The sequence below is a fragment of the Rosa rugosa genome, chromosome 2 (genome assembly GCF_958449725.1).
Source record: "Rosa rugosa chromosome 2, drRosRugo1.1, whole genome shotgun sequence".
Classification (NCBI taxonomy): Eukaryota; Viridiplantae; Streptophyta; class Magnoliopsida; order Rosales; family Rosaceae; genus Rosa; species Rosa rugosa.
The window spans coordinates 64985374-65057462 of NC_084821.1; the positions used below are offsets into that span (position 1 = coordinate 64985374).

At 40.8% G+C, this 72089-nt stretch overlaps 2 protein-coding genes, 3 long non-coding RNA genes and 2 pseudogenes across 7 annotated transcripts; 3 read left to right on the forward strand and 4 right to left on the reverse strand.

Annotated features, from left to right (window-relative positions):
- The first annotated feature begins 15868 nt into the window (after positions 1-15868).
- LOC133733088 (xyloglucan endotransglucosylase protein 1-like) lies at positions 15869-17824 on the forward strand. 2 transcript variants are annotated; one of them, XM_062160698.1, is made up of 3 exons: positions 15869-16225; positions 16409-16602; positions 17207-17824. In XM_062160698.1, exons 1-3 carry the CDS (start codon positions 15962-15964, stop codon positions 17631-17633), a joined length of 885 nt encoding a protein of 294 aa, XP_062016682.1. In that variant the 5' UTR covers positions 15869-15961; the 3' UTR covers positions 17634-17824. The 2 variants fall into 2 exon arrangements, with proteins under 2 accessions (XP_062016682.1, XP_062016683.1); XM_062160699.1 differs by lacking the exon at positions 17207-17824 and adding an exon at positions 16894-17172.
- A 7836-nt stretch (positions 17825-25660) lies between these two features.
- Positions 25661-28569, reverse strand: LOC133733706 (uncharacterized). Its single transcript, XR_009857847.1, has 3 exons — positions 27500-28569; positions 26868-26946; positions 25661-25937 (listed from the first exon to the last, which is right to left on the reverse strand). It is a non-coding gene; the product is annotated as an uncharacterized LOC133733706 (long non-coding RNA).
- A 1982-nt stretch (positions 28570-30551) lies between these two features.
- LOC133729356 (2,3-bisphosphoglycerate-independent phosphoglycerate mutase-like) lies at positions 30552-31938 on the reverse strand (annotated as a pseudogene).
- An 11151-nt stretch (positions 31939-43089) lies between these two features.
- Positions 43090-44459, reverse strand: LOC133728630 (uncharacterized). The gene is made up of 2 exons (XR_009855933.1): positions 44396-44459; positions 43090-43361 (listed from the first exon to the last, which is right to left on the reverse strand). It is a non-coding gene; the product is annotated as an uncharacterized LOC133728630 (long non-coding RNA).
- Positions 44460-52003: 7544 nt separating this feature from the next.
- Positions 52004-53142, forward strand: LOC133729358 (oxoglutarate-dependent flavonoid 7-O-demethylase 1-like; annotated as a pseudogene).
- Positions 53143-53933: 791 nt separating this feature from the next.
- On the reverse strand, positions 53934-56195 carry LOC133729359 (uncharacterized). The gene is made up of 2 exons (XR_009856343.1): positions 55845-56195; positions 53934-54227 (listed from the first exon to the last, which is right to left on the reverse strand). It is a non-coding gene; the product is annotated as an uncharacterized LOC133729359 (long non-coding RNA).
- An 8615-nt stretch (positions 56196-64810) lies between these two features.
- On the forward strand, positions 64811-70590 carry LOC133729357 (ABC transporter B family member 9-like). Of its 2 annotated transcripts, none has more exons than XM_062156870.1 (12): positions 64811-65073; positions 65794-65848; positions 65975-66150; positions 66264-66485; positions 66579-66817; positions 66913-67438; positions 67512-67785; positions 67875-68535; positions 68612-68840; positions 68918-69184; positions 69274-69537; positions 69617-70590. In XM_062156870.1, the coding sequence occupies exons 1-12, from the start codon at positions 64831-64833 to the stop codon at positions 70259-70261; spliced, it is 3801 nt and encodes a 1266-aa protein (XP_062012854.1). In that variant the 5' UTR covers positions 64811-64830; the 3' UTR covers positions 70262-70590. The 2 variants fall into 2 exon arrangements, with proteins under 2 accessions (XP_062012854.1, XP_062012855.1); XM_062156871.1 differs by having other exon boundaries at positions 69699-69847.
- Positions 70591-72089: the final 1499 nt, after the last annotated feature.

The window sequence follows — 72089 nt, forward strand, 5'->3', positions numbered from 1 at the left end:
TCTGAGGCGATTCCCTCCCATAACCCTTCCCAGGAATCACCTGAACCACCAGCCCCGGATCCGCCTCCACCGAGCACTTGGCGATTATATGTTGATGGAGCATCCAACAAGAAAACAAGTGGAGCCGGTATCCTGCTAATTAGCCCGGACGATCAAGTGTACGAGTACGCCCTCAAATTTGCCTTCAAGGCATCCAACAACACCGCAGAGTACGAGGCACTCATAGCAGGTCTGCAGATCGCCCGGGAACTAGGGGTGCAGCACCTTAGTATTTTCAGTGATTCCCAGTTAGTCGTAAACCAGGTCAGCGGTAACTTCGAGGCAAAGGAGCCCCACATGTCCTCCTACCAGGCTCTGGCTCGGGCATTAGTGCAGAGGTTTACCTCCTACATTTTTACCCAAATACCGAGGGCAGAAAACGACAAGGCCGACGCCCTTGCTAAGCTCGCATCAACTTCCCCAAGTCCTACCTATGGAGCCACTAAAGTCGAAATACTCGAGAGACCTAGCACCTCTAAAACGGTGTCAGAAATATTCGCTGTGGATCACACAGCTTCGTGGATGGACCCAATTCTGAAGTACATGATCGACGGCCTGGCACCGGATGATAAGGTCGAGGCCAGAAGACTGCAGTTAAGGTCAGCTCGATACACGATCATGAATGGCAAGTTATACCGGAGAGGCCACTGCTTCCCCAGTCTGAGGTGTGTAACACCGGAGGAAGGTCACAAGATAATGAAGGACATACATGCTGGTGTATGCGGTAACCATGCCGGAGCCCGGTCTCTTGCACACAAGACCCTAAGGGCAGGATATTTCTGGCCAACCATGTCGGCCCTAGCCCAAACAATATCCAGCTCTTGCCACAAGTGCCAAATGTATGCAAATATCCCAAGGGCACCGCCCATTGCTCTCTCCATCCTCCTGGCACCGTGGCCGTTCTGTCAGTGGGGTTTGGACTTGATTGGTAAACTTCCCACTGCAGTGGGACAATTCAAATACGCCATCGTCGCTGTGGACTATCAAACAAAGTGGGTTGAAGCCGAACCCCTCGTCGCCATCACCACGGAAAAGGTAAAAAATTTCCTGTGGAAGAACATCTACTGCAGGTTTGGAGTCCCGGACACCATAATCACGGACAATGGTACCCAGTTTGACAATGATGAGTTGAGGGCTTACACAGAGAACCTGGGCACCAGAATTCTATATGCATCCCCGGCCCACCCCCAGACCAACGGTCAGGTCGAGGCTGTCAACAAGATTATCAAGAAGATACTGAAAAAGAAGCTCGACGATGCCAAGGGACTTTGGGCTGCTAAACTCCCGGAGGTGTTGTGGGCTATCAGGACCACGGCAACAGAGGCCACCGGAGAGACCCCATTCTGCATGGCTTTCGGGACAGAAGCGGTACTCCCTATTGAAACACAGGTCCAGAGTCCCCGGATCGAATACTTCGATGCGGGTACCAACTCGGAAGGCCTACAACTCGATGCCGATTTATTAGAGGAACGAAGGGATGTGGCACACATGCATAACTTGGCTAACAAGCGGAGGATAGCTCGCTACTAAGATGCCAAGGTACAATCCCGCACACTGAAGTTGGGGGACTGGGTCATGAAGCAGGTCTACCCAGAACCCCGGGGACTGGATCCATCCTGGACAGGCCCTTACGAGATCATTGAAGAGGTAGGCCCCGCAACCTTTTTTATCCGGGACATGGACGGAGTCGTATCCCGGCATCCATGGAATACCCAGCGCCTGCGGTACTATTACAAGTAGCTCCGGGAGCATCTTGTCCTAGCTTTTGCTTTTTGACCATACAGCTATGGCAAGCTACCCATCGGATACTCATTCTGTATTAACCACCATGTGGTACTTGAATGGAAAAATGAATTATTCAGACCATTTCTAGCATTTTTTTTTACCTACGCCGGGCATTCCCGGACATAGCTGTTGTCAATTACTCTATTCCGGTAATAAGTGATGCAAATAAACGCTTAAAGCAAGGTATAAAATCCTAGAAATTTTAATCCCTTTCCAATTCCCATTCAAGTTCAAAAAATTCCATTCACAAAAAGCCTGGACTACCAAGCACAGGAATCACGCCATTGTTCAAGAAAAGGATAATTTCAAAAAAAAAAGTAGTTAATGGTAATTTCCACTACTGCTTGCCACCGGTACTTTGGGATCCACCCGCACCGGACTTGGTTGCCACCTCCTTCTCTTTCTTCTTCTCGAGAAGGCCCCGCCTGAATTTGGCTTCATCCAAGTACCCGGCCGCCACCCACTCCTTGAACTTCATGATAACAGCCTTGTCTTGGGCAGCAGCTAGCATCGCAATAAGCTCTTCGGAAGCCTTGTACTCCTCCACGGCCTCGCGCTTCTCCACGGGAAGACGCTCCTCCAGGTAGTCTGCCTTCTCCTTCCATGATGTGGCAGACTCTGCAGCATCCTTCTCAGAGTCCCGAGCATTTTTTACCTCATCCCGCGCCTCGGTGAGTTCACCCTCAAGCTCCGCGATCCGCTGCTTTGCCGCGTCCATCTCGGCAACCAGTGGAGTCAAGGACTCAATCTTTTGCCTCAAAGAGTCCCGCTCCTTCTCCAGCTTGGCCTTCTCACCATGCAGATACTTCACCTGCCCGGAGAGATTGCTAACCTCCTCCTTCAGTGGAGTATCTTCCTCGCTGGCATCAACCGCGTACACATTGAAGAGTGCCTGCAAACACACCGGTTAAAATATATATACAGTAAGTACCGATCGCAAGAGTCAAAGCAAACCCATACCCGCATCATAGATTCCCGGGCGAGACGGCGATTCTCTTTGGGGGTATTGTCCTTGGCCCGCACCCGGTCGAGGTCAATATCCTTCAAATCGCTAAGCATGGACCGCACGAATTTTTCATCAGCAACCCCATACTCACTCAGCAGCTGCTTGATGGGCTTCTTGGGGATTACCGGAATGGCAGGAGCCAGTAGGCCAAGTGACGGCGACGCTTCGGGTACCGGAAGTTCTCTCTTCTGCCTCTTCGCACCGGATCCTTTAACATCCCGGCCGGTATAGGTAACCTCCTGTTTATCACCTCGGTGCCGGTGCCTGTGTGACCTCTTCTTCTCCCCTGGAAGCAGGGCCTCGTCGCTCCCAGTGGACCGAGAAGAAATGGACACGGCGGGCGGTACCTTCTCCCTTCCGGGATCAGCTATTGTGATGATGTCAACGGCAGAAGGCTGCTCGACTGGAGTCGCGGGAGCATTGGGATCAGGTTCCCCATATCCCGCGTCAGTGATCTCCAGCAGGGTCTCTTCAATGGACCGACCCGTAGCCTTCGACCCTAGGTCGACCTCAATGTGCAGGGCGTCTTCTCCCTGGTTCATCAGCATATCCATCAATTGGTTATCGTCCATTCTGTCCTCCTCTTTGCCTTTCCGAGGTTTCCTCTTCGGTGCTTTCACTGCAATCAGTTCCATAGTTAGTAAAAAAAAAAAAAACAAAAAAAACAAAAGAAGCCAAAGGTTTTTTTTTTTTAAAAAAAAAAAAAAAGCCTCACCAGGGAGCCATCCTAGCCCTAGCCTATAAAGAATAGAGTGCCGGATAAATCTATAAGAGCTCCTCTCTTTCTCATTCCAAACAGCGTATACCCGGGCTATCCTCTTCCTTTCCACCTCGGATAAAGTGTAGGCCTGGTCCCCGATTGCTTGGAAAGTACCGGTCAGATTCCACTTCTTATTTTTAATCTGCCATCGCCCACCAGCTAGAAACACTTTATTCCTCCACCTTTTGCTCATCGACGAGGGCATGTCGGTAACTAATGGTTCGTAATCCCTAGCGGCAAATGTCACCGTACCCGCACATGACAGCTTCCTTGAGTACAGGATCCTGTGTACCGCGCGGAATTCATTTACGGAAGGCCACCCTTGTTGGCACAAGTCCCACATGGCCATCATACTATATATTTGGCGAATGGCATTCGGGGTCAACTGCCCCGGTGACAGGTTCAGCATCCGCAACAGATACTGTAGGCACCGGGGCAGCGGTAGCGATAACCCTTGGTGGAACTGGCTCTCGTGCAGCGCCACCCACCCCGGGGCAGGATTCGCGGCCATCTCTCCTTCCTTAAGGGGCCTAAGCTCTACTGCGTCCGGTATTCCCCACTTCAGTCGCATGGCGATGATCTCCTTCATCGTCATACTTCTCCCGGGTTGGTCGCATACGGTCCCGTCCGTAAGCGTATACCTAGGCTTCGGTATGCCCTCCGGGATTGCCACCGTGACTACGGGGGCCTCCACAGATCCATCCTCGCTCTCACCCTCGTCGGACTCCTCACTGCTCTCCGAGAACACCCCCGTCGAGGACCCGGTATTCTCTGCTAATTGACCTACTGAAGCTAGGTACCGATCGATACCCACTTCAGCTTGCCTGGCAGACGACTGGTATGACGATCCCGTATCCCCACCCTTGGTTTCTGATTCCATCCTAATCACGATACCGGAAACCTCAAAACTTGCTATATCTGGAATCAGAAGCACAAGGGTTAGCCTAACCAGATCTAAGACCACGTTGAAGCGCGGATCACTCCCCACTTCAAAACAAAACCCAGAAATTCAAAGCAAACCCAGAAATTCAAAGCAAACCCAGAAATTCAAAACAAAACCCAGAAATTCAAAGCAAACCCAGAAATTCAAGCAAACCCAGAAATTCAACGCAAAACCCAGAAACACAGGCAAATTCGAAGCAGTCCAAAACCCACGCCAAACAGAAACACAAACAAAAAAAACCAAACCACATTCTCTTACCTCTTTTCCGGCAGTCGCTAATCTCGCTAAAGCTTTCGTCTTCACTCCTCACAGCCACAGCAACAGAAGCACAAGAGGTGAGAGGGCAAAACGCGAATGCTCAGTTCTCAGAATTTCGGAGAAAGTGAGAAGGGAAACAGTCTGTTTCCCTCTTAAATTCAATCTCCAAAGCATCAGGGCCGTTGAAGCCGAAAAGCCCACAACCACAGGATCACTACACGTGTCCCACGTCTCGAAAACCGTCAGTTGAGGGGACGGGCATTTATTGCACAACTCAGTATGCCCCACGTGGCTGACATGCACCGCCTACCCCATCGGGTACCAAGAGGCTCCAACTCTCTCTACCCCATCGGGTATCAGAGCCAAGTCCTCTCTCTACCCCATCGGGTATCAGAGACATGTTCTCTCTCTACCCCATTGGGTACCGGAGAATTACATCCTCTACCCCATTGGGTACCGGAGGATCCAACTCTCTCTACCCCATCGGGTATCAGAGCCAAGTTCTCTCTCTACCCCATCGGGTATCAGAGCCATGTCCTCTCTCTACCCCATTGGGTACCAGAGACTCACATCCTCTACCCCATTGGGTACCGGAGGATCCAACTCTCTCTACCCCATCGGGTATCAGAGCCAAGTTCTCTCTCTACCCCATCGGGTATCAGAGCCATGTCCTCTCTCTACCCCATTGGGTACCAGAGACTCACATCCTCTACCCCATTGGGTACCGGAGGATCCCACTCTCTCTACCCCATCGGGTATCAGAGCCAAGTTCTCTCTCTACCCCATCGGGTATCAGAGCCAAGTTCTCTCTCTACCCCATTGAGCACCGGAGAATTACATCCTCTACCCCATTGGGTACCGGAGGATCCAACTCTCTCTACCCCATCGGGTATCAGAGCCAAGTTCTCTCTCTACCCCATCGGGTATCAGAGCCATGTCCTCTCTCTACCCCATTGGGTACCAGAGACTCACATCCTCTACCCCATTGGGTACCGGAGGATCCCACTCTCTCTACCCCATCGGGTATCAGAGCCAAGTTCTCTCTCTACCCCATCGGGTATCAGAGCCATGTCCTCTCTCTACCCCATTGAGTACCGGAGACTCACATCCTCTACCCCATTGGGTACCGGAGGATCCAACTCTCTCTACCCCATCGGGTATCAGAGTCAAGTTCTCTCTCTACCCCATCGGGTATCAGAGCCATGTCCTCTCTCTACCCCATTGGGTACCGGAGACTCACATCCTCTACCCCATTGGGTACCGGAGGATCCAACCCTCACCCTATCGCATCGTGTAGATTAGCTACCTACAGCGTAACCCGCTCAAGATATCCCTTGAACGGGAACTTGGGGGACTCCCTATAGGCACACTAGTGCCAAACTTCCGAGACAATAATAAGTCCCCACCCAAGAAACATCTTGAACGGGAACTTGGGGGACTTGTACATACTAGGGAAGTCTCAACTAAGTTTGGCACTATCGGCTGGGCCCCATCGGTACTCCCATGTACTATACCATGGGCCGGGTTCACGACCCACCATGGCGAGGCCCATTTGGGATGCCACCCCGGGCACCCAGGGCCCTGGGCAAGGCCAACACAGCCCAACTATTTACACAACAGGAGGACTGATATGACATCAGAAGAACAACTAGTGTCCCACATCGAGGATGGGGGAGACTTCCTTCACATGCTCGAGTATAAGGGCATTAGCACAACCACCTTTTACGGGTAATAACTCCTTTGTCTACTATTTACTTACTATACATCCATATTAGCTTCTCACTCAAGCATCGGAGAGGTGTAAACCGTCCGGTACGGTTTACCCCTCTAAGCGTGTGTTCTTGGTACAGGATTTAGGAGGTGCATCGGTACCCCAGACGGTATAGCATTCTGTGTGAGGTACCCGGAGAAATCCACCAGAAACAACTGCTGTTGTCTGACATTTAATAAGAACACATTTATATGTTTTCTGAAGTTACCAAAATAAAGGCTTGTTTAACAATTTGTTGTTTGAATGCATTTTCAAAGACATTTGATTGTTGTTTGAAATTCACTTAAAACTGGGTAAATTATAACTCATCTGTCATCTAAATAGTTTTAAGAATTTATTTTTATGTCTTTTGTCTTGTATTCCAACCACTGTTTTAAGTATTTATTTTGTCTGATAGACAATATAACTATATGTAATCATGTACTTGTGTAGTTTAATTGAGGTCAGAAATTCACTCTTCTGTTGCTTGAAGCACATTTGAAATATAGATAACTTGTTACTTCTGTTGTTTGATATAGGATTAAATTCAGTTTACTCCCCTGAACTTTGGGGCTAAAATCAGTTTGGTCCCTCTTTCTGAAAATTAATCTCGATGGTCCCTATACTCTCAAACGACATCACCCGAGTCCAAAATTTGAATTTGGCTCCAAAAGTGACGTCAGCTGCTGAGTTGGAGCCGACATAGGGTCCCACATTTCAACTTTTCAACTCAGTAAAAAGGGCAAAACGAACATTTCACAATGAAATTATTAAAAAAAAAATTGGTACATAAAAAAAAATAATTAAAAATAAAAATAAAAAAGAGGAATTTGATCCGTTCATAAACCCATTTTTGTTAGATCTCTTCCATCACAAAAAATTCCCAAACGAACCTCCATCATAAACCCATTCTGAGATCTCTTCATTTTCGTCTCTGTTCATCAAGGACCAGAATCCTCACTAACCCATAGCCATCTCCATTTTCAATTGAAGCTCAACCAAAATCCTCACCTAAATCAAACCCTAAAAGCTCCGATCTCAGCAGCCTTTGATCGGTGCGGTATGAATCCAAGCAATCCCCAATACCACTGCGGTGGGTCAATGATCCAGTTCATAAAATTGAAGTAGAAAAAGAAAAAGAGGCACCATGAAATTGAAGTAGAAAAAGAAAAAGGAAGCAATCCTTAGAGAGAGCTCAGCCACCTCAGACTCAAAGGAGCCATCCATGGAGTTTTGCAATGCTTGTGGTCGCCGCCGCCGCCGTCGGCCTTCTTACCCCCAACCACTTCCTTCTTGGCATCTCCACCCAACCCGAGGCCGTCGAAGAAGTCGGAGTCGACAAAGAGGCTGCGGAAATGGGCGGTGGAGTTTCGATCTCCCAGAGAGTCAGAGACACTAACGACCACGGAAATCACACCGCTTCCATTGCAGCCGGCCGTTACGTCTTTCCGGCATCTACTCTCAGCAAAAGAATGAACTGGAAATCGCTCCCACTTTCCGCCGTCGATTTAGATGCCCAGCGAGGTGACAATGTCGGGTCAGATCGAGGCCTTCATGATGTCGGATCGGATCGAGGCCTTCAAGACTCGGGTAAGGCCACGGTTTGGGCTTAATTGAAGGTCATGTCTCCTTCGAAAAATTGGACTGAGACCAAAGGACGGATGGCGGCGACGACGGCCATTTTTGAGAGGTAAGGATTGAGGGGGATAGTGAAAGTGAATGACCCTAATTAAAAGTGTTTGAATTTGATAACAATTGGCTTGAGTTTGGGTTTTGACGGGTCGGAAGAAGAAGAAGAAGAAGAAGAGGGAACTGGAGGGGTTTGGCACGAAGATATCCTCTCTGTTTTTTTTATATAATTATTTCATTGTGAAATGTCCGTTTTGCCCTTTTTACTGAGTTGAAAAGTTGAAATGTGAGACCCTATGTCAGCTCAAACTCAGCATCTTACGTCACTTTTGGAGTCAAATTCAAATTTTGGACTCGGGTGATGTCGTTTGAGGGTATAGGGACCATCGAAATTAATTTTCAGAAAGAGGGACCAAACTGATTTTAGCCCCAAAGTTCAGGGGAGTAAACTGAATTTAATCCTTTGATATAACAAGAAACAATAGATTTTGGTACGATTTAGTTGTTCATTTTCATGTTGAGACAACATATGTTGTAATCTTGTGTTGATTGTTAACCATATGGACATCATTCATTTTGGAACAATACAAAAGGCTTGTTATATCATCAAAGTCAAAAGGCTTGAAGCCAATTTAGAACATAATTTAAGAGAACACCAAGCAAAACTAGACTACTTCTAACCCAAAAATAAATAATTATAGAGTAATATTACACCAATGCAATCTACTATATATATATATGGAATTGACATGGCGATCTACAAGCTCTCATCTCCCAGTAAAATCGACACGAAAGAGTCAAAGAAATCTGGATCACACATTGAAAGGGAGACATAAGTGAACTGGAATGTTAAGGCATGAACTACTTAGCTTTGGGAATTTATTGAAGTCCATTTGTACAGCCATGAACTTGAACTTTTGCAGACTCATAGTAAACATGTTAAGGTAGAACATACTGAATTTTCATGGAATTCGGATTTAGGACAGTAAGGAAAAAGATGAACACAATCTGACTGAACTGTAGGAGTCATATAAAAAAAATCTCAGCAGCATGGTCAACTTAGAAAATTCACCATAAATTCATTGTAAGTCCAATTGACATGAAATCAGTTTTGAAACAACAATTTGAAATTTATAATTCAATATATATAAAAACCAGAAGTTAAATGATTCAAATAGGAGTTCAAATCTCAACAGAAAGTCAGAGGATACATTAAAAATGCTGGAACTTTCCCAAATGCAGACCAAATTTGGAAGAATCACCGAAAATTCACTTTGCTTCGGAATAAGATGAAAATTTCCAGATCCTTTGTTAACTAACAAAACAGAAACATGTCAAAATTTCAGTATATTTGAAGATGAGTAAGTTGGGTAAAATAAATACCAAAGAGAGCTGTGCTGCATGGCAGTTTCTGCAGAATTCCAAAATAAGTTAACACCTATCCATGACTGCTTAGACTACAATTTTATAATAGATTAAAAGAAACCTAATCACTCACAAGTCCCAACTCCCAACCAAATGATTATCAATTCCAAAACCTTATCAATTTATTAAGGGCTAAATACTAGTCAGTACCCTGTGGTTTAGGTCCAAAATCAATTCAGTCACTGGACTTCTAATTTCATCAAAAACACCCCTGCACTTTCAATTTTGATCTAATAGGTCCAATTCGTTAATATTCTGTTATGGGTTCAAGTTATAGTTGGATTATTTGTTGAAAAACTATTTATTTTTAATAGTAGGACTCACTCCTAAATTGACTATGCAGACCACCTCGACACCACATCATAAAACATAGGCCATCTATGAGCCACATTAACAAGTTAAATAACTCAATTGTCGGAAAACTAACAAATTGGACCTATTAGATCAAAATTGAAAGTGCAGGGGTATTTTTGATGAAATTGGAAGTTCATGGACTGAATTGATTTGGGACCTAAACCACAGGGTAGTAATTTGTATTTAGCCCATTTATTAAAATGGATGCTAATACAACAGAGAAGGTCATGAAGCAATCTAGAAACTAACAACTACTTGATTGCACTATGTGATCAATTTTATTTATATATTAAGTTTACAAGAAAGGGTATTACCCATGGAATCTTCCTAGCGGTTTCAAAAGCAGAATACTTGTTGATGGTAAGCCTATGGGACTAGGAGTTAGAGGTAGCAACTTCATGGGTGATGGATTATCTCCAATCAATTGTTGGGATTGGATCAGCTCCACGGGGAATAAAATATGCCCTGCTCCCACAAAGAAACAAATAGTAAGACTTAAAACTAAGTTTCAGCTCATCCTCCAGATCATGCATACCTATATGCTTCAGGAAATATATATAACCTAATACTAATATCTTCAGCTTTTAATCACTCAAATTCAGAATGAATAGGCTTCCACCAGGAGACAAATAGGCCATCTAACTAAACCTTTTCTGTCCACCAAATCATGGCATCATCACCTCCCTCACAAATAATACGTAATAATAATAAAGCCGTTATTATTTAGGGTCAGCTATATGACATCATTTGGTAAGAGCTTTGCAATATAACCTCTATATTCAATAAACACAACGTAAGTAACCAATTTGGCAGTTGCAATAGAATGATTATAGACCAATTTGATAATCCAATCTCAACAGATATTAACTATAAAATTAAGCACAGAAATCATTTGCAGATCGAATCGAACTTGTTACCTATATTAACCAACCAATTCAAGATATAAATAAGTTCCACCAAAACAGACCATTACATCTCTAAGCAACCATGATTTGGAGAAATTACAACAACATAGATATTTTGGTCTTCATCTTTTTCCTATACTACTGATCCTCAGTTTTGTTACAAGAAATCATAAATCACTGTTATAGCCAACATGAGCTCAGAATATAAGAGTTTATAAGTTAGTGACACTCTGAGGACAAAGATAATGGGACAGGGAGACTAATACCTTTGGGCAAGAGTTAATCATCTTACGTAAACCATTGCAAAGGATTAAACCATGCAATTAAGGGATAACAAAATTTGAACAGAAACCGAGTTGATTACAACAAAGTTGTAAACTTAAACAACAAAGGCATGGAATCTAAATAAGAGATTACTGATAAAGAATTTTTCTGGGCAAATTGAGATGTTGATTGAAAACCTTACCTTTGTTGCAGGAATTCATAATCTTGGATACCAATTCTCTGCAATGAGAATAGAAAAGTGCCCTTATTTGCATTTGACCAAAAGTAGGGTTCGTATTTCGGAAGCGGCAACTTCTGCCTGAGATGATAAGGCATAGATTTGATAGGAACTAAACTAGCAGAGAACTTGGCATCTAGGAATGGGATTTTAGGGTTTCACGAAGAGAGATCGAAGGACTCAAGCTTGGGTTTTTAATTTGCCAAAACCCGAGCAACATGTAACCTCAGCTGACGATAGATCGGGGCCTCGAGATTAAGCGGCTATGAATCAGATCTAGAATGAAAAAGATCAAAGCTGAAGGCTTCAGAGAGAGAGAGAGAGTCTGTTTTATAAATTGGATTGCTGCTAGGTTTGTTGCTCTGGGTCGAGATAGAGCTAGGTGTGAGAGAATGTGTTTTTGATGTTTTGAGTTTTTGACTAAGTGTGGGAAAAACACGGGCTTTGCTAGGGCATCAATTTGATAAGTTTACGTTGTAACAAAAAATAGTTTTTGGACACACAATGAGAAGTAATTTCCCTGTTTCACTCAGACAACATAAATTTGTTGTCTTATTTTTTCAATTGAAAGTGAAAATTTCTTGGTTTATTCAGACAACAGTTATCTGTTGTCTGAATTTTTCAAAGTTGGAAAAAATGAACTAGTATGGATTTTCATGCTATTCAGACAACACAATTAGTTTATTATGTCGTCTAAAAAACTTGAAACATGTCAGACGACAGAAAACTTGTGGCATAGTGACTCTAGGAGAAATTAAGACACTAAATTTGTTGCAAATGCATGTGCTAATATAGGTCACTTTCAAAACTTTTAACACTATTTAGGGTCAATCTCTTCCAACTCTATTTTTTTTTTTTTTTTTGAACATTAATCTCTTCCAACTCTAAAAAGATATCTTGACTCTCAACGTTGATATGTTTAACGCAGACTGTAGTTATAATTTCTTTCCGTAATTCAAAAAAAGATAAACCAGGAGCTAGTTTCTTCGAGCCTACTGATGGACCTAGCTATTTACTTCTAATCTAGTTCAGATGGTTAAGAGTGGTGTATTTACTTAATTAGAGGCCTAAATTACCAAGAACTAGGGGCAAAATCAGAAAATAAATTAGCACTGGTGCACTGCTTTTAATATTAGTCTGCCCCGGCCAGCTGCAGAATTGTCATGATCGACTATATATATCTAGCTACTACGTGAGTTAATGGCATCTTATTGGACCAGGCATTGATTGTTTCAGCATATGGCAGTAGCTGTGTGAACTCACCAAAAGAAATGCTCTCCAAACCCAGACACGTAAGCCCTGCCCAGATATAGCCTTAGCTCTTCTGCTTCCACATAAACATAATCCACAGAACAAGATAGAAGTGCTTTAATTAAAAGAACTTTTGTATTGAAACAATATGCAAGTTTTGTTTCTGAACCACCTTAGTTTTGGTGGTTCTTTGTTTATTCTTTGTTTGCTTTTCCTGTTTGTACTTTGTACTTCAGCTTGTTGTTTAATGAATTATCTTTGTTCAAAAAAGAAAAAAAAAAAAAAGTTATGTAACTCACGTGTATTCTCGATCTCTTCATTGCTTAGCCTAAATCTGAAGCAATCTTTCCTCCTTTCAAAGCTCTAAGAAATGATCGAGAAATTTCCTCTCTAAGAAAACACAACCATACTATGCAATATATTATAGAGTCAAAGTGCTTTGCATATACTTCAAAGAATAGCTAATTCTAAGTAGGGATAAAGTAACATCAGAACAGCTCGATCGATAGCTAGATAGACTATAGTATATTAAGGGGGTGAAATTTGCACACCCCACTTTACATTCTGCACACCCTTTCTAATTTTTTAATATTTTCTGATGTTCTCTTATGTTTGTTTCCCATATTACCCTTCTTCTCCAACCACTCACTGCCCGACTTTGCTTCTCTTCTCTCTTCTTCTTCTTCTTCATCTTCTTCTTCTTTCTTCCTCCTCTGAAAAAAAACCCACCATTAACAGACTCAACCTTTAAAACCAACCCACCATTACCAAAGACTCAACCTTTACATCACACCCAACATCCAAAGACTCAACCATTAAAACCAACCTCACGATGCGCCCAATCACCCTCATCCCCTCAGCCACCACAGCCCCACCGCACCCACCTCATCGTCCAACTCGCCGGCGCTGCCACCACCACCGCCTTCTCCCTCCTCGTCTACTTCCTCAAAATCACCCGCAAACGCACCGCCCCCGAAGGCGACTCCAAGCCCCCTCACTCTCTCTAAAATACCATAACCGCAAACCTCTCCTTTTCTCTCTCTGGGGTTCCAGTCCAGTCCCTCCTCTTCTTCTCTCTTTCAATCTGAACCAACACCACAATGTCTAATCGTGGCGGTTCAACCGGTGGTCGCGGTGGCGGAGGCCACAACCGAGGCCGAGGAAGAGGAAACCCCGGCGGTCAGGCCAGAGGCTCAGGCTACACTCCGGCGCCTGCTCCAGCACCTGCTCCGGCGTATACTCCGGGCCCGGCTGTGGCCTCATCGAGCACGGTTGGCAGAGCCCGGAGGCTTGACGGCAAGGAATAGAGTGTTGGTAGAGCCCGGAAGCTTGACGGCGGGAGGAAACGTGGTCGCTTCGACCTGGATTCCGGTAACTGATTAAGCCATTTGATTGTGTTGGTGTTGATGTTATTGTTTTGGGATGGAGATGAGTTTGGTGTAGGAAGCTATACAGGGTTGGTTATAGGGTTCCTCTGCAAACTTGAGATTGATCATGTCCACCTCTTTATTCTGATCGAAATCACCTGAACCGCTAAATTGGCGGTGAGTTATGAACTGGGTAGGTGAGTTTGAGAGAGTAGGGTGGAAATTTGTGGTGGGTTTTGGAAATGGAGTGGAGTGCAAAACGCGCTGAGTTGAGAAGTTGAGGGAAGAGAGCTTGGAGAAGCGGTGGTGTCTCAGAAGCAATTTGCAAATCGATCGTCGATGCATTTTTCCGTTTTGCTCTCTCGATTTGCGAAACCAACTGCAGTAGAAGAAAAACTCGACTACGCTTAGAACCTATCAAACTAACAAGCAGAGTTGGGGACTTGGGGTTGACTGGCTGAAGAGAAAGAAGAAGAGAGAAGCAAAGTCGAGCAGTGAGTGGTTGGAGAAGAAGGGTAATATGGGAAACAAACATAAGAGAACATCAGAAAATATTAAAAAATTAGAAAGGATGTGCAGAATGTAAAGTGGGGTGTGCAAATTTCACCCCCCCTATATTAATTATTTACAAAATCCAATCAAATCCCTCTTATATGACCACAAGAAGGTCTTAAACCAATAGTCATATCTTTGAAAACCCCAAGTTGTGAAAGAACTTCACTACCAAATGTATTTTAAAGGAGTGCACTGCTTTTTGTTTCACATCTTTACGTTTTAGTTTTAAGTAACCTCTATTAATTAACTATCAACTTATTTATATTTATGTGACTTAAATCCGTTATATTAACCATTCACGATACTATATTATAATTTTGGGGGAAAAAAAAACACGAGATAGAGATCGTTCATTGAAATTATCTTGAAATAGATATACAAAGAGCAACAGAAATAAAAGAGGCGAACTTTGATTATTATGCTAGAATGTATATATACATAATTTCGTCTGGATCGATCTTGCCTTTTTAAAATCTCCTGGATCCGTCTGCCTGCTAAGGCTACATCTTTATCGAGCCACTTGCTCAAAGCCACATACATAGTTATCATTTCACCAAAGAAAAAAATAAAAAACATGCATAGTTATCAAGCAAATTAAGCCATAGCTTTGAGAGTTGCCCACAGGCCACAGCTATGAGACAATTATTTCTAATTAGCCAGAGCCGAAGCATTTCCAGCTCATTCCCTTCTGTGTATAGTTGTGACCTGGTGTGTGTTTGTTATTACACGCGTCACTTTTGCATCTATATCAGTCTCTTTCTACAAATGCATTGTTCTATATATATATATATATATATATATATATATACAGTCCGGCTACACTAAGGACGTCCTTACCTAGCCTTAGGTACGGATTTCCGGTTTTCACCCACTTTCCGATCACATTTTCACATCTTAACCGTTCAGTTTTTAGGTTCTAATGTATAGATCACCACTGCAAATTTTCAGCCAATTTGGTGATCGTTAAGGCATCAAAAACTGCAATTTACCATTATAAATACGAACGGTTCCGGTTCGACAGATTCGGTCCGTTCGTGTAAATTGCAGTTTTGGACGCCTTAACGATCAACAATTTGGCTGAAATTTTGCAGAGGTGATCTATACATTAGGACCTAAAAACTGAACGGTTAAGATGTGAAAATGTGATCGACAAGTGGGTGAAAACACAAAATCCGTACCTAAACCTTAGGTAAGGACATCCTTACCTGAGAAAAATCCTATATATATATATATATATATATATATATATATATATATATATATATATATATATATATATATATATATACACATCATATATGACTGTGTGTGTATATCCATCATAATATATATATATATATATATATATATATATGACTGTGTGTGTATATCCATCATAATCGTCCACACATACCATCACTAATATTCCTCGGACCCCTACAATTGTGCAAAGATGTTGAAGATCGTCTTGTTCTTTCTGTCTGTGAGTTGTTCATTCATGGCTGCTGCTTCAGCTGGTAATTTCTACCGGGATTTCGACCTAACTTGGGGTGACCATCGAGCTAAGATACTCGACGGAGGAAACCTCCTCACTCTTTCTCTGGACCAAATCTCTGGCTCTGGGTTTCAGTCCAAGAGAGAATATCTTTTCGGCAGAATCGACATGCAGCTTAAGCTTGTCGCCGGCAACTCCGCCGGCACCGTCACCGCTTACTATGTAAGTACTTCTATACAAAGTCGGTTCTGCCATCCAAACTTGGATATTTATCTTTTTCAACAATACGAAAATGACTTTTCAAGACTATGAATATCATATATTCTTTTTAGTATACACAAACTATTACTCTTTTGCATGGCATTGATTGTGGGGGTTATAAACTTTTGTCTTTTTTGCTTGCAGTTGTCTTCAGAAGGGCCGAATCACGATGAGATTGATTTTGAGTTTTTGGGGAACTTGAGTGGAGATCCTTATATTGTCCATACGAACGTTTATACACAAGGGAAAGGGGGTAGAGAGCAACAATTCTACCTATGGTTCGACCCAACAAAAAACTTTCACACATACTCAATCCTTTGGAATCCCCAACGTATCATGTAAGATACATATACTAGCTCATCTTAGCTAAACCAATCAACCTATCTAGGAGGTTACGATCATATTAGTTTTCTCATTGATGGCGTAATTTTAACATGCAAGCCGAGTAGCTATTGGAAGTAAAAGTAGTAAAAGTTCATAGTGTTTATTTATTTATTTTTTTATTTTTTTATAAATTAAATAGAGGAGTAGGCGAGATTAGTGTAAAAGTTCATAGTGTAACTTGCACGATAGGACAAAAATGATTATTTCACAAATACTTATTTTGTTACTCATACTGGTGCTTACAGAGTTGGAAGGTACTCAAAAAGTGTTACAAGTTCACTACTCGCCTAAGCACGTTTTCCAGTACACATACTCGATCCACTGGAACGATTCATAAAGTTCTGATCCAGAATTATATATTTCAGCTTTGTTTCCCTTAGCTAGGATCACTTTCCACGAGCTCCTAGCCTCTTTGTCTTGTTTCATATTGTTCGACATATTCTTTTGTCCAAATAAAAAAAAAAATACTGTTCGATATTTGCATATGCCATCCCATTTGGTAATGTGCTCCTGAAAAGTGAAAACTAAACCAACCTATTTGGTTTTGTTTTCCCACAGATTCTTGGTGGATAACACACCCATACGAGTGTTCAACAACGAGGAATCAATTGGAGTTGGCTTCCCCAAGAAGCAACCCATGAAGCTCTACTCGAGTCTCTGGAACGCGGACCAATGGGCAACAAAAGGCGGGCTAATCAAAACCGACTGGTCCAAGGCTCCATTCACAGCCTACTACAAAAGCTTCAACGCCAATGCCTGTGTTTGGTCTCGGGGTTCTTCATCGTGTGCCAACTCCAAAAGTACCCCAACACCGGATGGCTTCGGCATCAACAACAACAATGGTTGGCAGACTCAAGGGCTTAATGCACCCGGTCGAAGAAGACTGAGATGGGTGCAGAGGTACTACATGATTTATAACTATTGCACTGATTTGAAGCGATTCCCTCAGGGTCGTCCAAGGGAGTGTAGGCGTTCTAGGTTTTAGACAAATGTACATGATATATATGTTGTGTTTATTATCAGTATTATGTATGTTTTGCTAGCTTGGGCCTTGCTTTTGTAATTTTTTTTCAAAGTTCATAAAGTCTGCGTATTCGATCTGTTTGGGCTGTGGAGGTCGCATGACCTCCTAGTTACTACCATATGTAAGGTACTTAATAACACTTGATAACATTACCATATAAAGTGGGTTTTCTAAGGAGAGCAATAATTGTAAACTTAAGAGGGTCCTTCTAAGCTCTAAAGAAAATACTTTCTTTTGAAAAACCAATGAGGAAAACTCATCTAGGCACCCCTATGGAGACGGTTCTTTTTTTTTTTTTTTTTGACCAAGCAATAGCCAACTGATATTATGGAGTTGATCGTTTGGGCTTCCGCCCGATCTTCTAGTTCTTTAGGCTAACCTCATTGTTGATCGTTTGGGGTACTCGAAGCGTAAAATTATTTTGAGGGGGAGTGCTATGTAGAATCGCTGTAAATCTGTATGTAATTAGGTTTTTATTTAATTAGGATATCCTGTAATTATGGAAAGATTGTTTCCTATTAGAGTTAGACTACTCCTTTGTACTTGTATATATACCCTCATTGTGGGATGAATAGAATCATCGAATTAACCCTACTTCAACTACTTGGTATCAGAGCAGGTTCAATCCTTTGAACTTGCGCTGCATCCTTTGAATCCTGAATCCTGAAGAACACCACAAACCGCTGCGTACCACCACCATTGAATTCCAAACCACCATCACCCTACCTTTTTTCGAAAAAAAATTCAGATCCATCTTGAAACCCTAGAAAACCCAATCCTGCAAAAATCCCGAATTCCTCAATGGCCGGACCTGTAATTGAAGGCGAACAGTCAAATCCCGAGAAGGCAATGGTGCCATCCTCACAAGTCATCCATCACCACTACACCACCCAACAAGACAACTTTGCGTTCCCAACAAGTGTTGTCTTGAATGAATCCAACTACACCATATGGGTAGGCCTCATCAAAAAGTCCGCGGATCAAGTAGGCCGATGGAGGCCCGCCGGCCCTGAGGGCTAAAAGCCCGGCTTGGCCCGTTAAAAAGCCCGCAAAAGCCCGCAAAAGCCCGCCTCGGGTGGGTAGTGGGCCGGCCCGCAAAAGCCCGGCCCGGCCCGTAAAAGCCCGTAAAATATTATATATATATATATATGTAGATGTGTGTGTGTGTGTTTATAAATACACACACACACACATATAGATATATATATTTGTGTGTGTTTATATATATATATGTGTGTGTGTGTGTTATATATAGATATATCTATATATGTGTGTGTGTTTATAAATATATATATATAGATATATATTTGTGTGTGTGTTTATATATATATAGAGATATAGAGATATATATATATATATATATATATATATATATATATATATGTGTGTGTGTGTGTGTGTGTGTGTGTGTGTGTGTTTATATATATATAGAGATATATATATATATCTGTGTGTGTGTGTGTGTGTGGAAGTTCTTATACTTATATATAAAATATGTGTATATATATATATATATATATATTCTAAATATCGGTTGACCAATTCGATCGGATTCGAAAATATGGTGAAATTGGCTAAATTTTTTACCACACTCATAATTTATTGTAATAAACTCATCCAACGGTCGGTTTTTCCATTTTCTTTGAATTGATAGGGGTTGCTCTTTGGAGTGTATGATATATAAATATAGGTTTATAAGAGTAACTACGTTTGACCTAGTTGATCGAATTCGAAACGATAACCAAATTTGCTAGATTTTTTACAACCACCATAAAATATTACAATCTCTCAATCGAGCGGTTGGTTTCTCCAAATTCATCTTCCACTTCATGGTTGTTTTAGAATGGACCTCAACAATTTAAATGCAATGTATAAGTCATACAACTTTAGGAGACAAATTAGTATAGGTTAACGTATTTGTAATTAAAAATTGAAATTTTTATCTTATGTCCAACACATCCATCGATGAATTATTTACAAGCGTGATGTAAAAAAATAAACAAGTTTTGCGTTCATCACGCCATCGGTCAACCAAGAAAACATGCAAGTGACTACAGTTGACCAATCCGATCGAGTTCGAAACTATGGTGAAATTGACTAAATTTTTAACCACACTCATAATTTATTCATAATTTATTGTAATAATCACATCCAACGGTCGGTTTTCCCATTTTCTTTGAATTGATAGGGGTTGCTCTTTGGAGCGTGTGATATATAAATATAGGTTTAGAAGAGTAACTAGTTTTGACCTAGTTGATCGAATTCGAAACGAAAACCAAATTGGCTGTATTTTTTACAACCACCATAAAATATTACAATCTCTCAATCGAGCGGTTGGTTTCTCCAAATTCATCTTCCACTTCATGGTTGTTTTAGAATGGACCTCAACAATTTAAATGCAATGTATAAGTCATACAACTTTAGGAAGAAAATTGGTATAGGCCAATGTGTTTGTAATTAAAATTAATTTTTTTATCTTATGTCCATGCACATCCATCGATGGAATATATACAAACGTGATGTGAAAAAATAAGCACGTTTCGCGGTTGTCACGCCATCGGTCAACCAAGAAAACATATAAGTGACTACGGTTGACCAATCCGATCGAATTCGAAAATATGGTGAAATTGGCTAAATTTTTTTATCACACTCATAATTTATTGTAATAAACTCATCCAACGGTCGGTTTTTCATTTTCTTTGAATTGATAGGGGTTGCTCTTTGGAGTGTATGATATATAAATATAGGTTTATAAGAGTAACTGCGTTTGACCTAAAATAAGCAAGTTTTGCGTTCATCACGCCATCGGTCAACCAAGAAAACATGCAAGTGACTACAGTTGACCAATCCGATCGGGTTTGAAACTATGGTGAAATTGACTAAATTTTTAACCACACTCTTATTTTATTGTAATAATCACATCCAACGGTCAGTTTTCTCATTTTCTTTGAATTGCTATATGTTGCTCTTTGGAGTGTATGATGTATAAATATAGATTTATAAAAAATTAGTTCCTTTAAAAATTTATTTATCAATAAATTAGTATCTATATATAAATAAAGATTTTTTTTAGTGCAATATAGAATTATAGATATGTTATCTTTGATTGTATTTGATCATTATCCAATGAATTTCCAAAGCTTGATTAAAAAAAAAATTATTTGTGTCTTTAAATATTTATTTATACATAAAGCCCGCAAGGCCAAGCCCGGCCCCGCCCGAAAAAGCCCGCAAAGCCCGCTTTATATGGACGGGCTTGGATCCGTCTATTTTTAATAAAGCTCGGCCCGTTATTATTTAAAAATATAGCAAGGCACGGCCCGGCCCGGCCCGTTGACAAACCCCTACATATGGGCTCCTCTCATGCGGATGCGCATTGGAGCACGAGGGAAGGTTGGTTATCTGACGGAGTGAAGGCTGAACCCGCCATAAATTCTACAGAGTATGAAGCTTGGGCCACGGACAATGAAAAGGTGAAAAGTTGGCTCATTGACTCCATGGAGTCCTCTCTTATGAACCGGTATATTCGTCTCCCTACTGCAAAAGATATTTGGGAAGTTGTAGAGAAAACTTTTTATGATGATTCTGATGAAACCCGGATCTTTGAATTGAACAAGAAGTGTTTTGAAGCAAAGCAAAATGGACGGCCTATTCCTACCTACTATAATGAGTTAGTGGCGATGTTCCAGGAGATTGATCAAAGGGTGGCCTCTCAGAATGATAATGTTGCAGCTGTAGTTCAAGAGACCTCAGCGATGTCCCAGATGCGTGTTCACATGTTTTTGAGTGGACTTGACCTAGAGTATGATCAGGTGCGTGGAGAAATCCTGCGCAAGGAACCTAAATTCTCTTTGGAGCAGAGCTATGCTTACATTCGCAAGGTGCAATCAGAGAAACAAGCTATGGGGCATTCGATACCTACCGAATCCTCTATTATGGCTATCCAACTCAAACCAGGTCCTCCTCCAGGCTTCTCACATCGTCCTCTAGGTAAACCAAATCCATATGCAAATGGAAATTCCATTGTGTGTGGGGAACTAGGTCATAGCAAAGAGCAGTGCTATGAAGTGATTGGTTACCCTGATTGGTGGGACTTCACCAAGAAACCACGAAAGAATCTAGGCAAGGCCGCCATTGCTACTACAGAGGAAGAGCGTCTAGACAATGCCTCCGCTAATGTAGCGCAATCAGGTATGAAGGGTAAGGTTACTTTGAATAATACATGGATAATTGATACAGGTGCATCTGATCATATGACCAATGACCCTAATCTTGTGAAAAACCTTAGACATTCCCCTCAAGTTGTTGTCTCTACTGCTGATGGTACTCCAACTCCGGTCACCGGAGAAGGTTCTATTGTTTTATCTGATACATTAACCCTTGAATCTTTCTTAGTTGTGCCATCACTAGCTTATAATCTCCTGTCTGTCGGTCAAATTATTTTAGCTCTTGCATGTATTGTGACCTTCTATCCGTCTTTCTGTGTGTTTCAGGACATTCTGACTTGGCGGATCCTTGGTTATGGTGTTAGAAGGGGGAAATTATACTACCTGGATCTGACAGAGACTGGAGAGAACCAGAAGCATCTTTTGGGGCAAGCTAATCAAATCAATGGGGTAGAGAATGCGAAGGAAGCTGTATGGTTATGGCATCGCCGTTTAGGTCATCTATCTTTTAGTTATCTTAAGAAGTTGCAACCTCATTTGTTTTCTGTTGTCAGTGATTTGGATTTCCATTGTGACATTTGTGAACTAGCCAAGAGCCATCGTGTTTCATATTCACCAAGTCTTAATAAAAGTCCTGTTCCTTTTATGAAAATTCACTCTGATGTCTGGGGTCCTGCGAAAATTCCTTCTCTTTCTGGAGCTCGATATTATGTAACGTTTATTGATAATTGTACTCGCATGACATAGGTATCATTACTAAAGAATAAGAGTGATGTATTTGGGATGTTTACCGAATTTCACAAAATGGTGGCAACTCAGTATCAAAAATCCATTAGAGTGTTTCAGTCTGACAATGGTGGAGAGTTTGTGAATGACCCTATGATTGAGTTTTGCCGGTCACATGGAATTCGTCATCAAACCTCCAATTCTTATACTCCTCAACAGAATGGTTTAGCAGAACGGAAGAACAGGCAATTGATGGAAGTTGTTCGTGCTTCCTTGTTTGGCATGAATGTACCTCGGTCCTATTGGGGAGAAGCAGTAGTAAAATCAGCAGTATATCTTATCAACCGTACTCCTTCACGGGTGATTGAGTTTCAGAATCCTCATCAGAAGCTTCATACACTTTTGACCATCCCTTCTATGCCTAATTTGGAGCCCCGGGTTTTGGGTGCACAGCCTATGTTCATATTCCCAAGCCTCAACGCAACAAGCTTGATCCCCGTGCCCGTAAGTGTATCTTTGTTGGTTATGCTGACTTCCAGAAGGGTTATCGATGTTATAATCCTCTTACTGGCACTATACATGTCTCTCTTGATGTTGCTTTTCATGAATCCGAGCCTTATTACTCAGGGGGAACTTCTCAGTCTTCCCTTCAGGGGGAGAGAGGTTGTGAAGCGAATCCTCGTTCTATTATTGATTTTGATGTCTTTGAAGACTTGGAAAATTTGGAGGATAGATTTGAAGGTAGAAATTCGGAAACAAAAAATGCAGTTGTCGAACAGAGCATTGTAAATTCCGAAATAGACAATGCGACTGCCGAACGAAGTGTTGCGAATTCCGAAACAGAAAATGCGACTGCCAAACAGAATGTGACTGCCGAACGATGTGTCGCGAATTCCGAAATAGAAAATGTAACTGCCGAACAGAGTGTTGTGAATTCCGAGACAGAATAGACAACTTTTCTGGATAGTTTGAATCAAAATCAAGACATATCTGAAGCTCACACACAAGATATTTCCCCTTCTGCATCACCAACTGAAGATCCCGGTCAGAATGATCCACCACAGGTACCCCTAAACTGTAATTAGAGGTGGCAAACGAGCCACTAAGCACGAGCACGGCACGGGCCCGGCACGCTTAAAAGCGGCCTGGCACGGCCCAAGCACGTTAGTGGCCCGGCACGACCCGAGCACGTTAGAATAACGGGTCAGGCTGGGCCTAAGAATATTGGCCCATTGACTCGGCCCGGCCCGAGCCCGTAATGGGCCCGGCACTGCCCGAGCACGACATATTGTGGGCCGGCCCGTTACAAACACAAAATTTCATTTTGTTTTTAAAAATATTAAAAAACTACAATGATGAGATTTGAATATGAGACATTTTTATTTAAAATCTCATGACAATTCCACCAATGCTTTCTTTTATATTGTCAAAATAATGAAACAAAACATTATATCCTTGTTTTGACATAAGTATTTTTTCTAAATATTAAATATATGTTTATTAATAAAGACTAATCTCATAATAATACAACTATAGAATGAAGGAAAAAATAATAGATACTAAATCTTCATTATATTAATAAAGATTAATCTCACAATAATATACTAAAAACAATATATTTTGAGTTTTTTTTTTCTTTCTTTCTTATAGTGGCATATAAAAAATTATTAGAAATCTAATCTTAAAAAGCTAAGATTAAGAAAAACGTTGTCGAACTTAATTTATTTTAATTTTCTAAATAGTTAAATAAAATTAATGTTTATTTGTTCAAATTAAGATTTTAAAATCGTACTTTATAGTGGGTAGGCACGAGCACGGCCCGTTATTGACCTGACACGAGCACGGCCCGGCACGATATGGGCTCGGGCCATGGGCCGGGCCGGGCTTAATGTTTAAGTAAATTGGCCGGCATGAGCCCGACACGATAATAAATGGGCCGGCCCAAGCACGGCAAGCACGGCACGAAGCACGACTAGGCCCGCTTAAAATGGGCCGGGACGGCCCGTTTGCCACCTCTAACTGTAATGAGTCTTCTGGGTTAGAAAGTGTCGAACCTAGGAAATCACAAAGGGTTACTAAGGGAATTCCTAAGAAACAATATGAACCAGATATCAAAGCCAAAACTAAATACCCTATAGCTAATTTTATGTCTAACCATAGGATTTCTGGGTCACATGCACTTGTTGTTGATCAATTATCTACTGTATCTATTCCTAGTAACGTGCAGGATGCATTGACTGATCCAAAATGGACAAAGGCGATGAATGAAGAATTGGAAGCTCTTCAAAAGAATGCAACATGGGAGCTAGTACCTATGCCGGTTGGAAAGAAGACTGGAGGATGTCGTTGGGTATTTACTGTGAAGCTTAATGCAGATGGAACTATTAATAGATACAAGGCGAGGTTGGTTGCCAAAGGATATACACGACGCTATGGGATTGATTATGAGGAGACTTTTGCACCTGTGGCAAAGATTAATACTGTCCGGATTCTAATCTCACTTGCAGCAAACAAAGATTGGCCCTTGCACCAGTTTGATGTGAAGAATGCGTTTCTTAATGGGAATTTGGAAGAAGAAGTGTACATGGATGTGCCCCCAGGTGTTAAGAATTACCCAAGTGACGTTGGCAAAGTGTGTAAATTGAAGAAGTCTTTGTATGGCCTGAAGCAGTCTCCAAGAGCTTGGTTTGGAAGATTTTCAAAGTCCATGAAAGCCTTTGGATACAGACAGAGCAATTCTGACCATACCTTGTTCATCAAGCGCAAGAGTGGTAAGATTACAGCTCTTATTGTGTATGTTGATGACATGATTGTTACAGGGGATGATCCGAAAGAGATAAATGAACTGCAAAAGTATTTGTCAAAGGAGTTTGAAATGAAGGATCTGGGACAACTGAAGTATTTTTTGGGTATTGAAGTTGCAAGGTCTAAGAAGGGGATTTCACTTTCATAGAGGAAATATGTTCTTGATTTACTTGCTGAAATGGGGATGCTGGACTGCAGACCCATCGAGACACCCATTGAGATGAATCACGGACTTGCTATCTATCCTAATCAAGTTCCAACTGATAAAGGGAGGTATCAACGTGTCACGCCCCGAATTTTGAATAATAAATTCAAATCCGAAACATGAATAAACAATTAATACAAATAACGTTCTGAATTTTTTTTTTTCAGAAACAAACACACCACTCGCCACTCAACACAAAACTCGAAAACCTCGAGTTAATTATTACAATTCACTCTTACAAAGTAAAATCGTAAAGCTCTAAATGAGCATAACAAACCTCACAATATAATGCTGTAATTCACATAACACTACTCTAAGCAGCCCGATCACCGTCCTGGTTCTCCTGACCTGTAGGATTACCCGCTACACAATTTGAATAGTGTACCGGGAGTTGCAACAACACAAAACCCGGTAAGCTTTTTACAGCCAGTATGAGTAAACAAGAAAGAACTGTTGATTTTAAATTACAATTCTTATAACTCAACAACACAACCAACAATCTCAACATCCACGACGCAAACGTCAACCAATTCAATATCACCACTTTGGTCCTATCACACAACACTATCACCACTTTGGTCCCATCCCATAACACGTTAGAGCTCTAACTGCCTCGTTACCTCTGACACCTTGGCCTAGGGTCAAGCAACGGCAAAAATACTTCGGTTAACACTATAACCGTCGCGCTTTGGACATCCCCGTCCTCAGCACCATATACTTCGGTTAATAATAAACCGTCGCGCTTTGGACATCCCCGTCCTCAGCACACAACTTCGGTTAATAATAAACCGTCGCACCTTGGACATCCCCGTCCTTAGCACACAAACACTCCGGTTATCCTTAACCGTCGAACTTCGGACACCTCATCCTCAGAACCCTACATTCTCTAACTCTATACATCCTCCAATGTAAATCATGAATATTAACACGAACTCATCAATCATGTTCATCACATATAAATATGGTAAGTCACATGTCAATTCATAATAATTTAATCATCCCAATTCCACACTCTTCAATGTCACACCATTCATATATAATCACGTAAATATATATATACGTAATTATCCGCTCAGGGATAATCACTAATACCAACTATAGTTCACATGCAATAAAACCGAGAAATTCATTTGTATAGTAAAAATCATTTTACTTACCCATGGACCGTAGTTGATCAAGTCCATATGATTTTAAAACAAATATTTATTCCATAAATATTTTCACGCAATTACGACAAAATAAGGTAATTAAATTTATTCGGTTCGTAATATGAACCACGTGAGGTTTACTCACCTCTAAATTCCCGCTGCGTCTTCTTAACAGCTCAAAATACAATTTCACGAATCGTCCGCCAAATCAAACCGTCGATCACCTAATCAAACATGACCTTAACTTAGCAAATAACTCAAAAACATAATCAAACGACAATTCAACGGTCGGATTGAAATTAAATGATGATCCAACGGTCGGATCCTCACGGATCGCCTTCCTAATCACTGTTTTGCATTTATACGAAGATCCAACGGTCGGATCTTCGCCCATGACTACACAAAGCCACTGGGACTGTCATAAGATCATCATATCAAAACTACAAGTCCATCTGACGGTACTAACTTCACAGATCACAAATCTAACGATCGAAATCGATCTAAACTTAAAAATTCATAACTTAATCATACGATATCCAAAAATTGCGTATAATATATCGAAATGATCGTATTGAAATATAGAATCTGAAAATGTACAGAAACCATATTTTTGATCCCCGGAGGTGGCCGGAAAGGGCCGCCGGAGTTAGTGGCAGAGCCGCCGCCGACCACCACCAATGGTGTCGGGGCCGGGCTGCTCTTCTTCCTCTCATCATGCTTGACAACTTTCATAACTAGCACGAAGTCTGAAAATGACCGGAAGGGGTCGAAAATTACCTTGAACAGTATGAAGGTGGCCAGAATTTTCCAGAAACCGGCGAGAAACTGCAGAAAACGGCGAGCTCCAATTCGACGTAAAAACGTCAATTTAAGGCTTCGATTCCTTCTGAAGAGTTGTTAAGAAACTCAAGAAGAACTCACTGGTTCAAGAATCACAGAAAAATATGGTCTGTAGCTCGAGATATACCGATCGAAAGCTTCGGTGGTCGGAAAAATTCCAGAATTTTGCAGAATCCGGCAAGGCTTGATTTCGACGTCAAAACTTCAATTTCAGGCTTCGATTCCTTCTAGAGAGTTGTTAAGAAACTCAAGGTGAGTTTACCAGTTCAAGAATCACTCAAAACGATGCACTACAACTCGAGATATACCTATCAAAAGCTTCGGTGGTGGTGGAAAATTTCCAGAATCTGGCGAGCTCCGACGAACGTGAATCCGATCACTCCAGGTGCGATCCTTCTAGAATGATGATCAGAAGGTTGAGGCGAGTTCAGGGAGCTAAGGATCGTGAGTTTTGGTGGCCGGAGCTAGGAGAAAACCGGCGTTGACCGATTTTTGTTTCAAAGTTTGCGACTCCGACTGCCGGATTTGAGGCCGTTCCGGTGGAAGTGATCACGTCTAGCAGGTAGGCGGCGTCGAGGCGAAGGCAAGGGAGGTGGTCTGGTGTCGATTGGTGGCCGGAGGAGGGAGAACTCGGCCGGAGAGCTTTGCTCTGTTTTTTCTGGGCTCGGACGCGCGCAAGAGAGAGAGAGTTCGGTTTCCAGAAATGGAACTGAAATTATTTTTGGTAATTTCCAAAAATGGCAGCTTTATACTAAACTGGAAACTTTTTCAAAAAAATCATAACTAATTCATACGAACTCTGATTTTTGCATACCACATATGCACGAGATCGTATCGACGAGCTCTACAACTTTCATGAAGGAAGTTTTCCCCAATTATGAACGTATAAAAAGTCAACTCCTTTGACCTCCCCTAAAACGTTCAGTTTTCGAATAAAAATTGTTCGAACCAATTTCACCACTCCTCCAAGCTTCATACTTTCTCCCATGACCACGAAATCATTTCTAAAATGTCCTCGGAAAAATAATTTAGATTTTTTCGGGGTATTACACAACGTCTTGTAGGAAGGTTGATTTATCTTTCACATACTATACCTGATATTGCTTATTATGTTGTAAGTGTTGTTAGTCAATTTATGCATTGTCCTAGTGAAGAGCATATGGATGCAGTCTTTCGTATTTTGAAGTACTTGAAGATGACGCCAGGTAAAGGGTTACTGTTTCAGAAAAAAGATGAATTGGAAGTTGTTGGGTACACAGATGCAGATTGGGCTGGTGATAAAACTGACAGACGTTCTACATCTGGGTACTTCACTTTTGTTGGAGGGAACCTTGTCACTTGGCGTAGAAAAAAACAGAAAGTTGTTGCCAGATCAAGTGCAGAAGCTGAGTTTCGAGGTATGGCACACGGAGTCTGTGAAATGTTGTGGATTCGTAATGTCTTGAAAGACCTGGGATACAAGCTTAAAAAAGCCTATGGATTTACGTTGTGATAATACAGATGCCATTGAGATTGCACATAATCCAGTTCAGCATGATAGAACAAAGCATGTGGAGGTTGACCGTCATTTTATTAAAGAAAATCTTGACAGAAAGGTTATTCGCTTTCCATTTGTAAACTCAGAGGAGCAATTAGCTGATGTTCTTACTAAAGGAGTGTCTAGGAAGGTATTTGATAGCTCAGTTGACAAGTTGGGCATGATAGATATCTATGCACCAACTTGAGGGAGAGTGTAGAATCGCTGTAAATCTGTATGTAATTAGGTTTTTTATTTAATTAGGATATCCTGTAATTATGGAAAGATTGTTTCCTATTAGAGTTAGACTACTCATTTGTACTTGTATATATACCCTCATTGTGGGATGAATAGAATCATCGAATTAACCCTGAATTGAAGTATTCTTTTCTACTTGCTAGGCTCACAGTCACCTTGAGTGTGGATGAGCAACACTCACTCTCAACTTGCCACGTGTCCGGATTAAAACTCATATAAAACTGATCTTCCTATTTCCATTTTTTACCCCTCTTTAATTTAAAAATAAAAACTCTTTTTATCTTCTCTCTCACCCCGATGACAACCCATATATAATGAATGGGGTGAGGTTCGACCAAACCGTCCGGGGTTCCCAAATCCCAATCTCAACGACTCACTCAATAGCTGCCGGTTGGAACCCTGAGTTTTCACCACCGAGACCCCTGAATTTGCACCCGAAATTAGCTCGAGCAGTTACCGCCTTGATCCGGTCGAGTTGCGCTCATCCCGCTCGCGTTGCTGTAGCCGGATCAACAATGATGTGAGAGTTGTTGTAGCCAGAATCCGCCTACGACCACCCCGTCGACGTCATCTCCGGGATTGGATACTGGGATTATAGCCGGAACTGCTACTGGTGCTGTGGAGGAGACCCAAAAATTGAAAATATATACAAATGAACGAAATTAAGAGGAGAAATGTAGAAGATAGAGTGATGGGGGTGGATGGGTAAAGAAAAGAAATAAAGTGGTAGCTGTGTTAGTACCTGAGAGAAAGAAAAGAAGATGAGGGAATAGAAAAAATGGGTTGGTCGCGATCTGTGGCTAAGAGCAAGAGAAGGAATTGAGTGGTTCTGTGTGAAGGAAAAAAAAATTAAATGGATAAGGCTAGCTGCAATTTTTGCTCGAAGAAGAAGAGATGAGCTTGGCTATCATTTACCTCTGCCATTGCCACCTACTGGCCTTATTAAAGTTATAAGCTTTGCTTGAATTTTCACATTTTTCGATCTGGAATCGCTTATTTTTTCTGGGTTTAAGTTCTAGATTCAGTGCATGTTTAACCAATTTGATTACTGAAAATGCCTTTCGGAGTTGCTTCGAAATTGAAATCTCGCCCGATTGGATCTGGGAACCTTAACAAAGAAAAACAAAACCATAAATTAAAACCTGCGAAAGTGGACAGTAATTTTGATGACTGAAACTTACAAGATGCAATGTCTATACAGATGTTTGCTGAAGCTAAAGGCCAAAACTTTCATTTCCTAAAGATTGAGTAACTTACTGGTTGAAGAGTGTGGGAGGTAAGGATTTGGATGTTGCCACTCTTGTCAAGAAGAGGTTGCCCGGTCTTATTTCTCTTCACCATATCCTCGGCATTACCATGATCAGCTGTAACAACATAAATTCCACCCACTTGCTCTACCGCATCAAGAATCATCTGCAACCAGAAAATAGTATCTCAGTAAGATACGAAAACCTTTTCAAGACAGACAGGGATTGAAAGTACAACATATGCCAAATCATGGGACTCAATAAGACAGAACTGGTTTGATAAAAAAAAATAATAATAAATAAAATCAAGAAAGAACTGGTGACACTACAATAATCAGTAGGTTTCTTTTCATTTTTCAACTTGATTAAATACAAAACCATCAGATATCCATATCAAAAATTCGTCACCATTTCTTCAAAACTAACTTTAAAGAAAATTACAGAAAACTATATCAATCATACCTTGACAGCTTGATCAGCAGCCTTGCAAGCAACAATTGTGGCCTCAATGTCACCAGTATGCCCCACCATGTCTCACTGTGCATACAAAAAACAAGAGAAAGTAAAGAAAAGGGTCAAATGAGTAGGAAGCCTAAAATTCAAAGAGGAAGGAAGAGTTCAAATAAGAAAATTTGTTAAATTTTATTTTACAGAAACTAAATTTTGTTTGAGTAAAAACAAGCTTCAAGAAAAATAAAATAAATTTGATAAACACAGAATGACACATTGATTGTCAAATCCTTCCAATTCCAATATGTGACCCTTGTCCCAAACCCAAAACCAAACTGTCGCAATACAGATGACAAAACACACATTTACATTGGAGGGAAAGAAAAGTCCTACAATGCTTTGCAGAAAGTAGTGACAATAACCAACTCGGTACTTAAAATTCACCTGCAGGCAAAGTACGGACACCGTTGTAAGTTAGATATTCCCCGGATGTTCTATCAATCTCTGGGGGTTCTACAAGGTAACGGGTTGGAAGCTTCAGTTCACCATCATACTGAAGCATACCAGCATAGTGGATTTTAGGAACTCGAACTCTATCGAATTTATCAAAATCTGCATACTCAAATGCCTTAGCAGCCATGACCATACGATCTGCTCGGAAGTTGAATGTTACAACAGCATCACCATCAACTATTGGGCCCACAGGCTTTCCACTGTCATCAACAATAACAAAAGGAGGTAGATACTGGTCATTGGCATTTGGTTCTGCTCTCAATGTCTTGATAGCTTCAACAACATTCTTAAATTTATAGGGGGCTTCACCGAGAACTTGGGCATCGATCCCAGCCTCGTTTTACAACTGACCGGTCATTCTGTACAATACAAAACATCAATCATATAAACATACTTTATTGTATGGTTAAATTCATGAGGTCAACTTCACAACCATATCAAGTACAAATATTTGAGTATGAATCTTTCATCCATAGGGTCGACTAAACAGTTAATGGTCCACATGATGTGGGAAGGGTAGCCAACATGTAAAGATGACCTGGAATTCTAATCCAGGTGCTACTGCAAATGGGGGACCAAAAAAGAAAACACGTCAAGTATGATACTATTCCTTCAGCCATAAACATTCTCAAATTTTCCTGTGTATTCAATTAACCTCAAACGGGACAATTGAAAGTGCATCAAGTTCATCACAGCCCATACAAATTCACTTAACCATTTTGATAATCATTCCCATAACTACGAAAATCAAAACAAATAACAACAATTTGATTAAAGATAAGAACGAAGCAGAGGGAGAGAGACTGACATGCTCCTCCTTCCAGATGTCCCAACTAACCTGAATATCCAAACTGCCAAGTAGCCTTGCTTGATTGAGGCTTCGATTCAAGTGAGGCAGCGTTAGAGGGAGAGAGATTGATGCGGCGTATGTGATCAGAGGGAGAACGAGAGACTGATGCGGCATCTAGATATCAATAGAGGGTTTCATGGCAATCGAGTGTAATTGGTTCAACCAACGGAGGGTAGAAACCGGTATTAGCAAAACTTCATTAATATACAATAACTAGCGCCACAATACTCAAAGCAGCTTCTGGCTTCTAAAAGCAGGGGGGAGCCTGCTTCTCCTTTTCGATAGAAGCCGCAGCAGCTTTTTCCAAAAGCTGAGGATAAGCTGAGTTACCAAACGGTTCTACCTCTTCTGCTTACCCCCCCCCCCCCCCCCCCCAAACGCAGCCTAACTCCCCATCTTTCCTGAAATCAATACGTGGTAGCTAGCTAGTTCAAGGTTTGTCTTTAACCTAAAGTCCTTCATTAATTTCTTTCTTCCCATTGAAGGGTGACAACAAAGGGGATACGACGAAACCAGAAGAAACCAAATAGTCAAAAGAGCGAGGCTGGAGAAAATGTTAATTGTGATGGACTTGGATTCTCTGCTAGAAGATATAATGCTAAGATCTGTTTGGATTTTTATGAGAGCCTGCCACGTCATCTTAATAAAATCTGATGGCTGAGATGAAAAATTTGCAAAAGCCCAACTTTCAGAAAGCAACAGCAGACCCCGTCTCTCTCTGTCTCTCTTTCTCTCGTATCAATCTGGTCTTTGATTCTCATCTGGTTATAAAACAACTACCAGCAACTTCCATTCTCCATGATGAAATTGTTATATCCGTTTTGGAGCTTCAAGAATCCTCTTGAGTAGTCCTTGAAACACTTGCAGAATCCTACATCTATGAAGAATCATCATAATCTCATATGAGATTTGTTATTGTCGAATACTTTCTATTTTCTAGGTTTTTGTTCTTATAAATTGAATTCAAATGAGTTTTGTTCTTACCATGAGATAGTCAAATAGAACAAAGGAACAAAGAGATTGGAATTTTCAGATGTAATATTTACCTTTTCCGAACGGAGTATATATACAAGAAACATCAAGACCTATTAGGAAACTAATTACAACAGAATAATCCTAATAATACTCAATATTCACAATCCTAATTACATGGCATGACTCACGCCAACACTTCCCCTCAAGTTGGTGCATACAGATCACGGATGCCCAACTTGTCAAGTGAGTCATAGAAGGCTTTACTTGAGAGAGCCTTTGTAAGAATATCCGCCAACTGTTCTTCAGTAGGAACGAAGGGAAACATAATTATCTGTCCATCCAGCTTCTCTTTAATGAAGTGTCGATCTACCTCCACATGCTTCGTGCGATCATGCTGAACAGGATTGTGAGCAATTTCAATTGTAGCCTTATTATCACAATAAAGCGACATAGCCTTTTTTTGCCTGAACCCCCCCCCAAATCCCTCAACAAATTTCTCAACCACAACATCTCACAAAGTCCTCTGGCCATTCCTCTATACTCTGCTTCTGCACTAGAACGAGCCACCACCTTCTGTTTCTTGCTCTTCCAAGTAACCAAGTTACCACCCACAAATGTGAAGTAGCCCGAAGTGGACCTGCGATTTGTAATATTACCTGCCCAGTCCGCGTCTGTGTACCCGGAAACATCCAAGTAACTATGTTTTGAAAAGAGTAATCCCTTCCCTGGAGCAGACTTTAAATACCACAAAATACGAAATACAGCATCCATATGAGTCTTACTGGGATTATGCATAAACTGACTCACCACACTAATTGCATAGGCTAAATCTGGTCTAGTGTGGGATAAATAAATCAACCGGCCAACTAACCTTTGGTAGCTTGCTTTATTCGTAGGTACTTGATCCAAGTACTCTGCTAACCGATGGTTTTGCTCAATAAGAGTATCAACAGGTTGACAGTCAAGCATACCTGTTTCTGCCAGCAAGTCGAGAACATACTTCCTCTGACTCAACACAATACAATCCTTCCCACGAGCAACTTCAATTCCCAAGAAATATTTCAAATTACCCAAATCTTTCATCTCAAATTCTAATGATAACTGACCTTATAACGTTTGAATCTCCTCAAAGTCATCACCTATCACAACCATGTCATCAACATAAATAATCAAGGCAGTCACTTTACCACACCGATGTTTAAGGAACAAGGTGTGATCTGAATTGCTTTGCCGGTACCCAATTTTCTTCATGAACTTGGTGAACCTGCCAAACCAAGCTCTGGGAGACTGCTTCAAACCATAAATAGATTTTTTCAATCTGCACACCACCTGCTCTCCAGTAGAAGTACCATATCCAGGAGGCAAATCCATATAAACCTCTTCATGCAGATCACCATGCAAGAATGCATTCTTAACATCAAACTGTTGTAAAGGCCAATCAAGATTAGCAGCTAACGAAAGAAGTACCCGAATTGTGTTAATTTTGGCCACTGGTGCAAATGTCTTATCATAATCCATTCCATCCTTCTGAGTATAGCCTTTAGCCACTAGTCTTGCCTTGTACCTGTCCACCGATCCATCTGAATTGTGTTTCACGGTATACACCCACCGACAACCAACTGTCTTCTTCCCGGGTGGTAATGATACTAGCTCCCACGTACAATTCTTCTCAAGAGCATCCATTTCGACTGTCATTGCTTGCATCCACTTCTCATCCCTCATTGCATCCTGCACTTTACTAGGGAGAGACATAGAAGATAATTGATTCACAAAGGCTACATACGGTTTAGACAGTCTATGGGTCGACACATAATTAGCTACGGGGTATTTAGCTTTTGCACTTAGAGTAGGTTCATAGTGCTTTGGGGGTTGACCACGGGTGGAACGACTAGGCAGAGTTTTGGTGGGAACAATATCTGACACAAAAAAAAGAACACTAGCAGACTAGCTGAAACAGAAGGACTAGACAGAGTTTTGGTGGGAACAATATCTGACACAGAAGAAGGAACACTAGCTAACACAGAAGGAGTATTAGATAAAGAAGGATTAGAACATACCTCGGGTGATGATTGAGTAGATGAGACCACTGAAGGAGAGGGAGAGTCAGAAGAACTGTTCAAAACGGCATTGGCGACATCGGGAATTTCATTGGAAACAGAATCGGGAACTTCCTCTCCGGCCGACCGGTCAGACTGATCCGGTAGACTGGTCAGTAGCTGACTACCCAAATTCTCTTCTCTGTTCGGTGGGCTGCTGTCCTCTTTTCCAAGTTCCGTTCCCAAACACTCCAGCCTCGAGAACTCGGATGCGAGTCTCCCATCTTGCCCACTAAACAAATCTTCATAATAACAAGACTTCTCCCCCTGACAAGGAGTCACAGGAGGCAAAAAATAACATGCATCTTCACTGAACGTAACATCCATGGTGACATAAAACTTCTGGGATTGAGGATGATAACATTTGTAACCTTTCTGATGAGAACCATACCCCACAAACACACACTTAAGGGCTCTAGCTGTCACGCCCCGAATTTTGAATAATAAGTTCAAATCCGAAACATGAATTAAACCACTTAATCAAATAAACGTTCTGAATTTTTTTCTCAAAACAACCTCACCACACGATACACAAACTTCAAATCTCGAAACCTCGAGTTCATTATTACAATTCACTCTCACAAGAAATATTGTAAAGCTCTAAATGAGCATAACACACCTCACCGGCTCACAAAGCAATTCAGATTGACACAATTGCAGCTACTCTACGCAGCTCGATCTCCGTCCTGATTCTCTTGACCTGTAGGATTACCCGCTACACAATTTGAATAGTGTACCGGGATTGCAACAACACAAACCCGGTAAGCTTTTGACAGCCCGTATGAGTAAACAAGGAATTGCACGACTTTAAAGAACAAATCAATTTAAGTGATTCTTAGTATAAAAATTGAAGTGCACAACGTCACTTCAAACATCAATCAACTCACATCTCACCATGACCATCCAAACAACTAAACTTTCCCTTTCCAGTATATACTCAAGGGTATATGATAGTTATAAAAACCCCTCCACGCAGCATGTCATACTCAAAGACACATAAAAACTTGAGGTTATCCCTCAAACAGTATGATGGCAGACAGACTAGAGCTCTAACTGAATTGTAACCTGTCACCTTGGCCAAGGTTCAATCTTACGATAATACGTGTCATAATCATCGACACACGATGAAGACACCTGCCACTATCATCGACGCACGATGAAAACACTTGCCACAATCATCGACACACGATGAAAATACTTGGCACTTTCATCGACACACGATGAGAACACTTGCCACAATCATCGACACACGATGAAAATACTGGGCACTTTCATCGACACACGATGAGAACACTTGCCACAATCATCGACACACGATGAGAATACTTGACACCATCATCGACACACGATGAGAACACTTGACACTAACATATAATTCGTCTACACATTTCAACTATCGCACTTTACTCAACTACTCTTTATCACGAACAACTCAATACATCACACAATGTCATAACTTTCAATATATATTTCACGTAAATATATATATATATATATACGTAATCACCTACACAAGAGTGACTACTAATACCATCTATAGTTCACATGCAATAAAAACAAGAAATTCATTTTTATACTTAAATTCATTTTCCTTACCTGTGAGTAGTAGCCTTATGAACCGTAGTCGATCAAGTTCATATTATTTCAAAACAAATCTTTATTTTCTTAAAACAATTTTCCACACCTTTATAATTCAATATAAATCACTAAATTTCGGTTCATGAAGGAACCATGTGCGATTTTACTCACCTCGATATTCCCGCTGCGTCTTCAGTTTAACACAATACACACCGAAATCGCTCACCCAAGGGAGGACGTCAATCACCTAATCACACATGACCTTAACTTAGCCAATAACTCAAAAACATATTCAAACGACAATCCAACGGTCGGATCGAAATTAAATGATGATCCAACGGTCGGATCCTCACGGATCGCCCTTAGGATCACCCTCCAAAAATCATCACGAAGATCCAACGGTCGGATCTTCCTGAATCGTCCTTACTAACATCTTCAAAATTTTATACGAAAATCCGACGGACGGATTCTCACGAATCGCCTCCCTAATCACTGTTTTGCATTTATACGAAGATCCAACGGTCGGATCTTCGCCCATGACCACACAAAGTCACTGGGACAGTCATAAGATCATCATATCAAAACTACAAGTCCATCTGACGGTCCTAACTTCACATATCACAAATCTAACGATCGAAATCGATCGAAACTTAAAAATTCATAACTTAATCATACGATATCCAAAAATTGCATATAATATATCAAGATGATCGTATTGAAATATAGAATCTAAAAATGTACAGAAACTATATTTTTGACCCCCGGAGGTGGCCGGAAAGGGCCGCCGGAATTAGTGGCAGAGCCGCCGCCGACCACCGCCAATGGTGTCGGGGCCGGGCTGCTCCTCTTCCTCTCATCATGCTTAACAACTTTCATAACTACCATGTAAGCTGAAAATGACCGGAAGTGGTTGAAATTACCTAAAACAGTTGAGGTGGCCGGAAAATTTCCAGAATCCGGCGAAATTTGCAGAATCCGGCAAGGCTTGATTTCGACGTCAAAACTTCAATTTCAGGCTTCGATCCCTTCTAGAGAGTTGTTAAGAAACTCAAGGTGAACTCATTGGTTCAAGAATCACAGAAAAATATGGTCTGTAGCTCGAGATATACCGATCGAAAGCTTCGGTGGTCGGAAAAATTCCAGAATCCGGCGAGCTTGAGTTTCGACGTAAAAACTTCAACGAAACGCTTCGATTCCTTCTGGAGAGTTGTTCAGAACTTCAAGAAGAACTCACTAAGCCAAGAATCACATAAAGAGGTGGTCTGTAACTCGAGATACACGGATCGAAGGGTTGTTTGTCGATCTAAACCAGTCGAGCTCCGATGAACGTGAAATCGTTCTACCCAGGTCTGGTCCTTCTTGGTGCTTGTTCAGAAAGTTGAGGCGAATCCAATGAGACAAGAATCAAGAGAATTGGCGGCCTGTAGCTCAAGATATCGAGATAGAACCAAATCGAGCTCAAAACGGAACCGTGTCCTCCGCCGCCACTGCCGGCCGTGTTGCGGTGCAAGGTTGCCACTGGTAGCTGCGCAAGAATGAGGTGGAACTATAGGAACTGGTCTGGTCTTGATTGGTGGTCGGTGGAGGGAGAGATGAGTTGATGAAGATTGCTCTGTTTCTTGGATGGTTTTCGGACGTGAGACAGAGAGAGTGAGAGAGAGTTGTCTGGTATGATTGAATGATTATTCAATTATGCATAATCATGAATGATGATTAAGACACCGGCCTTGAATCAAGGAACACCCTTCCTTTTAACAAAGGTGTTTGCCACCAACTGTTTTGGTTAAAAGAAAAACCGGTTATTACAATCTACCCTCCTTAAAGAAATTTCGTCACGAAATTTAAGCGCAAGTTAATTGCTCTCGATTACGGTTAACCTAACCATCGAATCTCCATCTTTCCCAAAACTGTAGTAATCGACAAAGCCACAGCCCTTTGTATAAAAATACATTCCTATGGCCACTAAATCCTTTCATCACAAACGTAAACTCACACAACAAGAATTCACAGATGAAATCCTCATTCCCACTTAAGTCATCAACATGACATTCCTTCACCGCATCATTTCTCAAATTTTCAACACAACAATTGCCTCAAGCAACCCACACTCAAATCACCACGTGACGTTGCACATATAGCTGTTTTCACACAGATCGTCATCCTGTACTGGCATACAAGCACAGTAAACACTCCCACAAAGCGTTTCGCTACTCAATTAGCATCACTCAAAACAAATCATTCTCAAAAGCACGCCAATAAAACATGTCACCCAGTGATGATGACTTGGGCTTGCTCAATCCTTGGGCTAGGCATTAGGGCTGGCCAATTGGGCCGAAGAAACCGAACCATCCACATTTCGAACCGGCCCGAACCAATTTGGTTTAACATTTGGGCCTACCATTCGGGCCGAACAATTGGGCTTACTATTTGGGCCTACCAATCGGCCGAACAATTGGGCTTACTATTTGGGCCTACCAATCGGCCCACCAACTTTCAGCTCGACTACGGTATGAAATTGTACATACCGTAGGTATATCGTATATATGTATGCATACCGTATAGACCGTATATACATATGTATACCGTACAAACCGTATATACGTATGCATACCGTACAAACCGTATATATGTATGCATACCGTATATGCGTCCGTATATCAAGCATATACGAGATCCAAAAATATTTGTAGGAGGCAAGGTTCGAACTCTCGACCTCGAACACGAAGGTTTTGCTCCTAATCACTGAAGCAAGAGCTGCCTTCATTAATATATGCTCACGTGTTATATTTATTATGTCATAAGCGACATAAATAAAATAACGGGGGAGGCAAGGTTCGAAACCTCAACCTGCTGCACGAAACCTTTGTCCCCAACCACTGGAGCACAAGCTGTGCTTAATATAATGTGTACAAATGTTATACTTATTATGTCATAAGCGAACATAATAAAAATAAACGAGAGGCAAGGTTCGAACCTCTGACCTCTTGTACAAGAGCTTTGCTCTTCAACCACTAGAGCACCAGCTGCTCTCGTTACTATCCATGCAACTCCTTTTATTTATTCTATCATAAGCGATAGAATAAAAACAAACTGTCGGTACACTCCACGTGCCACGACACGTCTCTTCCGTGATTTACGGAAAGCAGATCACTTTCGGCGAAAGCTGTCTGCCACAGCGCCTCGAGATTCGGCATGTCCCCTTACACGCTCAACATGCGCCAACAGCTTTTCCGGGTTTCGGGGCGACTTTAATCCAACGCGTAGATTGAATCTCAGAGATCGTCCATCCAACGGTGGAGATCTGCTCACCTTGTTCTATAAATGGGTGCATTCTGGAGAAAAACTGTTCACACCAAAGAAAAGAAATTTTCCCCAGCCATTCTCTCTCAAACTCTTTAGCCTTCCTCTCGAAACTCAAATCCTTTCTTCATCAATTTCAATCCTTCTCCTCCCGATCTTCTCTTCCATCTGGTAGATTCAATCTCTTCTTTTCTCTGAACTTTCAGATCTCCAACACCCCTTCATCAACCTTAATCCTTCTAAGGTCAATCTCCCACAAACACTCAACAACTTCGTTCTTCAATTTACACTTCCTCTCAACTCATCACCATGGAACCACGAACTCTGCAACTAATGGAGCTACAAACCCAGCAACAAATCGAGGATGTAGGAAACAACCAAGCAGCCGGGAGTAGTGCCAACACGGATTTCTGGCGAAGCCGTACCAGGTGGATTCCTACTCCAGATCAAATAAGAATCCTCAAGGATCTTTACTACGACAAGGGAGTTAAGACCCCAACTACAGAGCATATTCACGAGATCTGTCTCCAGCTGCAACAGTATGGACAGGTTGAGGGCAAGAACATTTACTTTTGGTTCCAGAACGTCAGGACTCGAGAGAAGCAGATGAAGATGTGCAATCAGGCTGCTCAAGTGCCCATGGGAACTAGTTCTCCTAGTACTGGTGGATCCATTGATCTCAATTTTGGGTCTACTGGTTCTACTGGTGCTGGTGGATCCATCGACATCAATTTTGGGCCAGCTGGTGGATCCATTGACATCAATTTTGGGTCCACTAATTCTACTGGTGCTGGTGGATCCATTGATCTCAATTTTGGTTCCACTGCTTCTACTGGTAATGAAGGATTTATTTACTTAAATTTTGTTTCATAATCTTCCTCACCCTTCAATACTAATACCAGTACAACTCTTTTGGCACAACAGGAGGACAATCTTCCATGGAACAACGAGTAGGAGTTCGCCAGGAGTTTGAAACTCTTCCTCTGTTCCCCGTGCACGGCGAGGACGTCTATGGTAACCCGAAGACTACTTCCGAGGAAGGTAGCGCATATGATTACTATTTCGGTGGCTCAGGCGGTTACAACCGTGGATCTCCAGTTTCTCTTGAGCTCAGCCTCAACCCATCCGGAGCTACTGATTAGGCTTAGTATAGCGTAGTTCCAATTTCCTTTTTGTAATATTAAATCAATAAGATGGTGTGCATGTTTTCTTTTCTTTTTGTTTAACCAACAACAACACCAAGGATCGAACCTTGGTCACCCAATACTATTTTCAAAACCATAAACAACTCTACTGCACACATCTTTCATAATGATGCAATAAAAACAATCACTCAAAAAGAATCCAACAATCAATTAAGTCGCATCGAGGTCTAGCTAGTATCCTCTGAGTCAAACCAAACACAAACAATTTCATCGATAGGATTAGGGATTTATAAAGCTAAACACATCCTGAGTTAGCTAGGAAAAACCCACGTCTTTAGAGTTACTCTTACAACTCTTATAGAATCTCGATAATTCCATCTATCAATTGCTTCAACAAAAACTCACCACAATTCAATCCCTAACATTTAGCGATTCAGAAATCGAATCAAACTCCATATCGCATAGTAATTCACTTGAACCACTATGGATACCCAACAATGTCACTACAATCAATACCCAAAATTGCACTTAACCATTTCTCCTAAAATCCATCACCACAGAAACACACCCTCATCTAATAACATTTACAGAGAGTTGACTCTAAATCTCCCCATTATTTACCGACCAAGATCAAACTCCATTTCAAAACTTTAAGTGTCCCGCCTACTTAAACTTAAAACACAAACAACCTCAAATTCACTTCAGTCCAACTCCATACTACGATCCAAAACTTAAGAAAACTAGTTCACAAAATCAATTTCCTTCACTTAAATAAAACTATGTCCACAAGTCATAGTCAGGTCAACAGACCAAGGTGTCCAAACGGAGAATTTCCAATCCAGTTGTCTTTGTGAAACGCAAAATATCAATCAAAATGATGCTCGCAACATCAACCACGTATACAAAACATGTTCCTCGGATCTCGATTTAAATTTAGAAATACTAAAACTACCACTAGTCCCACTTCAAATAGCCCTTAAGATTTTAGGTACTCGAAGAGAACTCAAATATATAGTCGTTCGTCTCAATCACTCAAACACGAGATCAAACTCCGTTCTCGCACCTCAAACTCTGCTCAACAACTTACAAGCACATGGAAGAATTAACCACAATAATTTCTTCCCTAACCGCAACACTACTCACAACTCCACATGAGTCTAGAATCTATTCAAATGCATCTGTATGTCCAACTTAAGAAGGCAAAATTACTATCAATTAATACTCGTATCCACATCAGATACGAGCATAGGTCCACACTATGCCTTCAACCAAACACTTCTACATACAAAAGGAAACTCATTTCCATAAACAATCCTCACTGACTCATCAGAGTTAAATCCGGAGGTTTCCATTCCTCGAAGATCACAACTCGCGGAAACTAAACTTATTCTAATACGAACTTAGAAGGCAACTCTACCGTCCTACGGACATACACGCTGTCTAGACCCCATACTAAGACATACCCAATGATTATACCAATACCGAAGAGTATATGATGGGGATCCGCTGCAGACGGGCCATCACTCGGGAAGTATTGATTATCACCAAATATGTACCTTACGCTCTGATACCAAACTGTCACGCCCCGAATTTTGAATAATAAGTTCAAATCCGAAACATGAATTAAACCACTTAATCAAATAAACGTTCTGAATTTTTTTCTCAAAACAACCTCACCACACGATACACAAACTTCAAATCTCGAAACCTCGAGTTCATTATTACAATTCACTCTCACAAGAAATATTGTAAAGCTCTAAATGAGCATAACACACCTCACCGGCTCACAAAGCAATTCAGATTGACACAATTGCAGCTACTCTACGCAGCTCGATCTCCGTCCTGATTCTCTTGACCTGTAGGATTACCCGCTACACAATTTGAATAGTGTACCGGGATTGCAACAACACAAACCCGGTAAGCTTTTGACAGCCCGTATGAGTAAACAAGGAATTGCACGACTTTAAAGAACAAATCAATTTAAGTGATTCTTAGTATAAAAATTGAAGTGCACAACGTCACTTCAAACATCAATCAACTCACATCTCACCATGACCATCCAAACAACTAAACTTTCCCTTTCCAGTATATACTCAAGGGTATATGATAGTTATAAAAACCCCTCCACGCAGCATGTCATACTCAAAGACACATAAAAACTTGAGGTTATCCCTCAAACAGTATGATGGCAGACAGACTAGAGCTCTAACTGAATTGTAACCTGTCACCTTGGCCAAGGTTCAATCTTACGATAATACGTGTCATAATCATCGACACACGATGAAGACACCTGCCACTATCATCGACGCACGATGAAAACACTTGCCACAATCATCGACACACGATGAAAATACTTGGCACTTTCATCGACACACGATGAGAACACTTGCCACAATCATCGACACACGATGAAAATACTGGGCACTTTCATCGACACACGATGAGAACACTTGCCACAATCATCGACACACGATGAGAATACTTGACACCATCATCGACACACGATGAGAACACTTGACACTAACATATAATTCGTCTACACATTTCAACTATCGCACTTTACTCAACTACTCTTTATCACGAACAACTCAATACATCACACAATGTCATAACTTTCAATATATATTTCACGTAAATATATATATATATATATACGTAATCACCTACACAAGAGTGACTACTAATACCATCTATAGTTCACATGCAATAAAAACAAGAAATTCATTTTTATACTTAAATTCATTTTCCTTACCTGTGAGTAGTAGCCTTATGAACCGTAGTCGATCAAGTTCATATTATTTCAAAACAAATCTTTATTTTCTTAAAACAATTTTCCACACCTTTATAATTCAATATAAATCACTAAATTTCGGTTCATGAAGGAACCATGTGCGATTTTACTCACCTCGATATTCCCGCTGCGTCTTCAGTTTAACACAATACACACCGAAATCGCTCACCCAAGGGAGGACGTCAATCACCTAATCACACATGACCTTAACTTAGCCAATAACTCAAAAACATATTCAAACGACAATCCAACGGTCGGATCGAAATTAAATGATGATCCAACGGTCGGATCCTCACGGATCGCCCTTAGGATCACCCTCCAAAAATCATCACGAAGATCCAACGGTCGGATCTTCCTGAATCGTCCTTACTAACATCTTCAAAATTTTATACGAAAATCCGACGGACGGATTCTCACGAATCGCCTCCCTAATCACTGTTTTGCATTTATACGAAGATCCAACGGTCGGATCTTCGCCCATGACCACACAAAGTCACTGGGACAGTCATAAGATCATCATATCAAAACTACAAGTCCATCTGACGGTCCTAACTTCACATATCACAAATCTAACGATCGAAATCGATCGAAACTTAAAAATTCATAACTTAATCATACGATATCCAAAAATTGCATATAATATATCAAGATGATCGTATTGAAATATAGAATCTAAAAATGTACAGAAACTATATTTTTGACCCCCGGAGGTGGCCGGAAAGGGCCGCCGGAATTAGTGGCAGAGCCGCCGCCGACCACCGCCAATGGTGTCGGGGCCGGGCTGCTCCTCTTCCTCTCATCATGCTTAACAACTTTCATAACTACCATGTAAGCTGAAAATGACCGGAAGTGGTTGAAATTACCTAAAACAGTCGAGGTGGCCGGAAAATTTCCAGAATCCGGCGAAATTGGAGAATCCGGCAAGGCTTGATTTCGACGTCAAAACTTCAATTTCAGGCTTCGATCCCTTCTAGAGAGTTGTTAAGAAACTCAAGGTGAACTCATTGGTTCAAGAATCACAGAAAAATATGGTCTGTAGCTCGAGATATACCGATCGAAAGCTTCGGTGGTCGGAAAAATTCCAGAATCCGGCGAGCTTGAGTTTCGACGTAAAAACTTCAACGAAACGCTTCGATTCCTTCTGGAGAGTTGTTCAGAACTTCAAGAAGAACTCACTAAGCCAAGAATCACATAAAGAGGTGGTCTGTAACTCGAGATACACGGATCGAAGGGTTGTTTGTCGATCTAAACCAGTCGAGCTCCGATGAACGTGAAATCGTTCTACCCAGGTCTGGTCCTTCTTGGTGCTTGTTCAGAAAGTTGAGGCGAATCCAATGAGACAAGAATCAAGAGAATTGGCGACCTGTAGCTCAAGATATCGAGATAGAACCAAATCGAGCTCAAAACGGAACCGTGTCCTCCGCCGCCACTGCCGGCCGTGTTGCGGTGCAAGGTTGCCACTGGTAGCTGCGCAAGAACAAGGTGGAACTATAGGAACTGGTCTGGTCTTGATTGGTGGTCGGTGGAGGGAGAGATGAGTTGATGAAGATTGCTCTGTTTCTTGGATGGTTTTCGGACGTGAGACAGAGAGAGTGAGAGAGAGTTGTCTGGTATGATTGAATGATTATTCAATTATGCATAATCATGAATGATGATTAAGACACCGGCCTTGAATCAAGGAACACCCTTCCTTTTAACAAAGGTGTTTGCCACCAACTGTTTTGGTTAAAAGAAAAACCGGTTATTACACTAGCATCCATTAACTTTGACCTCTGATTCTTATATAGATGAACATAAGCAATACAACCAAAGACACGAGCAGGAAGAGTATTAGAAGATGGAATAGAAACATAGTTAGATAGGACCTCAAGTGGGACACGACCTTGAAGAGGGACAGATGGAAGACGATTGATTAGATGAGAAGCACACAATACGGCCTCTCCCCAAAGATACTTAGGCATGTTAGCACTAAGTAGAAGAGACCGAGCCATGTCCAAAAGATGAATGACCCAAACGCCTTTGCCACAACCATAGCTCACTCAATCTGTCAGAATTCAATGTCAGGGCCAAAGGCTGTTCCGGTGCTTGTGTTGGCTTTGCGTACATGGAATCCAAGTGAAACAGTCTCCCCCTCAGGTCTCCCTTACCCATGATCACCCTGGTGCACAGATTCTGAAAAATAACATACATTGGATGAAAGGTTACAGAGCATTTATTTTGTGACCCCAACTGGGATACAGACAAAAGATGATGAGACAATGAGGGTACATAAAGCACATCATGCAATACAATGGATGGTGTAACCTGAACAGACCCAATACCTATGACTGGAAAAGACTCACCATTCGCATTAGAAACATGGGATATAGAAGGGTATGACATAGACATAAAGAAGGACTTATCATAGGTCATATGGTCAGACGCACCAGAATCAATTATCCATGTATCACTACCAGTAAAGTCAGAAACATGTAAAGCAACACCAATTTTACCTCGAGTTTCCTTAGTCAAGGAAACATTACCCTGTGAAGGATCTTGCCCTGCAATGTCGTAGAAGTCAGGTTCTGGCACCAATTGGGCTGCCGCTTTGCCTCTTTGACCACCACCATGTCCTCCACTTCCTCTAGTATTCCCATCGGTAATAGTCAGATCCACCATTTTCTTCAAATATCCAAATTAAGAAACCACAAACCAATTGTTGATGGAAGCGGTCGGTCCCTAAGAGCAGATGTGTAGAATGGACTTGATGTGCAGAACGTAGCTTAAGGGATGCTTTAGACCAGTAATCAAAAAGAACGTAGACCAAAGGGATGCTTTAGTACAAAATGTAGACCAAAGGAATGATTGATATACTGATGATTGATATATATCAATTAGTGTTCCAAATACCAAATACCAAGCGTACAACAAAGGTATGATTGAAGCAACAGAACCAGTAACCAAGAATAAAGCAAAGGGATTAGTAATCAAACGAAAGGGCCAGCGACCAAAGAAACAAAGGAACAAGAGCAAATTGATTTTTTTTTCCCTCGCAGCGGAAACCAAATAACACCTACACCGAGTCCGAATGGATCTCGGCTCTGATACCAAGTCAAATAGAACAAAGGAACAAAGAGATTGGAATTTTCAGATGTAATATTTACCTTCTTCGAACGGAGTATATATACAAGATACATCAAGCCCTATTAGGAAACTAATTACAACAGAATAATCCTAATAATACTCAATATTAACAATCCTAATTACATGGCATGACTCACGCCAACAGAGATCTTTCATGAATTTGAGGGTATTTTATGTTTAAAGAAAGAATGGCTATTTTGTGCATGTTTAAAGAAAGATGGTTGCAACTCTTTTCATCGAGAAAGTTGTTAGTTTCAGTTTTAGTTATAGAGAAGGGGAGAGAGAAGAGAAGAGAAGGGAAGGGAAGGGAGGAAGAAGAAGAGGACACGATATAATGCTTCAAGTCCACCAATGTGATTTTGTAAACTCATTATTATTAACCGTTGGATTGGCTGATGCTGATGTGGCAGTCTAATAGTAAATTATAGCATATCATAACAGAAAACAATTATAGTAGAGAAGCCAAGTCCAATTGGGATTTGTGAACTAGAATGGCCCCCCGGTACTGTACGTTAACAAGAAGCATACAACGTACAAAACAAGAGTCTAAATTAATATGATTTGTGTTAAGAGATGGTCAAAGTCAACAAAGATAATAGTCAAGTTATGGTCCTTTACTGTAAGAATCTCGTCGTCCCCATCTTTCCTTGTAAGCAATTAGGTCTTTTTGTAAAACAATAAAAAAAAATATCAAAGTAGCTCTTTGCTTTGCTTTGCTTTTTCTTTGTCTTCAACCTTTCCCCATCTTCATCAAAAATCTAGCCATTTGAAAGTGACAAATCTTTAAGACCCTAATTCTCGTCGTCCCCATCTTTACCGTAAGCAATTAGGTCCTTTTGTAAAACAATCAGAAAAATATCAAAGTAGCTCTCATAATTTTCTTTGCTTTGCTTTGCTTTTTCTTTGTCTTCAACCTTTCACCATCTTCATCAAAAATCTAGCAATTTGAAAGTGACTAATCTTTGAGACCCTAATTAAGTACCATTATTTACCTAATCGTTTTGAATGGTATATCCGATGTTAACCAAATCAAATTAAAGTTGTCCACATATTAAGGACTCATAACTATTAAGGAAAAAGTGTCTCTCTCTCGAGAAACCCTAAAACCCTAAAGTCAGTTTCTTCATTGATTGTGCATTCAAGCTCGTCCGGCGGCGCCACTACCGGTTCTGGCCTCCGGCCTCACCGACGTCTTGGGTATGCTGCCGGACGGGTCTTTGGTCTGATCAGTTCGACGGTGATTCATGGGTGGTTGTGCTCGAGTTCCTGACGGCGTTTTGGCTTCGGTTTCTGTTTCTGGCTGCATCTCTTTCCGGCGGGGTGGTCGTACTGGGCAAGATCGGCGGCTGGGTTCTCAATTGACGATGGTTGGGCAAGCGCTGCACCAGCGTGATTCAGACTCGGATCCGTACAGCGAGAGCTGCGGCGGCATGGGCGGCGCGGTGGTTTGGGTCGACGCGGCTGGAGGTCGTAGCGGCGTAGATCTTGGCGTCAAGAGTCGTGGCAGAGAGGGTCGGGCGGAGGTGCTGGACTTGTGGCGGACGACATGGGGTCAGCAGGTGATGGGCCGGGACCAAGCCCGCTTGATGGGCTCTGGCAGTGGACCTCTCTTGGGCGTTGTCTGTGCTGCACAGGGCTTTAGGGTTTTTTAAGGTTTTTTTTTAATTCCAATAACTCTCTAGTTTGTTCGGGGAAAGTAGTGGGTTTTGGCCCAATTTAGGTCTGCTTTATTAGTGGGTGTTAGTCTATATTGCTATGGTTTCTTCTTACACCAAGTTAGTGAATCTCCTGGAGTACCACAATTGAGTGCATTGACGAAGGGAGATTTGAAATAGTTTTCTTAGTGTACGTTGAGATTGGTAGTTGTGTAGGCTCGTAAAATTCAAATGAGCATCATTGTACTAGTGGATGATACCCGTATTCCCTTAGGCCCCGTTTGGATGGCAGGAAATCATGGTATGGAATGAGAATTAATTTCATTTTCCATTCAGATGTGTCGTTTGGTTGTAATTAAAGATTGGAAAGGAAATAAAAAATAAGATTTGACTGGAAATTGACTCCCTCATAAAGCCTGAATAGAATTACTTAGTCAGGGGTGGTATTCTATTTCCATTTCCCACTGTCAAAGGCAAAATTATATTAATTATCCCTCTAAAAATTTATATTCCCCACCAATATTCCTTATAAATTGATGTACTTTAATTAGTAAAAGGGCATTATTGAAAATTATAATTTCATATTTCATTCTTATGACTTACCAAACACTACAATAGAAATGAAAAACTAATTCCAAAATTTAATTTCTAGTAATATTCCAAACACTCACATCGAAATACCAAAACATATTCCACTCCATATCCGTCTGGAAAGGAAAATAAATCATTTTCCAATTTTGACATTCCTGCGAACCAAACGGGGCCTTACATGCTTGACCACTGATTTAGGGTACAAGCATATAGGGTTTATTTGCATGTGTCGTTCTGGCTTTGGGATTAAATGAAATCTCTCTTACTCTGTCAAAAAAAAAAAAAAAAAATTAAAGTTGTCCACTACTTGAAAATTTGTTGCATTCACGCAAGTACGTACAGTGTACAGGAGTCAATTGCATTCTCTCAAGTCCATGGTTCTTATATATACGCAAGCGGTGAGATTAATCATCAATAAGAACTTGTTCTCTGAGTTTGGAGCAATGGAAGAATTAGCAAAGCTAGGGAGCTCTCTTCCGGTGCCTTGTGTTCAGGAGCTTGCGAAAGAGCCATTAACTACAGTCCCACACCGATATGTTCGCCCTGATCAAGATCCTCCCTTCATTTCTGGTATGGCCACTTCTTCACCTCAAGTACCAGTGATCGACATGAACAAGTTACTTTCAGAAGAAACCATGCCAGCAGAGTTGCAGGAGTTCCACCTTGCTTGCAGAGAATGGGGTTTCTTCCAGGTACGTATAAATGTATTACTTATACAGCCGAACTAGAGAGAATGCCCTTAAACAACATTTTCACAAGCTTTTCATTTCGGCATGTAATTCAATGCGGAACCATTATAACTAATTAACTATAGTTTCGTCAACTAGTGTTTGTTAAAATGATCGTTGCAGAGGAACCACGAGGTCAAAGATCCCAATTTCAATGAGGAGTTGAGGACTTTGCCGTGCCTTTATATCAAGTGAAGCTAGTGATTATGACTAAATTTTATAGTCATGTTTAAATTCAAAGACATGGATATTATTGCAGCTGATAAATCATGGTGAAGAAATAGATTTTCCATTGATTTGTGCAATTGCACCCTATACAATATATAGCAGTTTACAAGTTTACATTTACAGAAAACATTCAATTGTAATTACAATAATTAACTAGCTGCTCAATCCTAGCTTTGTAACTGATGCTAAACTCTAGCTATAACAGATCCTTGACAATAGCAAGATCAAGCTGGAGATGCATCAATTAATGGAGGAGATTTTGTTGTAACTGAAGCTTGATCTGTGGAAGAGATATGCAAAGAATCCGTGGTTTTAACATCCCCCCTCAAACTTGAGAGTCCTGGACGCACAAGTTTGTGTGACAACAAGGAATGGCGATGTTTATGCAACGGTTTGGTGAGCAGATCAGCCGGTTGATCTACGGAAGGGATGTAACAGACCCTATGGCTCCCAATGGCAACCTTTTCGCGTACGTAGTGGCTACAACAAGATCGGCATCAGAAACTGGTTGATTAATAGAGGCGAGAGAGTCAGCAATTGACTTTGCTTGTTGGAGATAGGCATCGACAGTTTGGGTGCCCTTTTGGAGATCAAATAGTTGAAGCTTTAGACTAGTAGCACTGGCAGCAGATTTCTGAGCAAAATGGCGAGACAAGCAGTCCCAGATGGATTTGGAAGTGTCGAATCCAACGGTAAGACGAGCGATATTTTCAGTGAGGGAGGTATTGAGAATGCTCACAATTTGTTGATCGACGGTAACCCAGTCGTCATGGGACGGATTGGGAACAGATTTGGCAGGAGTATCAGTGGTTGCCGGAGTGGTGATGGTGACTGCTGGTTCTGGAATGGTGCCATCAACATAGCCCCAGAGATTAGCACCACGGAGGTAAGGTTTGATTTGGCGTAGCCACACCAAGTAATTGGCTTCATGAAGTTTAATGAATTGAGAAGTGTTTTGGGTGGGGGCAGGGGTGTTGGAAGATGAGGAAGGGGCCATTGAGGAAGAGAAACGAATAAAAGAAGAGATAGACACAGGTTAGAACATGAAACCTAGTCTGATACCATGAAGAAATAGATTTTCCATTGATTTGTGCAATTGCACCCTTTACAATATATAGCAGTTTACAAGTTTACATTTACAGAAAACATTCAATTGTAATTACAATAATTAACTAGCTGCTCAATCCTAGCTTTGTAACTGATGCTAAACTAGCTATAACAGATCCTTGACAATAGCAAGATCAAGCTGGAGAAGCATCAATTAATGGAGGAGATTTTGTTGTAACTGAAGCTTGATCTGTGGAAGAGATATGCAAAGAATCCGTGGTTTTAACACATGGAGTTGGTGAAACTTTGTTGGAGAGTGTGAAGTCAGGGATTCAAGAATTCTTCAGTCTGCCAATGGAAGAGAAGAAACAGTTTTGGCAGCAGCCAGAAATTATGGAGGGTTTTGGACAAGCATTTGTTGTGTCTGAGAACCAGAAACTTGATTGGTCAGACATATTCTACTTGATCACACTCCCAAAACATTTGAGGAAGCCACATTTATTCCCCAATATTCCTCAACCACTAAGGTCTATTGTCTTTCTAGACATATGTTATATTGTTAGCTAGATTGTTAATTAATCTAGACCCGACAACATAATATTAATGCACTATATTTCACTGATGTAGAGATAACTTAGAAGTGTACTCTGCGGAACTAGAAGATCTTGCCAAGAAGATTCTTGACCTCATGGCAAAAGCACTGGGAGTGGATGCTAACTATATAAAAGAGTTGTTTGACCAAGGGACTCAGATGTTTAGGATGAACTATTATCCACCATGTAAGCAACCAGAGCTTGTCATTGGCCTTAACCCTCACTCAGATGCTGTTGGATTGACCATCCTCCTCCAAGTGAATGAAATGGAAGGCCTTCAGGTTAGAAAAATGGTATGTGGATTCCGATTAAGCCCCTAAACAATGCTTTCGTCATCAACGTTGGAGATATTTTGGAGGTAAGTCACTATACGTACGCTACAGTTACTGCTACAAGATTACAAACTATCATAATGTATATCTACACGTCTTAACAGATTGTGACGAATGGAATATACCGTAGCATTGAGCATCGGGCAACAGTGAACCAGGAGAAGGAAAGGCTGTCAATAGCCACATTTTACAGTCCAAAATTGGAGGGAGATATGGGTCCTGCTCCGAACCTCATTACTCCAGAGATACCAGCATTGTTCAAGAGAATAGGTGTTGCAGACTACTTCAGGGGATTTTATGAACGCAAACTCGATGGGAAATCATACATAGATGTCATGAGGATTCAACATGGTGAGAATGGCAAAGGCACCCAAAGACTAGATGTGCTCTAAAGTTTACTTACCTAAGTAAAATTAAGCACTGTTAAGTTTGGAGACAATTACTTTAAAGCCCCACTGTTATACCTTGATTAGTTTCCCTTGAAAGAGAGAGCAACATCATGGGGTAGGAAAATAAATGTTTATGGAATTTTCTCATGCTTCAATTCATTTTCTAAACAAGTGCTGTGACTATACTTGACGATAAAATGCTTGTTGTTTTTATGAATTTTGCCGGATCGTCGACCTCAGGCTATATATTCTGTCAAAAGCAGCAAGTAGAATAGTAGATGGTGGATTGGTGGGTGAAGTGTCAACAACATTGGTTGAAGGACGCTGCTGCGTTGGTTGACCGACGAAGCTTCTGATGTCTCTCTTTTAATTGTGTTCTTGTTTTCCTTTCAGTCTTGCTTTCACTTGGGCTAATTTGATTGTTTGTTGCGTCTGTACGTAGTTCCTCTTGTCTTGGCTTCTGTGGCTTTGACTATGAGAGCCCTGTTTATTTTCAGTTTAGCCTCTTGGCTTTCTGATGATGTTTGTTTGGGCTGCTTTCCAGCTTTTTAATGAACATCTTTGACCAAAAAAAGAAGAGTGTCAACAACATTCATCTGTTTGCCAAAATCTTCATGCGGTTATTTAGGGTGAAGGAAAAGACACTGGAATGATTGAGATAGTGACTTGGGAACATTATCAAGACAAGGTTCAAAACCTATCACAATGCCTCATTAGTCAGTCAAGTAGTTTAGGCAGCAGTCGATGTAAATTGCTACTTTTTTGACCCAAAAGCTAGATGAATACTTTGGACCCTCGTTGGTCCAATAACACGAACACAAAACTGAGAAAGTCTTCGGCAGGGAAGCAGAGCAAGTGTTTTCTTCTTTGCAGTAAGAACCACTTCCCTACCGAATACATATCTCCCAAACGCTGAATGAAAACATTAGATCCAGCACTGAGCCTTTTTACTAAGAAACACAAGCATTAAACGAGTTGCTCTTACAGAGTCAACAAAAATTGAAGTTGCAGCACAAAAGCTATTATCCATAAAGAATATCAAATTGATAGCAATTTTTACAAAAATTGTCAATTTTACTACATTTCTAAATTCTAACTATGCTACACGGACCAATGGCTTCATTCCCCACTTCAAACCTTATGTATTCCAACTCCAATACATAAACCCAACAGTACCTTAAAGAGATTCAATCATCTTTCCTGTACAATGTTGGAAGGGAGCATTTCCTTGCAGCAGCATTACTGTCTGTGAACCTAAAACTGATAAAGAGCTGAGAGAATAAGTGCAAGAAAAACCAAATACGAATTTCCAAAAGTTAACAACATGGATAATATTAAAAGGCTAAAAATCACAAATCATCTCTGGGGTGATTCACAATATTACCTCTGTTGCCAAAAAAGTTACTAATAATACCCTTTGGGTGAGTACCGTTGCCGGTCTCTGTCAAAACCTATGGTTCATCCAATTTCAAATCAAACTAAATTGCAAAGTTCGGAAGGTATTTAATGAAAATTGGAACCAATTATGGGTTTGGACTGAGATCGGCAACAATTCACATTAAAGCTTTTAAGACCGCAAGTTAACATTGTGAATCAGCCCCTGCCACATGGATGATTAATGTCTTTTAGCCTACTTTAAAATTGTTCATTCAGTATGTATTCTAAATAGATTGATGCTGGAATACAAATGTTCAAATAAAAGTCAGCTGCATATAATAACAAAGAGAAAAGGAGGTAGCATCACTCTTGCATTCAAGGTTATTTGGATTCAACCAATAGTGAAAATGCATCATGACATCAAGCAACAGGCTCTAAGATACCTCAGCACTAGCTATAAAAAATGTCAATACCTAATTTGTAATTCATACATGTCAAATAGGCTTTGCCATGTATATAGTTCAAGTAGTTTTGGCAAGGAAATCAAATTGTTACTTTGGCCGGATAGACTAGTTCATAACATCATCAAATCCAATCTACCAAAGCCAAAATAACCAGCCACTTGAGACATAGAAATGTCATACGTTGACATCAAGGTACAGATGCATGTGCTTCCATACCCTTAAGCCCACTCCACCAACAAGGGACAGTGCATGTGCTTTGATGGATACATATGTCTTAAAGGTCTCAAATTTCAACGGCCAAATCCCTAAGCTTACTCTACCAGATTTGCAGAATTTGAAATTGAATGTAAAAACAAATTTAAGAATGCACTAAAATCCCTTGGACCTTGTCCCTGAACTCTGAACTGACCCAAAGAACTCTCATTATCCATACAATTGCAAGATATATCCATTCAACTCCATCTCCATCTTAGGACACAAAGGAACACTAGCACATATGCTTGCCATCTGCACTGTATACCATATCAAAATCCATCTCCCATCTCTCCTCATCTTCACGATCTCATCCCCTACATTTTCTCCATGTGAAAATTCTGACTCCTCCTATTCCTCTGATCTAATTCATCTTGATCCCCAAAATCTCCACTTACTTTAGAATTGTAATTCCAGAATCCTAGCAAACTAAGCCGATAACATCATTTTTTTTCAAAATTTTCTAAAGACACAAACTTTAGTGGGGCAACCAAGCTAAATTGAACGCCCATGTAGAGGGCAATTGCAAATCAGCATTATCAACGGAGCTACTTATATAAAAATGTAACCTTTATCTCTCTGAATATAAGAAACCCAAAATGTGTATTGCATGAAATCAGATCAAATTGACAACAGCATCACCACCCACTTCAGCAAACAAGTAATTTAAACATTTAATCAAAGATCTTGAAGAGCTTAGCGCAAAGAAACAAGGACAATGAATCTATCTCAAACATTCAGGTCAAGAAACACAAAATCAAGTGAGAGAAATCAGAAAAGGTACCTCCTTTGAGCAGAGCAAGGTTCATAGGACTGCACTAGAAGATAGTGCAGGCCATGGCCAAGGTGTGGTTGGGAGTGAGTTGCAGGATTCATGAGGAAAACCCTAGTGTTTGGTAGAGCAAAGAGATAGAGGGGAAATGTGAGTAAAGGTGGCGTTGTGGGTTTAAACAAGAGAAGGGGGAGAGAGAGAGAGAGTGTGTGTGAGTAAGAATGAGTGGGTTTTGCTTCAAGAGCACGATTTCAGAGGCAGACAGAGAAGAAAGAGACTTGGGGGTTTGCCGGTTTTGTTTGTTCTAGTAGAGTACTTTAATTCGCGAATCCGAGGTATTTTGTTTGGTTTGAAAATGAAGTGTGAGACCCGACCCCCGCCCTTTGCACTTGGACCGAGGCTTCACAATAAACTTGACCGGTCAGAAATATAAACCGGTTTGTATATAAAAAACAAATTATATAAACCGGTTCGTTTTAGTTTCAGATTGATGAGTTCCTTCTCAAGATTTTCCATCGAGTGGTTCAAAGCTTTTGATGGATTGCAGGCATGTGAAATAGTTCTTGGAGGATTGGTACATTAGTAGAGGAATTTCTTTCTTAGTAACAAGTTTGAAAGTATGCTTCACTCGTGCATTTCATGAAGTTAATTTCATTGTTGATGGCTTTGTTATAATCATGGCCCCCGGTTTTATATAGACATACTCTATTCATTGTGGAGATTTCTAAACCCGAAAAGAAGAGGAGGACATAGGACTAGAAATCCTCTAAAAAGAAAAAAGGTTACATGCATGGTTGCACAAGAAGACCATACTCCAACACCATAACCACCGAAATGAGAAGAAGTAGAAAAGGAGAGTAAAAAATAAGAGAAAATTAGAAAAAAAAACCTAAAAAATGAAGCTCCTTTTAAGAGAAACCCAATCCTATGTTTTCTTTTAATCTACACCCATTCATATAATTAAACCTACCGTATAGGTTTTAAGTCTATAATTAAGTTTTTTTCTCATTTTTTTAGTTTGACTATTTTACCCTTCTCGTCGAAGAAGGAAAATATTCCTCAAATATAGGTGTTTTTTTTTTTTTTAATTTGAATATGGTATCAGTTATAAACACAAATTAGAATTTAATACCATCAATTTATTTTTCCTGATTTAAAAATGATTAATTGCCTTAATTATTGTATATCTCTTCCTTTCTGATTTGACCTATATATTTGCCATTTTTTAGTAGATATGTTTGTGTAGATAATCCTATTATTAAATATGTCAACGTGATTAATTGCCTTAATTATTGTATGTAACTGATGCCATATTTTAGGAGATATGTTTGTGGAGATATTCCTTATTTAAAAAGATTAATTGCCTTAATTATTGTATATCTCTCCCTTTCAGATTTGATATTTATATTTGCTATTTTAAAGTAGATGTGGTTGTGTAGATATTCCTATTAGATTTCGTAGATTTCTCAATCTGATTAAACATCCTTTTGTGGAGGTATTCCTATCATGTAGTGATTAAACATCCTTTTGTCTTTTGTCTCGTATGAAATTTCAGCTATTACTATGGAAGTTATGTGTTTTAGTTGTGTTGTTGTATTCCATTAGTTAAGTTTTATGAAATACTCTCACACGTCACCACTCAATACACAATTCGTTCACTTGCTACTTTGGGTATCTCTAGATGAACCATAGGTAGAATTGTGTACTTTTTCCTATCGTGCAGGTGTCAAATATCGTATGAGTTTTCACATTCGCAAGTGATTTAGATACCTATCATTTATGAGTTTACATTTTGTGTCTATCAATCAGGGAATAACTTAGGTACAATAAACCGTGGGTAAAATTGCATAATTTTGTCTACTATTCAGGTGCTACATATATTGACTAACTTTGGTAGCATAAACCCTAGGTAATATTGAATAAATTTGCCTACCATTCAGGTGTTTAACATCTAGTGGGTTTTAATATACGCAACTAATTTAGGTACCTATTATCCAGAAAGTTCACAATTTGTACGTAAATCGTCCAGCGAATGCCTTATGCACCTATAACTCCGGTTTCAGGAAATGCATTCTGCTACCTATACTATATGAAACTACTTCACGACCCTCCCCCCTTATGCCCAGGAAAAATCACAAACTACCAGACTTTCCCATAATATTGCCTCCAACGTAAAGACAACCCTATTCACCCCATTAACCTTGTTTAATTGTGCATAAAAAAAAATTTATTCAGAAATAAAATGATTTCCACACGATCCATCGTGTTTTAAGAAACACACTTTAATCATACAAATTCTCAAACATTGCAAAAAATACATATAAGATCACTTTAAGCATCCACAATCTTTAACATTCCAGAAAAGACATAAAAACTGATGAAAGGCCTTCCAAATGGCATTTCTGTCCCTCCCAAACTCCTTTCACAAAGATGAGCCTAACTGTCATTGTTGTCACTTAAGAACCTTCCAAAAACATGTGCTCTCTGCTGAGTCATGACACCTTTTTTAAAGGTAGACTCTAATTCAAGACCTTCCGATCGATAATCGCTTGATAATGTATGTCACAGCAATCCCGCTGTCCACACTGTACATTAGAAAACAAATGAATAAGCTCATACACACACATATTAGGAGTGCTGATAGTAAGGAACAAGATAATTACATGGAAGGATCTTGTTTAGGACATTCCTTGCTTGAAATAATAGGGAAATGATGAACATTATTCCTTCCCAACCAGGTAAGCAAGTCTCTGTCTTTGTTTGATACATTGAACGTAAATAGACTCACTTGCCCTTCTCTTTTCACATGTTTCCATATCATCTTGCTCTTAATAATTGATTTACCCTTATCTTTCAAAAATGCCAAGCGTTTTGAGATTTCACCATGCTGCACATTATGTTGTCATAGGGGTAGAGCATTAATTGTGGTATACGTCATATATCTATCAACAAAGGGAGTTGTCCAAGTAATTCTTCACTGAGTTTAGGATTGATTCTAGACCTAACCCTAAAAACTCTCTCTCTCTCTCGTGTTCCATCCCTGTCCGGCGGCGAGCCCTGGCGCCGTCGTCGGACGGGCTTTAGTTGACTGAGTGTGGGTCGAGGTAGCAATTGCTGCAATGGGGAAGGAGGAGATCACAGTAGTTCTCAGGCTTGGATTCACCATTCGATGGTTTCAGCGGCGGACTAGTTCCGTGTTGGGGGATCGGAGGTCTGACGGTGACATGCTTGTGGTGGCATGTTGTCGTACCGTTCGGAGGTTGGTCGGTGGTGGCATGGCTTGGAGGTACAGCTTTCTGCCAATCAGATCAATCCGTTCTGGGTTGGAACCCTTGGATCCGGCCTGGGATTGGGTTCGTCTGCTTGGGGCGGTGATTATTCATGGTTCGTCTGGAAAGGCAGTGGGTTCAAGTCGGCGGTCCTGCGAATGCAGTGTGGTGCGGTGATCTGGCGACGGAGGTTGGGGCGGGGATGCGAGGCATGGCAGGCTTTTTGGGGTCGTCCTCTCTCCTGCGTCAAAGCTCGGGTTTGGTCCATCTTTTTGGGCCAGGACTGGGCTCTCTAGTTTTTTGTTCCAGTTTTAATTTAGGGTTTGTTTTTTGGTTTGTTTGTTAGTTTAGGGTTTGGTTTTATTTTATTGTTGGTAATATGTCGCTACTAAAGGTGTGGCAGAGACAATTTTCTTTTCGCAGTCTTGGGGGTCGTTCCTGTTCTGGAGTTGGGTCAGCAGCGGTGGCGAAAAGTCTGGCATAGACAATCATCCTTGGCCTTCTAGTGGGTCATTCCTGTCTGGGATTGGGTTGGAGGAGTTGGCGTTTTGGAGCAGTGGTGGATGGATGGTGTTGACAATAGGGAGGTGATGGTGTTGGTGTTTTAGTCCCAGGTTTGAATGTCCGACAATCCTTTTGGTCGAGTTTAGGTCACAACGAGTGTTGGCTTGGTCGATCAAAAGTTGGTCAGGAGGATTCTGGTTGGTGAGTTAGTGTCGACACAAGTGAGTTGTCTAGTTTTAGAGTTCTTACTGGCTGGACGAGAGGTGAGATGTCAAGGATTTACTGCTCCTGCGCTTGTTGTCTTTGTCATACAGTTGTAGTGCAAGTTTAGAGTCAGTATATAGGTTTCCAGTGGGAAGTCTAGTGGCCATTTCTGAGTCAGAGATGTCGCCAAAAACTCGTTGTAAGCAGTTCATTATTAATGAAGTTCTTATTTGATCAAAAAAAAAAAAAAGTAATTCTTCACTGCGGGTGCCCAGGCATAGAGAGACATTGAATCTAGGTCCTCTATGTATGGAACTATAAACCAACTAAGGTCATTGCCACTATTGCAGAAAAATAGTGTTACACAAAAATAGAGACAAACCAACCTAACAAAATCACATTCATTCTCAAGCCCCCTCAGTTTAGATACATCTTTGATTAGTTGCTCCAGGATCACCTTGGACAATCTTTTCACTCCAGGGAATCGTCTTCTAATGAAGTCAGAATCCCCTTTTCTCTTCTTCTGGTTAAGGTTGATCTCACGACCTTCAATATTCAAACCAAACAGTTCTGGAATGTCACCTACAGATATGGTACCAGTAATTTCCCCAAACTGAAACGAGTTTTTTTCCTTGTCAAAGCATTTTAAAAGAGAAACGATGTCACTATTAGACTTCCTACAAGCAGAGTCTATTATTTGCCGCTCATAAAAAGCTCTAAACAAATCCCTGAACGGTGTGGACTCTATCAGATCAAGCTTCACCTCAGTAATATCTGCCCTTAACTCATCGGTAATAACACGTCCAAACTTGAGAAGGTCGCACCTAAATTCCAGGTGGGTGTACTCTTTAGCCATCAAAATTAACTTGTAGTATCTATTGAGAAACAAGAAGATGAAACAAAAAGCTGCAATCAAGAACTTGTATAGTCTATCATACCTACTCAATAGCAAAAACCTAGAACCATAACAAAACAAATACCTCTTCGTCAGGAGCGCACACACCTTTTGAATAGGTAGCAACCACAATACTCATCAACCGTACCAATCGGATATGCTGTCGAACACAGGCAACCCACCAACCTCTGATTGTGCAATCCATTTATATCACAAGCTTGTAGAGATATTGACACCGGCTTTGAATGTACAGATTAGAGTCTTCAATATGGAGATTACGTAACCTCCAACCCAGAGGAGAATTTTCAATTGCTGAAATCAAGGGTTGAGTAATTTTGGGCGACGTCTATGGGCAGCCGTTTCATGATCGACTTCCATCGGCAACAAATCTGGATTTTATTATCAATCTTATTTAATAGGTGAATGGGGAATTTGATAGTGGCAGCTTTAGTAATTCTTAACAACATTGGGTTTTATTATTTATTCTATTTAATAGGTTTTTTTATTTTGCATAAAAAAAATTAATTGATTTGGTTGTATATTAAACCACTCTTATGGTTGGTTTATTCTAAAAGAGGTGTGTCAATTTGGGTATAGAATCAAATTCCCCAAAAAATAAACACGAGGAGCATTCGCTATAGTGTTGCCTTTGTGTAAAATGAGAGAAACATAAACATTCATGCGACCAATTTCATCCAAGCCGTATCAAGGCACCAAGGTATGAAACTAGGAGTTCATTCCTAACCGAATATGGCGATAAGTACATCAGAACTCGCACAAGGTAAGTCACTTCAATGACCACGAGTACTCAATTACAGCACTTGGCAACAAAACTGAGGAAGCAAAAACAACCATTAAGATACCTTCTTGGCCATGAAAGGTCCCTCCAAAGCTCATACTAAAATACCATGGAAGGATCCATCAGTACTGATCTTAACTCAAAACGAAGAGGAGGACGCTCGCCTAAAAGAAACCCGAAGAATTTGGTCTTAGACATAGCACTTCTAGCAATCTAGCTCAAAAATGGTGAGCAACAAGGAATAATTTTGAAAAGGCTTGAACGATTCTTTGAAGACTCTGCCAAGTTAAGTTAGATATTGGTGTAATTGTATTCCCTTTCAAATTAAATAATGATATAATATTAAAAGAAATCTAGGGTTGGAAATCGCAGGGGAAAGGTCGCAGCCTATCCGGCGGCGCCCCGGCGTCGATTGTGGTTCCCTGCTGCATCGACGAGCGGTGGGTGTTGCCGGATGGGTTATTGGGGTCTCTGGCCTCACTGTCTTGCTTTTTGTCAAACGATCTGGGTTGTGGATGACTCGTCTCTCTTCTCAGGCGACAACGCTGGGGTGGATGATGGGCAATGGGCGATCGACGGCGGCGCAGCGGTGGAGCAGGCGACCAGTGGCCGGATCATGGCGGAGGCACTCCATGGATCGTATGGCGCTGGGTGTTTCTCTGCGGTGGGTTGCTAGGCGGCGATTGCAGTGATGGCCTCGAGTTCTTAAGCTGAAAGATGCAGACTCTTGGAGTTCTCTCGCTCCGAGGTGGCAAGGCATCGTGTTCTGGCTTGCTGCGTGGTTTGGGTTTCTCCGGTGAGGTGAGCTCGAAGGGGTAACCTTGGGGTGGTGGTGGTCTGCAGGCGAGGCTCCTGGGGAGAAGGATGAGGATTGTGGCAGCTCTATTTTAATTTTGTTTTTGCTTAAAGTTATGTTTTTGGTTAGGTTTTCTTGGTCATTAGCATGTCCCTACTCTGTTGAGTTAGGGTTGGGTCAATTTGAGGTGCCATGGATGTGGTGTCATTCCTGGGGACGAATTGGTTTAATTTTGGTGTTATCTTATGGTCAGTGTGCTGACGAGCGATCCTTGCACGTGGTCTGGTTGTGGGACACGGTGTGGAAGAGGGCGTTGGTTTTTCTGGCGGTTGTCCATGAGGTGGTATCAAGATACTTGGGATTCCTTGTAGCCCGAGAGCTTGGGTGGTATAGGTGGTTAGGGGTTGGGCCCTTTCGGCTCATGGAGGTCATTCATGATGACAGACCCGTAACTGGTTTAGGTTTTAGGGAGGAGAGTGGGGAGTTCATGTCCACCACCGGTCATTCCCGTTGATGTAATTTGGATTATTATCAATAAAGGTTTCTTATTCTCAAAAAAAAAATAATAATGATATAATATTGGTGCAAAACTATACTTTAAAAGTTACAATGATCAAAATAGTTTATGACGACACTCCAAGTTGCTTTTGTAGTATAAAACGTACGTGTATAATATCATTGCGGTTTGCAATGTGCGATGTTGGTCCAAAGTCGCAAAATCTTTTTGCCTCGGTTAATTATGTAAGAAAAGGATATCTTTGTGGCATAATGCAAAGAGCGTGTACAGCATTTCAAATAGTTGGAGTAGATTCAAATACAATTCATTAAAAAGAACATGGTTACAGATCACCTGGTGAGAACAGTAATTAGAATGGACAAATCATTGCAGGTGAATTAGGTCTGAACATTGAAATATTAGTTAAGGTTTAATTCAACGTACGTATTTCGCTCTCAATTTGGTAGATAGTCCTCTTAGCTGAAAGTATATGGAGACCAAGCTGTTGCTGCAAAACTAGCTTAGTGTGATTAGGTGGCCACCCTTTGCTTCTGGACCTCTAAAAACTGTTCTTGGAAGCCAAGTGAGGGAATCTTCCTGTGAATTTAAAGATCATTTAAGTACCAACACAAGCATTAAGCAACCAAAAGTTTAGAAATTCTTCTATGCAGTCAATATATTGTGATAAACATGCTTAGTTTCTCTAGAAAACGAAAAAGAAGACTTGTTTCAGTGTACACTAGTTTTTGATTCTTGTGGCAGCATTGACGAGTTTAATTTTAATTTCATCTATCATTTAACAGCTTCCTATTTTCCTTAAATATATACAGATATACAGTAAAGAAATCCAAACATATACAATATACCTCTAGAATACATCATTAATTCTTTGCCCAACGTCCCAACCTTTATATGATATCAATTCAAATGGTTGTAACCTCTTAATTGGTGCTGCTATGAGCTAAATTATTCTGATTCTTAGTTGTACATGATAACGTTTATGTAATCACATGATACAGGAGGTTTTCATTATCATTGAGTGAATGAATGTCAGTCCACGTCAATGCTCCAGTCAAGTCAACAATACCATCAGGATAAGCAAGTTTGTTAGAGTATTTAAAAAGTTGTTAGGACGCTAAGCAGGTTGGTTAGAGAGATATGTTTTCCAGATAATGGAATATATAAGGGGTTCTCTTCTTCCCCTTAGTTCATAGAGCAACGCATTGTACAATTACCAGTATAGAAAATCTTCTTCGTCTACTTCCTCTGTTCTTCTTCTTCCTCTATTCTTTAGATTAGGGCTTATCATTTTCACCATGATCAGAATTTCTAGCAGAATTGTGTACTATACTGCAACATGAGAAGAGAATTGGAGAGGTTTATCAGAAAGGTTTATTGATGCCTGAAATTAGTCAACAGCTAAATGACTTCATGGAGTTTGAGGTTAACGATCATCTGTGTATGTTTGGTCCCGTATGAGAGTATTGTTAAACATCCTTTCTAATAGTCTAATATATATTATGGCAGGCGGTTATTCTTTACATATATAAAACAAGAACTTACACACAGCTATTATGACACAGAGATTATTTCCTAAAGAAAGAAAATAGAAAAATCTTCCCTTTTGCTTAGGTAGCGAGTATTTATCAGTTGACCTTATTCTATATCGCACTCGATCTTTCCATAGAAGTAATTTGTTTTCTATTAGGAATTTAGGAGAGTAATTGACACGCGCAAAAAAGGTAGAAAATCACTTGGTTTTGTTTTAAAGAAATTAAAACAAAATCTTACGAAGTTACTAAAACAAGTACTTGTAGAACACGAAATACCGAAATAGTAGAAGTGGAAGAGAATAAACGTAGCAGCTGATCTCAAGGAGGACTCTGATTCAACTTGTTGAACCTTATCAACGCCAAGTTTTCCTCTACTTCCGTCACGACTCAGCACGACCAATTACATATTTAGCTTCCCATTCACCTACTTCACCATATTTAAGGATCATCATCAGCGTTTTCACGACCTGAAGCGGCTCGCCATGGAAGGAGGAGGAGGAGATGGAGATGGAAGAGCCAAAGTTAACGATCTAGACAAGCAGAAGGTCCCGTTCTACAAGCTGTTTCTGTTCGCAGACCAATATGACGTGGGGTTGATGATCGTTGGGAGTATCTGTGCCATCGGAAACGGGCTGTCGCAGCCGTTCATGACGCTCATCTTCGGCAGTCTTATCAATACTTTCGGACATACTGACCGGGCTCATATCGTCCCCATGATTTCTAAGGTACATATATGCAATACATATGCAAATATTGCTCTTCCATTCTTCGCTATGCACCTACATTACATTACCGATATTAATCTTAGCTAGGTTTTATGGAAGAAAAAAAAATTCATCAAGTAGGCAACTAATCTTCTTTGGTAGTGCAAATCTTTTTGGCTTTCTTTCGACAACCCAATATTGGCATTAATGTGTTTATTTTTGGAGAAAAATCTAGGTTTCGATCTTCAATTACGAGTCAATTTTCAAAAAAATAAAAAGAAAATCCTTCAGTTATGAGACCATACATTTGAATATTGATATTAGTTTCGTTTTTTGTTTTCCAGATTTTGAACCAAAAAAAAAAAAAAATCTTGTCAAATGAAACAACCGGTTCGATCAGTCTTCAATTACGAGTCAATTTTCAAAAAACAAAGAACAAAATCCTTCAGTTATGAGCCCTCAAACGATCATTATGACCATACATGTGAATAATGATACTAGTTACCTTTTTAATTTGTTTTCCAGCTTTTGAACAAGAAAAAAAAAAATCTTGTCATATGAAACTACTGGTTCAATACTTAGCTAGCTAGGTTCTTTACTGATTTGTTTTCTTTATTGTATTGAATAGCTCCATTCCAGGCAAAAGAAATTGGGGCAAGCCCATTGAGTAACTATGTATATGGATGATATTGCATTGTGTTTTGTCTAATCAACTAACTTCTCCTCCGTACTTTGTCTCAGGTGTCTCTAAAATTTGTGTACTTGGGCATTGGTACTGGCATTGCTGCATTTCTACGTAAGTGTTTACTTTTATAATCTAACCATACGGTTGATTTTTGATCCCGCTGAATTGAAGCAAGTCTGAAACAAGTCATATATCAGTTGATTGCTTAATGAAGCAATGGTTGCTATGTATACGCAGAGGTATCATGTTGGATGGTAACTGGGGAAAGACAGGCCACTCGAATTCGAAGCTTGTACTTGAAAGCAATTTTAAGACAGGACATTGGATATTTTGACACCGAAACTAACACTGGAGAGATCATTGGCAGAATGTCAGGGGACACAATTCTCATTCAAGATGCCATGGGAGAAAAGGTAGTTAATTGCTTAAATTACTTCACAAGTTAGATCAATGTCATTAATAGCATGATACACCATTGCAATGGCTGCGGTTCTTGTTGATCATATTTTGTGGGATTGTGATACAGGTGGGGAAGTTCATTCAACTCCTTTCAACTTTTGTAGGCGGTTTTGTAATTGCTTTGGTCAAAGGATGGCTTCTCACCCTGGTATTACTGTCATGTATTCCCGCTATTGTCTTTGCTGGTGGAGTCATGGCCATTATTGTTTCCAAAATGTCAACACGTGGACAGCGTGCTTATGCGGAAGCTGGCAGTATAGTAGAACAAACAGTTGGAGCCATTCGAACAGTAAGCTAGCTCGGCATTGATATAAAGTATCTTTATCGATCCTGACTATCAAAGTCCATAACTAACTACATTAATATTTTTTGTGCATTCCAGGTTGCATCTTTTACCGGAGAGAAGCAAGCGATAGAAAAATATAACAAGAAGCTAAAGGTTGCCTACAATAGTACAGTTCAACAAGGACTTGCCACAGGAGTTGGACTTGGTACGTTCATACTTATTGTCTTTGGCACTTATGGACTTGCCATATGGTATGGATCCAAAATGATCATCGAAAAAGGATATAACGGAGGCCAAGTCATCAATGTTATATTTGCAATAATGACGGGTGGAATGTAAGTTTCTAGTATTGTCAGATTTTACATTTTGGGGTTAATTTTATGTGGTTTTTATAGAACCATGCTAATGCTTACTTCTTTTGTTGTACTAGGTGCCTGGGGCAGACATCACCGTCTTTGAATGCATTTGCAGCAGGGACAGCTGCTGCATACAAAATGCTCGAGACCATCAAACGAACGCCGAAGATTGATCCTTATGATACCTCTGGAGTTGTATTGGACGATATTAAAGGAGAGGTGGAGCTCAAAGACGTCTATTTCAGGTACCCTGCCAGGCCGGACGTGCAGATTTTTGCGGGATTCTCGTTGCATGTTCCGAGTGGCACAACGACTGCTTTGGTTGGGCAGAGTGGAAGTGGGAAGTCAACAGTGATAGGCTTGGTAGAGAGGTTTTATGATCCAGAAGCTGGTGAAGTACTTATAGATGGTGTCGATTTGAAGAAGTTGCATCTTAGATCGATAAGGGAGAAGATTGGGCTTGTAAGTCAAGAGCCGAATCTTTTTACTACAACAATAAGGGAGAACATAGCATATGGGAAGGAAAATGCAACTCAAGAAGAGATTAGAAGAGCAATTGAGCTCGCAAATGCAGCAAAGTTTATTGACAAGTTGCCTCAGGTAAGCCTAACTGTTTTTACATTTTGTTCAGGTGAGGATTTGTGTTTCAGAGAAGAGCGTGTTTTGTTGTCAGGGGCTCGACACAATGGTAGGTGAGCATGGAACATCGCTATCGGGTGGACAAAAGCAAAGAATTGCAATTGCAAGAGCCATTTTAAAGAACCCTAGAATTCTACTTCTGGACGAAGCAACAAGCGCCTTGGATGCTGAGTCGGAGCGAATTGTTCAAGATGCACTGGTGAGATTGATGTCAAATAGAACGACTATAGTTGTTGCACATCGCTTAACAACGATTAGGAATGCTGATGCAATAGCTGTGGTGCATAAAGGGAAAATTGTTGAAATAGGTAAGAGCATTTCCATAAGGTACACCATCACTCTCATTCGTACAATAAACTTGTTCCTCAAGTAACATGATCATCGTTTTGTATTGTAGGAACTCATGATGACTTGACCCAAAACCCAGAAGGAGCTTACAGCCAACTAATCCGCCTGCAAGAAAGAGCTAAAGAAAAAGTTGCAGAGCCCTCTGATCCAGATAATGGTTTGGATATAGATAGGACAATGAGTAGATCTGGGAGCCAGAGACTTTCAGCAGTGAGATCTTTAAGCAAAGGTTCATCAGGTAGTCGGCGCTCATTCACTATTACTAGCTTTGGTGTTCCTGCTCCAGTTAATTGTGAAGTACAAGTAGAAGAAGAAGATGAGGAGAACCGTGTGAAAACGAAGGTTGATCCGGAGCAACGCAAAAAAGTTTCCATCAAAAGGCTGGCCTATTTGAATAAACCTGAGCTTCCAGTTTTGCTGCTTGGATCTATTGCTGCAGCAGGTCATGGAGTGATTTTTCCTGTCTTCGGCTTACTACTCTCAAAAGCCATCAAGATGTTCTATGAACCGCATAATGAGCTGCGAAAAGACTCCAAAGTTTGGGCAGGAGTGTATGTTGGTATAGGTTTCTTTGGGTTGTTTGTTATTCCAGGGCAAAATTTCTTCTTTGGAATTGCAGGTGGGAAGCTGATTGAGCGAATTCGTGCCTTGACATTCCAAAAAGTTGTACACCAGCAAATTAGTTGGTTTGATGATCCTGCAAATTCAAGGTGTGATAAAAATAGACAGTAACTTTTATAAGCTTTAAATTCTTAAAGATATTTAATTAATCTTTTGTACTTGTAGTGGTGCTATTGGTGCAAGGTTGTCTTCTGATGCTTCAACTGTGAAGGCTCTTGTTGGTGACGCATTAGCCTTGATTGCTCAGAACATAGCAACAATCATAGCAGGACTGATTATAGGTTTCGTAGCTAACTGGAGACTAGCGCTTATAATTATAGCTGTGTCGCCATTGTTGATTGGGCAAGGAATACTCCAAACAAAATTTCTTAAAGGGTTTAGTGCCGATGCCAAGGTCAGTCTAATCTTCCCCAATGAGTCAATTATTTTGCAAACTGAACAAACAACTAATGATTTGAATATTGAATGCAGGTTATGTATGAAGAAGCAAGTCAAGTGGCAAATGATGCAATTGGTAGCATTCGAACTGTTGCATCATTTTGTTCTGAAAAGAAGGTGATGGATACGTATGAGAAGAAATGTGAAGGTCCAATGAAACAAGGAGTACGACTGGGAGTAGTAAGTGGTACAGGTTTTGGCGCTTCGTTTGTAGTAATGTTCTTCACAAATGCATTAATTTTCTATGTTGGAGCTCATCTTGTGAAAAATGGGCAAGCCACATTTGAACAAGTATTCAGGGTAAGCTTTCAGCTGCTTCCTCTCTTCCTTACTCTTACCTCCATCCAAGTGTGTGCCTTGCTCTAATTCTAGCAAATCATTATCTGTAGGTGTTCTTTGCTCTAACTATTTCAGCGGTGGGGGTTTCACAATCTACTGGCATGGCTCCTGACTCCAATAAAGCCAAGGACTCAGCAGCTTCAATATTTCAAATTCTTGATAGCAAGCCTAAGATCGATTCAAGCAGCGATGATGGCATAACACTACCGAGCATTACTGGAGAAATTGATCTTGACCATGTCAGCTTCAAATACCCCACAAGACCAGATGTGCAGATATTCAGGGACATTTGTTTGAAAATCCCTTCTGGAAAGGTTAGTACAAACCACCACCACTCAGTTTATGTCTAAATATTTAAGTTGTTTAGATCTCAACTTAATATACTTTATACAGACTGTTGCTTTGGTTGGAGAGAGTGGCAGTGGGAAATCGACAGTAATAGGCCTTATAGAGCGTTTCTATGACCCCGATACAGGTCGCGTACTGTTAGATGGAGTGGAAATCCACAAGTTCAAGCTAAACTGGTTGAGGCAACAGATTGGTTTGGTTGGTCAAGAACCTATTCTCTTTAATGAGTCAATTCGTACCAACATTGCCTATGGCAAGCAGGGAGATGCAACAGAAGAAGAGATCATAGCGGCAACAACTGCATCAAATGCGCACAATTTCATATCTTCATTGCCTCAAGGATATGACACCTCAGTGGGGGAACGAGGTGTTCAGTTATCAGGCGGACAAAAGCAAAGAATAGCCATTGCAAGGGCTATACTAAAGGACCCAAAAATCCTTTTGCTTGACGAAGCTACCAGTGCACTAGACGCAGAATCAGAACGTATAGTACAAGATGCTTTGGACAGAGTTATGGTGAATAGGACAACTGTTGTTGTTGCTCACCGCCTCACCACAATCAAAGGAGCAGATATAATCGCTGTGGTGAAGAATGGTGTGATTGCTGAGAAGGGAAGCCATGATTTTCTGATGAAGATCACTGATGGGGCTTATGCATCTTTGGTGGCACTTCATGCTAGTGCAGCATGATGAGAAATAATTAGAAGAGTAATAACTGTATTGCCGAAGATTAATGACACAGAGGCGGTGGTCTTATGATTTCAGACTGATTACAGGTGCTTCAGGTTTTGCTTGGTTAATTATCTTTTAGTAGTTTTGGCACATAATTGGGTACTGCTAGATACAGGTTTAGATATTTTGTAGTATAAATTTATGTTGTGGTTGTCACTAAAGGCCTATCTGAGTAGGATTATGTATATAAAAACAGACAGAAAAAGCAGTCTAAGTCGTTCATATATGTTTCCAATAATGACAAGCTTCCACCAAATGGTAGGTTCTGCAATATTTCCAAGTTCTTATTTTCTCGCCTCATTCTGTAGATAGAGAGCATTTTTATCAGAAAAAGTTTTAGTACTTTTTTAGTATGAGGATTTTAATAAGATACGTACTAATGGCTTATCGGGTTTACTGAAACTAATGTACACATTATATGCCATAATGCCAAGCTGCAACCAACACCGAATCATGTAGCAGGTCTACAGAGACTTTACAGGTCTATTTACTATCTAGGTCTACAGACAGAAGTAAAGCGTATATCAAACATTAAATCTACGCTTCATCGGAAGTAGGATCATGTAAGCCACCGGCCATTTTCAGGCTTTCTTCCAGAACCGAGATGCATTTATCACTCCCACTGTGTGTGAAGCTCCTAGATATTGTTTAACCAATTCCAGTGCCCACTTCCACAGCTTCACTGTAGAAGAGAAAACAAAATAGCTGAACCTGACCTGATTCATTTCAAAACGAACACCATTCTGTTGGTCCTGATACCTTCCATAGCCTTGTTTTACCAAGCAGAGTACCCAAATGTACGTACAATGCATATTGCAGTACACACTACACACCCTTTTACTTGATGGATATACCACACTTCCACACAACTCCAGATATTGATTTAGAAAACTTCACTGAGGGCCAAGAGCAAGATTGTAATGTGGAGTTGGAGAGTACCAATAATGAGCATGGAGTTGTGACAAGAACATGCATTAAGATGAGCAGGATCAGAATCAATTTTTTCAGAAGTTCTGTGGGATTTTTTCTTCTTCCCAATACTCTTTCTTAATCCTCTTAGGTGACATTCTCTGTACTTTAGTTCACTTCCTTGTATGCATCATTACCAAAGTTGAGAATGTTAAGAGAAAAAGTAAATATTGATTGCGAGAGAGGGCGCGAAAGGAGCAGCTTTGTTGAAAGGACTTATGCACCGTCAACCTGAACAACGCTCCAGCTTAAAATGAAAAAGCCAAAAAAAAAAAAAAAAAGATTATTTACCATTAGGGGAAATATCACCAATGGTCACTGAGTTATAACTTATTCGACACTTAACTCACTGTATTTTCAATAATATCACTTAACTCACTCAGTTTTACAAATTAAATTAATGAAAATATCTATTTTTAGAAATATGACGCTCTCTTCTCTCTCGAGACAAACCCTAAGGTCGAAACCGGCCTTGAGTGGCGGCGGCGGCGGCACAACAAAATTTCTGACTCTCGGCAGAGAGGTTTCTCAGCCACGTTGTGGCTCTGCATCTTGGATTTGGAAGGGCGGCGACGTCTCTCTTTCTTCTCCCTTCCTTGGTGACGGCAGTGCTTGGCTCCGACGTCCCTTGAATCTATGTTTGGATCCGTTTTGTCTACTAGATGGATCGGATATGCTGCAGGCAGCCATCTTGGCTGAGATGGCGCGGGTTTCATTGCCTTCAACCTCGTCGGCGGTAGGCAGGGCAGGGCTATTCGCTGCCGTATTTGGGTTAGGTGATGTGGGACAGGGAATCGGTGATGACTAGATTGTTCAG

Excerpts from the sequence above, each read along its gene's own strand:
- LOC133729357 (XM_062156870.1), top strand. The coding sequence starts at position 64,831 with ATGGAAGGAGGAGGAGGAGATGGAGATGGAAGAGCCAAAGTTAACGAT. Across the intron at positions 66,818-66,912 it reads GCAATAATGACGGGTGGAAT|GTGCCTGGGGCAGACATCAC; the intron begins GTAAGTTTCTAG and ends TTGTTGTACTAG. Across the intron at positions 67,439-67,511 it reads TTATTGACAAGTTGCCTCAG|GGGCTCGACACAATGGTAGG; the intron begins GTAAGCCTAACT and ends TTTTGTTGTCAG.
- LOC133733088 (XM_062160698.1), top strand. The coding sequence starts at position 15,962 with ATGTTGAAGATCGTCTTGTTCTTTCTGTCTGTGAGTTGTTCATTCATG. Across the intron at positions 16,226-16,408 it reads GCACCGTCACCGCTTACTAT|TTGTCTTCAGAAGGGCCGAA; the intron begins GTAAGTACTTCT and ends TTTTGCTTGCAG. Across the intron at positions 16,603-17,206 it reads TGGAATCCCCAACGTATCAT|ATTCTTGGTGGATAACACAC; the intron begins GTAAGATACATA and ends GTTTTCCCACAG.